Source organism: Acomys russatus, chromosome 18 (assembly GCF_903995435.1).
Source record: "Acomys russatus chromosome 18, mAcoRus1.1, whole genome shotgun sequence".
Lineage (NCBI taxonomy): Eukaryota > Metazoa > Chordata > Mammalia > Rodentia > Muridae > Acomys > Acomys russatus.
In genome coordinates this window covers 40,548,500-40,620,588 of record NC_067154.1, presented here as the reverse complement: position 1 = coordinate 40,620,588, position 72,089 = coordinate 40,548,500, and the positions used below count along the sequence as shown (strand labels likewise).

Genomic DNA, 72,089 nt, shown 5'->3' with positions numbered 1-72,089 from the left:
GGCAATATACAAAACCGATATTGGGTAAACAGTCACTGGGGGCAAGAACTATTCCTGAGTTCTCACAGTCAATCACACTTTTTCCAGTAGGAAAATGATTAGAGGGGATTTCCCTAACAAGACAATCAGATGGCAAATAGTAAAATGTATCCCACCTCACTGGTGACCAGTGCATTGGAACTCAATACAAAAGTGGAACACAGCATTTTCAACCAATAGACTGGAGGACGATTTTAAGAACAGTAACGCCTGTGCTGTGGGTAGGAAGGAAATAAGTACATTTTATTTGTTGTTTGGTGAGTCTAAGTCAGCAAGGGCTTTCAGAAGAGAAGAATGTAACATGTGCTTTAAAAATTACCAATGCACAGAAGCATTTCCGCTCAGTCATGGATTGGGGGTGGGTACAGGATATGAGGAAAAAGTTTTGCAACGAGGTTTTATTGCTTCATGGGAAACACAAGGGGCCCACCTGACATTATGTGTAAAATTAATTAAATAAATACTGTGCGTGTGCCTGTGGAATATCTTTGGTTATTAAGGCTGCAAAAGTATATTTTATTGACACACAATGAAGCCAGCAGAGAGCTGGAGGTGTGGCTCAGTAGTTAGCGGCACTTGCTGCTCTTCCAGAGGCTCCAATCCGGTTCCTAGCCCTCACATAGGTTGGCTCCCATCTGCCCGGAACTCCAGCTCCAGGATCTCTGACACTCTTTCCTGCTTTTGGTGAGCACTGCATAAATCTGGTGTGCACACACATGTGCGTGTGCGCGCGCACGACACACACACAAATGAAAATAAAAGTGAAGCTTTTTTTTTAAGCCTGTATTTTTTTTAATTGAAGACGTTACTTAGAAAAAATGTTGGACTTGTAGCTGGTAGAATGTTTTTGAAAGGATATACATAAAACTCCAGGGATGAAATTACGTGGTCCTCCTACTTTAGCCTTTATGTGGGTCTATAATGTCTAAACTATTATAACCACCATAAAATCAATAAAAGTTTTATCCACTCAATTTCCCATTATGAAAGAGGAAATTCCCTGGCAAAGAATTGCGAAAGTTTAGTTAGGGGGATTGAAATTTCATGCCCTGAGCAGAAACACAGCCATATTTCTGTATCCTAATGTAAACATAAGTGAGCACCATATCGGACTTTGTCTGAGAGTTACAATTGGAAATTACATTAGGAGACCTGTAACTCAAACAAGGGTCATATACCCTTCTGTGTGAAAGAGTTCTGAGGACAGGCTGGTCACTCTGCGGTCCCTTATCATCTTGGAGCTGATGGACTGACGGTTGACATCTCTTGGTTTTCTTCTCAGCCCTGTTTCTTCTTAGTCCTGAGTGTAGCTTTTAGGAACTCAATAGAAAGAGGAACAGAGGGAAACAGGAGAAAGAAACTGGTACTGAGTGCAGAGAACCTTCTAGGCCATAGCATGGGGAACAATACCACCAGACCCATGAACTTGGTGCGATTCTTATCTGTGGGAGAAAAAGTCACAAAAAAGTGAGCCAAAATGCCTGTCCTCCTGCTCCATATACAAATATTTCCATCAAAACATGTAACCTAGAGGGGGGATGTGAGCCAAATAAACACACACAGCTAGCTAAGTCCATCACAGAGGGGGTCCCAGGGCTTCTCTGCAACTCATGATCAGAGCTCCTGGCTCCTCCACTGAAATGGTTCACGGAAAAAAAAAAAAAAAGCTAAATATGTTTTCTTAAGAAGCAAGTCAACGTGTCAGAAAAATATGATTGTCCTAATCCAGTTTAACTTTTAACCTCAATAAATAAGCATGAGAACTTGCAACCTGAACCTTTCTGAGCAGCAAATGTTTCTCTTCCTTCTTGTCCCTGATGAATCTTTCTTTTTCATCCTGGGGATCAAGGGATATTATAATTCATCAAGATTTCATTCCCACAGCAGTCTGGATACCCCCAAAAAATGAGCTAGAAAAAGAAAACAAAGCACGCAGCCATCAGAGTTCAACCTGGGAGGAGGGCAAAGGCTTTATATACAGGACTCTCTGCGAGATTGTCTCTCCTCAGGACCAACAGGGTGGATGGAATCAGGACCCTGGGTCACCTTACCACGTGGCCCTGATCAACTATCTTCACTGTTCCCAGATCCTTCAAAAAAATATTTGGACTAGGCAGCTGTGGAGACATATACCTCAAATCCCAGCACATAGGAGGTGGCAACAGAAGGATAAGGGGCTGAGATCATCTGCAGCTATATAATGAGTTCCAAGACAGCCTGGGCTACACGAGGCCCTGCCTCAATTATTTTATTTGTAACGTATAAGGTTCAGTTCAAGGCTGGAGAGATGGATCGCCCATTAAAAGCTAGGCTCTCAACCAAAAACATAAAGTTTAGTTCATTGTGATACAATTAAGTAGAAGTACAAGAGAGAGAAAATGCAGTGTGCTTAAAATGAATAAGCTAAAAGCATACGAATAAAATAGACACATTAAGCAAAACTCTAGACTGTGACCCAGTGAAAAGTGCATTGATTACATGTTTATAATCTTCACACATATATATCCTTTGTTAGTATAATCTTGCAAGATGCATATTCTTGCAACCTGCAACAGAAATTTATGTCCTTTTAAGAATGTCTTTTGGTGAACCTGTATTAATTTTAATGTACATCAACTTAGCATTTTTTTCTTTGGATTGACAGATCTCTACCCTGCTTAAGAAATCTTTGCTAACATGGAGACATGAATCTATCCATAATTCATTTATATTTTCACCTTTCTGTATGAGTCCATTCAAACTTTACAGCAACAGAAAAGCATTTCTCGAGGGAAAGGACCAGGGGTGTGTATCTTGATTTAAAATAGAACTTTCTAGAAGAGGCTAAGCAAAGTACTAATAGACATCTATGTCCCCTAGGACATGGATACACTCTATCCCAGGGGATAGATAGATGATAGATAGATAGATAGATAGATAGATAGATAGATAGATAGATAGATAGTGATGATGATGATGGTGATGATAGATAGATAGATAGATAGATAGATAGATAGATAGATAGATAGATAGACAGACAGACAGATAACCTCTGTCTTTCTAGCAGGTTTTCTGTATCTCACCCTGTTTCTTAGACAAACTTCCCTTCTCCCTGGGCTGCTCCTCTAAACGTTTTCTTCACTCTGAATTTCTAGTCTGCCCAGCTTTCCAAGCAAGGGTGGACCCAGGATGCCTGGAATGGGCTAAACGGTGTAGTCCGGAGACTTATGTAATTTGGGGATCCCTTTAAAATACAAAATAAAGGAAAACAAAACTCACTGGTAGCAAATGTGGCAAACTTAAAAGGGGACCCCTAATCCCTGCTTGGGGCCAGAGCAGGTGATGATTTCTGCCACCGGTTGACAGTGTCGTCATCTCCAGAGAAGGCTGCTTTGTCCTCTACTCCGTACATCCCTCTACTCAGCATCCTGGAGTTGGGATACAGTACCATTTTAAAGTCATTGCTTCCACTTTATTCACCTAAAGCCACCATCCCTTTACCATGTGTGCTCTGCTTTCCCTTTCAACTTTTCTCCATGTTTTTGGCACCAACCTCTTCAGTAACCTTTCCAAACTGAGCTTTGGGCTCTCTTAAGACCACTTTACTTGTTCTTGTCATCTAACACCTGGGAGGAAGATGAGTCCAATGCCACTGTCACCTCTTTTTCAAAATTGGCCCTTTGATCCTGTCTCCCTCTAGCTACCACTTAAATTCCTGGCATGCTTTGCCACAACCCCTCTAGCATGTCTTCCATAGTCATGATCTTCCCTTCCTGTGTTGGCTAGTAGCTGTAATCAAAATACCCTAGAGAATGACTCCAAGTTAAGGGAGATGTATTTTGGGTCTGTGGCGTCAAGGGTTCAGCCTATGGTTGCATGGCTCCATGTGCTTTGGCAGTAGGTGTTCCGAGTGCAGAAAGTTGTTCACCTCATGGTAGACCAGATGTGGGACACAGGAATATGGGAAAGAGCCAGGACAAAATATGTCCCCCCCAAGGATATGTCCCCAGTGACCACTTTCTCCAACAAGGTGCCAGCTCCTACCTTTCACCCTATCTAATAATGTTACTATATTATCCATCCCCCCTTAAGGCTGATGTATTGATTAGGTCAGAGCCCCCAGGATGTAATAGTGTCTGGGAATTCCCTCTCAGGCACACCCAGAGGTGTACTTTACTACAGCTGCTGTGTACCGGTACAACCAAGCTGATCATGGTGATTAACCATAAGATTTCCTCATTCTAACTCTGTTCTCCACCCTCTTCAAGAACAAGAAACAGGTCTTCACAGGTCGGTAATGAGCATCATATATCCAAAGGCAGTCATGGCTTTATCTTCATCTTACTATGCTAGCAGAGGTTCATGCTGCCCTCAAATGGAAGAGGAACAAAACCTTTAAGCGCGTTTGTTTGTTTTGACCTCTATGACACATCCTTCTTCTGCATCCTTCCCACCACTGTGGTGCGTGCTCTCTTCCTCTGTTAAGTTCTGAATGAGGAAGCAATCCAGACTGAGTGCTTGTCTCTGGACAGCCTGTCCTTAACTCACTCCTGAGCTGCTTGCTCTGCTGAAGTGGAACTTATAGTTACATGGTACCAGAATGTGAGTTTCTACCCCTTTCTCCTTCCCAAATCTCTAGATGCCTAGGATCAGTGTTAGTATCCTGCGCTGCAGCCACAATGTCACATACTGGGTTGTGTAGATGACAGAAATGTGTGATGGACTTAGTCTAGAGGCCACTAGTCTGAAATTGATGTTGGGGGGAGAATTCTTCTTTTGATACTTCTGAGGAGGAATGTGTTCATTTCACCTCGTGTAGCTCTAGTGGCTTTGGCTTCTTGTGACTTCTAGATGTCATATGCTCCATGCAATCACATGGCTCCCATGCTTCTGCCTCTATTCCTTCCTTGTTAGAAAATGCTAGATCTCTTTGTATTTTTTTTTATGATCTTGCCCCTGTTTATTTTACTGAAAATCATTTTTCTCTCACAGAGACCCTCTCATTCGCATACTCAAAAATCCCATAAAAGCACAAAACTGTAAGCCATAGGATATATGCCAGATTTTTAAAAATGGAGAAAAATAAAAGATAAAAGTAGAAGAAGAAGAAGAAGAAGAAGAAGAAGAAGAAGAAGAAGAAGAAGAAGAAGAAGAAGAAGAAGAAAAGGCCTGATATGATGTGAGACAAAGAACCTCCAATGGAGCCGGGCGTGGTGGTGCATGCCTTTAATCCCAGCACTTGGGAGGCAGAGGCAGGCAGATTGCTGTAAATTCGAGGCCAGCCTGGTCTACAAAGTGAGTCCAGGACAGCCAAGGCTACACAGAGAAACCCTGTCTCGAAAAACAAAACAAAACAAACAAATAAAAAAAGAACCTCCAATGATGCCACTGAGTTCATTTTCTATTAGCAATCAGCTGGACACACAACCTGCCCTTAAGAGTAGTTTGTTTTCCCCAGTGAGACCCCCTTGGAGAAAAGTAGATTTTCATTTTCAAGTGGTTATCAATTGCATGTTGCTAGTCGATTAGAGATGGGGGCATGGTTCAGCTTCTTGTTTCAGCTCTAGGACCCCATCTGGTGCAGAACTGTGCAGGCCCTGTGCATGCTGACTCAGTCTCTATGAGTTCATATGCATACTGGTCCTGATGTGCTTAGAAGGCCTTGTTTCCTTGGTGTCCTCCATCCCTTCTTGCTCTACCACTCTTTCTGCCTCCTCTTCAGAAGAATTTCCTGAGCCTTGAGGGGAGAGATTTGATGGAGACATTCCATTTAAGAACTCAGTGTTCCAAGGTCTCTCACTCTACATATTGTCTGGCTGTGAGTCTCTACACTTTTCCATCTCCTGCAGCAGAAAGCTTCTCTGATGATGACTGAGCAAGGCACTGATTTATGAGACTAGAAGACTGTCACTAAGAGTCATTTTATTGCTACATTTTTAGGGGTGCTGTTTTGTTTTCTTTTGTTTTTTAACAGTAGCATTTGGCTTTACCTTGGGTCCCTGGCCTATCTAGACAAAGTTTATTGGTCATCCAAGCAGCATTGGGTATCATTTCTATCTCATGGAGTAGGCTTTAAGTCAAGCCAAATATTGATTGGTTACTTCCATGAGCTTTGTACCACCATTGCACTAGTATATATCTCAGGGAGGTCATCATTGTAGCTGGATTGGGGTTTATGTTTGTCCATTGGTAGCATACAGAGTGCCTTCCTGTACCAAAGATTCTAGCACATAGGGGGGAAGGGCCTATTGCTCAAGACAATAACACCTCCATGTTCAGTGAGTTGTGTAGGTGCAGCAATAGAGCCTTGCCATCAGTTTGTGCAGATCAACCTATAGTCTTGGCAAAACCCTGGGTTGTTTGGAGATTCCCATGAGAGCCCTTTGGCCAACAACTCAATTAGTTGTAACCCATTCACAGTGCTAGAAGTTTTACAAGAAAGGGGGGCTCTTTCTCCTCCATTATTTAGCAATTTCATTTAGATATCCTTCATAGTGTATTTTTTCAGGAAGCCTTTACTGTGGTAGGTTTCCATACCATCCTTCAAATGGCCCTTAGAACTAGCTGTCTCTCTAGTATTCTGTTCTTAGCCTTCCCCCTCCCTGCTTGATATAGCCCTTCCTCAGTGGTGAGCCAAAATTGGCTTCTCCTTTTTCTTTTGTAAGATGTTTGATTACAACAACAAGAAAAATAATACAGCAATAGACAGAATTATCAAAGACCCATGGTGTGCCAAGGATATGAGCCTTCGAGCAGTTTACAGGCCTACTAACAAAATGATTTTCGGTGGGAAGCTGAAAGCAAGAAGTAGACATTGGTGAGTTAGGGAATGTGAATTAGTTAGAGGTGAGGACCAAGGAGGGGTCCCTACAGTAGATTAGTCAATTAGCACTATTGTAGGTGACTGGGAGGAAAAAGAGGTAGGGCAGGGCAGGAGAATGATGCTCATACATTTAGAGGGTTTCTGTCTGCCCAGTGAGCTTCTCTAGCCAGAGAGTTTCTGGACAGAGGGTAAGAAAGGACCTTTTTGTCTTGCAACCCCCTCTGCACACTGTTTCTGTCTCTCCATCCCACCTTTGCCTCCCTGTCTTTATTTCCCTTCTTTTCAATGCTATTGACTTCATTGTGCTCTCTGATTCCAGCCATTGTATTTGCAGATGATTCCATGACTCAGTGGTTTGCCAAGAGTAGGCCCTACCTAGAAACGTCAGGATTGCGTAAGAGGCACTTGGAACTGTGTGTAGTTCCACACCACTTAGGCCCAATGGAAGTCTGAAAGTGAGGGCAACAGTCTCCTGTTATCAAGTGCCCAGAAGATTCTGATGCACTTTTAAAGTTTGATGGCCATTGCCATAAACCTCTCTGTGTTCTGAGCTTGTTCCATGTCTCATGTTCCCATAGCCAGAGCTGGGTACCCGAGATCACATTTAGCATCATCTTCTGCTGTCTTCCAAGCCTCCCACACCCTCTTCTCCAGCAACATCATTTTCTTCATTCTTCACTGGAGCTTGTTTGAAACCTCTTCTTTATTCTAATTGGTCTGTGAGGTATACTGGGTTTTTCTATGACTCTTTTATAATAAAATTGGTTGAAAAATAATTTTTATGTTATGCATGCTGCTTGATTTATCATTATCATTTGTTTCATCTTCTGTGAATCATTTTTGCCAATTTAACAATTTGAGATCTTTGCATTTGTGTTAATTTTGGAGCTCCTACACACTGGAGATATGGATTCTGCTGATTATAATTTTTGAAAATATCTTCTAGTACAGTTGGTATTTAGATTTTTGGCTTGTTATTTTGAGTGCTAACAGAATTTTGAAAGTACTGTAATGTAGAAAATTGCTAATAAATGTGTGAGTTTGTCTAACATTTTTTCTTGCTTAATATTCCTGCAGAGTTGACATTAATTATGTATTGTGTTTTCTGTGGTTTAAAAAATACATTTAAACACTTTTCCTGGATCGTTTTGGTTTATGATATAACACACCATAAGGCTAGATATAACCTCAAACTCTCACTAATTAATAATTACTTTCTGCAATGTTTATAAAATATCTTTTTGAGAGAGAGAGAGAGAGAGAGAGAGAGAGAGAGAGAGAGAGATGGTTAAGATATGGCTCTGGGACCTGGTAGCATGGATTTGGTACTAGCCACAGAATTAGCTGGTGAGGCTGACTTGGGAAAGTCAATTTGCCCATCAGTTCTTTCACACCTAGCATTGTCCTTCACCTCTCACAGAGAGGATGGAACAGAGTGTGATACGACTTTCTCACGTACTCTGGTGCCTCACATTTGACCATGTCCCCTGGAGGGGGAGACCTGGTGGCACTCAGAGGATGGACAGCAAGTAGCCAAGAAGAGACTTGATACCCTATGAGAATATATAGGGGGAGGTAATCCCCCTCAGGAACAGTCATAGGGAGGGGAATAATGGGAAAATGGAAGGGGGGGAGGAATGGGAGGATACAAGGGATGGGATAAACATTGAGATGTAACAAGAATAAATTAAAAAAAAAAGAAAGAAATGTTAAATCTAAAAAAAAAAAAAAAAGAAATTTCAGAGTCCCACACATAGTAAGTGACCTATAAGGAACAACTAGCTGTGTGGCATCTCAAAAATGCATCAGTTTCTCGCTCTGCCTTCTTCTACCATCGAGACGTGCACTTATTTTTGTCCCACTTTGTGTGGTTGTATAACTTACCTGCTATTTCCCGTGTCTATGCTTTTTCAGTGTGATCTTTTCTCAGCAACTTTTGCTCAGATATTATATATAAAACACTTGTATTACCTGACTGGCTGGATCAAGCAGCAAGGATACTAACAGATATTCAATAAAACAACTAGCAACAGGAAAAAAGAGAGAATTTGGAAACCATTCTGAGCAGGTGGGGCTTGGCAGGTGAGCAGAATGCAAGTACTGTAATGAAGCCAGCCAGCGCAGGCAGTGTAGGGAACAGGGCTCAGATGATAGGCTCGGGTGGGAGAAGAAAGAAACCACTGTGCCTTTAAGAGGTGCAGCAGCACAGTGAACATACCAGAAGACTCTAGAAGGCAGGACACAAAGGGGAAAAGAGAAAGAAGAAGGAGAAACGAGGAGTTCAACCCACATAACTCCTGCCATCTCTGAGACTAGAAATGAATCCAGCTAAATCCCTCAGCTCGGCTTTGTTCCCACACAGCCAAAGCTCTGAGAGACAAATAAAGCGTGCATCTCTGCATTTAGTCCTAAACTTTGGTCTATTTTACTTAAGTTCTTAAGTGCAAAGACACTGACTCTTTTTAATTGGCTAGGTATGTAAGATATTATGTTTTGCTCTACAACTTTATCGCTGCTTCTCATTGGTTGGTACCATGCAATAATTATCAATTTATACTTGCATGAATTTTTAAAATCATTGTATCATTTTCAAGCACAGCTAGAGCCCCTTGACCATTATTTCAGCATGCTCAACCATTTTGGCCTTGATCCACATTTGAAATTATGATTTGTGTTTCCCAATAGATTTCCACTCAAATTACATCTCAACTCCTAACCTTTCTTTTACATTGCCTAAGAGCACATAGAGTTACCTTTGGAGAAAGGAGATGCATATTGCATTGGAAAACTATGCTGTGCCTGGTCTTTCAGTTTGCCTTAAGGCTGATTTATGCCACTTAAAGTAATCCAGTATACTCTTTGGTAATTGAAATCCTTCCATTACCTTCACTCCATCCCATTTAAATATTTGTCTCTCAGATGCAATTACGTCAGGAGGTGAGCCAAATGGTTTGGGAAAGTCATGGGCATTTCCACAACAAGACTGTTGGCTCCCAACCAAAATGTTGGCTCTTGATTATAATTCTAAGCCCAAGTCTCTTCTCTGTGATGTTCCTGTTTACGAATCTACCTTTCTCATGATCCTAGGGCAATGCTCAGGAAATGAGTTGCCCAGTGTTCTTGGTGGAAACCACTAAGGAAAGATTACCTCAGATTTTTCCATTGCTTGATGTCTCCCTATAAAAATAACTCCTCTTTTGCTTATTGTCCTTAGACCTCCGCATGATAGGAACAATATAAATATATTTTCAACCTTGTAAGTACAATTTTAAATAGGATCCTGACCCATAGTCTCAAGTTTGAATAGATACGTTTTTAGATATTAATGGAACTAGGAAATGTCTGTGCTAAAGCATCAGTGGTACCTTTTGAGTGTGCTTAGACAAATGTTCATTACATATATAGAATGCTGCTGGGCCCCAGCATGCAGCCTAAATAATTCAGTGGGATGCATAGAGAAAACTAATGATTCTGTATTCTAATAACTGTTTTATGGAGAGCTTTTCATTAAGCTCTCAAAACTAACAAATAAATCCACATTCAGATGATGCAATGAAGTTATATTTAACTGTAGAAGTCTCCTTACGTGCCAGATTTCAAATCTGCTTCTAAGTAAATGTCCGTTTGAGGACTCATTAGACTATTCCCATCTTCCTTCAAAACAAACCCATTACTGATGCTCATTTCCCTTCTTCGCCTGGCTTCTGGCTGTCAGATTTACACCTCTTCCAACCAATGCTGGCTTGGCCAATTGCAGCAATATCACAGCCAAGAATAGGGCACTCAAGCCTGACAGACCTGCCCAAAGAGTGGTAGAAAATGTTTTCTTGTGGGTTTTTTTCTCAAGAAACAATCCCAAATGATGATACAGGTGAGATTTGTAATTAAGTAATATAATGAAAAAACTATGAGTAATAGTTGATTTGATATATAATTAATATTATCTACTTTTTAGAAGGCTCATAGAGCTAAGTCATTTAGACGCAAATATATATCCCAACAGGAAGATACATTTGACAATACTATTGTAGTATACATGTTAACTTCCGTGGCCCAGGAAGACCAAGTTACAATTCCTGCTGAAAATTAGTTAAGTTTTGGTATTATAAATCCCATCAAAGGATGCCCATTTATTCAACACCAAATTGTATGTCAAGCAGGCAGTACCAAAATATTTCAAACACCCTCAAGTAGGAATATAAGTCGATACTGAAAAACTGTATGGTGCAAACATGGGCGACATGGGCCACTGAGTCTTTCATCAGTTGCTTTGCCACTTCCCAACCTTTTCACTGGGACCAAGCTTGGCTGATGACCTTCATGGCATTGACATCTAAAATTACCCTTTGAGATGTTTGTATTACACTCATTCATTTGGTAGGTAGGTGAGTGTGTGAATGCTATGGCGCATGTATAGAAGTCCAAGAACAGCCTACACAAAGACCAGGGACAAGCTTGACCTTCACAGATGTACCTCTAATGAATGTGCTGCTTTCTCCAGCTAGGCCTCAACCTCTGACTTTTCCATGATCTCCAACAATCATACCACCAGCTAATCACTACACATGTGTTTGTGAGAAGCATTTCATATTCAATCCATACCGAATCATCCAAAGAAAAGCCATATGTATCTCCTTAAAGAACCGTCTCATGCCATCACAAGAAGTAAAGAAAAGAGAGTGGGTGACAGAGGAGTTTTAAGTTTGGTTGAAACATTAATGAGCACAGAAGCTTCATTCCAAAGTTCTAAATTCTACTCCTTTGAGGGCTTGAGCAAATGTCTCAGCCCAAGGTGGAATCCAAATCCACATCTTCGAGAATCCACGGTCTTATAAATTAGTTTTAAAGATATCTGAAAATAGAGATGTCATGGCTTGGGTATCAAGTGCCCCCACAGAAGGTATATGAGTTATTGGTCCCCAGCAGGTGGATCAGATCATTGAGGGGTAATTAAATCATGGAGCTATGACCTAAACAGTGGTTCATCAACTCATAGATTCACAATTCAATGGCTTATTGGAAATGCTGGAAATGTTCTGTGGTAGGGACCAGGAAGGAACAGGAAGTCAGAAGTAAGCTCTTTTGACCCACCTTCCCAAGGAAGCTCATTCCAAAAGCAATTAAGGCACATTCTTACAATTAAAAAATCACAGCACCACAAAAAGAAAAAGATAACTTAAATTCCCCATTTAGACAAATATGTGTTCTGTGACATAGTGGATGATTTAAACCTCAGTTCCCAGAATGATGAATGGCCCTCCCACTCTCTCTGGCAGTTTTAGGTAGAAAATGAAACACTGTGTTTGATCATTACACATGAGTATTATTTATGAAGAAAACCCACATTTATTTTCTCTTTCTTGTGTCTTCTCATTCCAAGGCTGATCTCTGACTTTGCATTGGGTTTTGTAATTTCCCTCAAGAGAAATTGCTCCGGGGAAATTTTGGAAAGATCATTGGGGAAATTGACTCCCCCCCCCCCCACCTCCCCTTAAAGCTGAAAAACAACGAAAACATAAAGTTAAAATACTCAGGTAAAAGCAGAACACACTTGGGACCAAGTTTCAAAGAAAACCTCTGATGTAGATATGCGCATGAGTCAGGTCTCCATCATTTAAGTACCCTGAACTATTCAGTGGAAAATGATATCTTTTCATGAGCTTTGCCTGGGCCCCTGTAGTGCAGGAGAGATGACTGTGTTGGAAATACCTCACATACCACTGCATCATTTATCCATGTATCCTATCATTAATTGAGCCAGTCCTGTGCCAGGCCCTGTGTTGTTTGCTTGAGATGCAGACATGATTACAAGATAGTTTCACCGTTAGTGAGTGCACATCCCAGATCAGAAACCATATATAAGTAATTATAGTACAGAGAGGTCATCTCAAAAGTAAAGCTGGGGAATTATTAAAGAGGATAGGCCACAATTACAATCCAACTTAGGAGGAAAGTTTTGAGTCAGATAGTGAAGGCTGAGTTGGGGTTCACAGGTGGATCTGGACAGGCAGGATGAGGATTGCAAATAGCGAAGAGGAAGGCACAAGAGTCTGATAGCATTCATTGGGGCTGTGTCAGTTCCACATTCTCTCCAAAGAGTGTCTCAAGTGGGACATTTCAGACTCAGATCATAACAGCCATGCCGTGGAACACCTACAGTCTGCGGAAATGTGGTTTCAAAAAGACGATTTCCATTGGCACTGGGCTCTGCAACTCTGCATTTTGATTGGTTGTGGTTTTCTGTACTGGTCTCTGTCTGTTGCAAAGAGAAGTTTCCTTGATGAGGGTTAAATACTACACTTACATGTTGGTATAAACACAAATATTTATAGATTATTCTTAAGGACTTTGCTAGATTAGGAAATTAGTGGTTATAGATTATCCTCCAGGAACCGTGATTTCACTAGCTCTGAGTTGTCAGCTGGGTTTTCCTCTTGTTGAGCAGCTCTTCGGTCCAATTATAGCAGCTGGTCATACACACACACACACACACACACACACACACACACACACACACATATATATATATATATATTTCTGTTTTTATTTGGTCCAAGACTTGAGAGGGGCTCCAGGGCGGATACAAAGCTACCCAGTGGCTTGAGAGGTCCATTCAGGTGGAGGTCCTAAGGCTGGCTGGTGGAGAGTTGAGGGGGAGGACAGGCCCTTGGAAGGCGAGGAAGCCTCCTAGTTGTGCTTGAGAGTCAGCCCTTCAAAGAGATACTCGCCCAGAGCCCCCTGGAGCCCTCCAGTCTTTGCTGGCGGCGGCCCAGTCACCCGACGGATGTTGGTCAGGTGGTTGCCCATCTCCTTGATGAGCTTCACCTCCTCATCCAGGAAATGGTTTTCCAGGAAATTGCAGAGGTGAGGGTCTGCGTGAGCAGAACCCAGGGAATGGAGATCCAAGAGGGTCTGGTTCAGGTTCTTCTCCAGGGCCAAAGCAGCTTCCATGGCCTTCTGGGTTTTACCCCACTCATCTTGAGACGGCTTCTGCACATCCTGGAAGAGAGCACCGCCCCCGCGGTCGTTCTGCAACTTGAGGAGATGCTTGGCGCCTTCGCACTTCTCCTCGGCCAATTCGTGGAAAAAGTGGCCCACACCCTCCAGAACCACGTCATCCTGATCAGAGAGAAGCAGGTGTAGGAGACCCGCAGATGCAAGTTGACCGACGGTTCACGGCAGCTTCCACTTCGGTGGAATAATTCTGACAAACCTGGGAAGTTATGGCTGATCGGCAGTCTGGAGCTAACCGCTGGACCAGACAGTGCTGGCTGGTCCTAGGAGCCGAGGGAGGGTGGCGAGGCGCTGGTCCCGGAGGCTGCGGCTGGAGAGACCCTAAGGTGGCAGGAAGCCAACAAAGAGGGAGTGCCCAGGTCTGTTCCGTCCAAACACTGTTGAATCAAGACACAGATCCACGGGACCTCCCCTAGTCCTAGGAGAGGGGGAGCCCTTCTCCCCTTCCAGCTGACCCGAGTCTACCAAGTCTCATGAGGACTGCCTGCTGCTTCTTCCTCTGTGTCATGATAAGGCACCCCCAACCAGGGTCAAGTGATCAAAGTGCAGGCAACAGAGTCCATGTCAGAAACAGCCCCTGCTCCTTTTAATAGGGGACTCATATGGACACTGAGCTGCCTATCAGCTATATCTCAGTAGGGGGCCTAGGTCCTCTCTGAGCATGGTCTTTGTTTGGTGCATCAGTCTCCACCAGCCCCACTGAGCCCAGATTTGTTGGCTCTGTTGCTCTTTTTGTGGAGCGCCTCATAGATACCCTCTTATAGCTGTCTTGAATTTATAAGTAAATATGCTTGAGGTTAGAGGTACAGTGTGTTTAAAATTCATGAAGTCCAGTGCCCACTCCCTAACAGTTCAATAAATAAATATATGTTCTTATTGCAATATAAGAAAAAATGTTGGAGAAAGCATATATATATATATATATATATATATATATATATATATATATATATATATATATATAAGAATCTAGGCAAGAAACAGTAGCCCTGAAAAAACCTGACGCTCTATTGGGGAACTGTCATGGAGATGGAGTCAACAAAATTTGGAGACTATTTGGAGAAAATGTAGATCAAGAAAGAAACAGCTGGGCGGTGGTGGCGCACGCCTTTAATTCCAGCACTCGGGAGGTAGAGGCAGGCAGATTGCTCTGAGTTCAAGGCCAGCCAGGTCTACAAAGTGAGTTCAGGACAGCCAAGGCTACACAGAGAAACCATGTCTTGAAAAACCAAAGATAAACAAATAAATAAATAATAAAAATAAAAATAAAGAACTTGATATTCTTTCGGAATCTCCAAGCATCCACATTGTGTGGCTCCAAGGGCATCTGATACCTTATTTTGGGCTCAACTGACATGAACACACACACAAACATACACACACACACAGTAATAAAATACTTTTTTAAAGAGCCAATTGAAGGAAAAGGAGTAAGCACTTTCTGACATTAGAGATTTGAGTACTTCTGTCAAATGGAGGTATTTCACACATGTGCAAATATGTATGCACAAACATACGTAGATTCGTGGTTAAGAAAAAAAATCTTAGAAGTTTCCAATATGTATTACCGTGTTAAATGTTAATAACATCCCTGGGCAGCAGATCCTAGCACTCGCTCACTTTCTCAGAGAGCCCAGTTTGGTTCCTAGCACCCACACAGTGGCTAACAACTGTTTGTAGCTCCATGTCCAGAGAGTCCAACACCCTCTAGTTGCCTCTGCAGCCACTGTATGCATGTGGTGTGGATATACATACAACCAAAATACCCAAGGCACAAATTAAAAATTAATTTAAAAATCTTTCTTTTATAAAAGATAATAACAGCATTGGAGGTTTTTTGTTGTTTTGCTTCATTTTTATTCATTTGTTTTGAAAACTACCATGTGAAAATACATACCAAGAAATAGCTGCCCACGCTAAATATCTGCACTGGAAATCTATGCCTTTTCCCACAGAATAGAAAGTTCACCTATAAAGGCAAACATGCTCACTAAGAGGCTAGCTAGCCGTTAATATCTAGACCGCACTCTGCGTATCTGGGTATCATGATGTGGCTGCCTTGATGACTCAAAGTCTATCCCTAATCCGCATGTCTTCCTTAACTAGTCTGTCTCCCTCTGAGCAACTCACAACCACTCTCTGCGGTCCATATTGATAAGTCGCCATACATAAGGCTACTACTTATGAAAATGGGAAAGAAGATGGGAAAGACAAGCTGGATATCAGAGATCCTCAGAGTGGATATGGCTGCTGGAGAGGGAGGACAAGACACACAGACCAAGGTCCAGAGGCTGGAACCAGCTCTTCTGACCCAACTACGTCATGTAAAGATGGCGAGAATTCAGATGTCAAACATAACTTCCAGCCCATTGAGAATGCAGATCTGTCAAGTTGTAAGTCAGAATATATTTAGCTTAGCTGTGTGTTAGCTTGATTTATTGTTTGTAAATATCTAGCCATATGGTACATGGGTCTCTGTTCATATTCTTGAGCTAGATCCACAGTTTATTGGTTAGTAAATATGGAATGATTAGCAGCCAATGAGGAAGACTGAGCAAGTAACATTTATAGAAATGAAACATTTTTAAACAAAATTGAGGAGAAGCCAGTTGTTCCGTCAATAGCACACTCTCCTGTTAAAGACATCTTTATGCCAACTGAATTTACAAAAGAGGTAATAGGGACACAGAAAATCAATAACCAACCCAAGTTCACATGTTAGCTTTTGCTAGAGATCTTCAGGATCAATTCACTCCCAAACAAGCTTATTTTGCTCATACCCTGCTACCTTTTATTTTGCTTTTACAAAATAAAAAAGAAGCATTCCCCTAAGACAAATGTACGTTCCTGGAACCTTGAAATTTGATTTTGTTATTTGAGTCCATAAAGTATCTTCTGATACAGTTTTTAAATAAAAAACTGTAGTGACCTATGAAAAGCCACTGCTTACCATTAGAATTAGGCTTAGCACTCAGTAAACTATCACAACCATTTAATTTAGTGAATATTTAGGAATAGGGAATGTCACATATACATTAATAAATAATCATTAATGCAATAAAATCAATAGTACATTAATAGCTCAACCTGAAAAGCTTACAAATATAAAAAATAAAATGTGGCAGCTGTGATTTCAGTCTTTATTATAAACTTGGTTATGAGGGTGCTTGCTTCCAGAGATGTCTAACTGAGGAGGGAAGATCCATCCTAAATGTGGATAGCACCATGATATGGACTGGGGTCTGAGACTGCATAAAGGGGGAAAAGAAGAAAGCAATATAGGAATTGCTCTCTCTCTCTCTCTCTCTCTCTCTCTCTCTCTCTCTCTCTCTCTCTCTCTCTCCCGCATATACAAGAGCTAAAATGATCTACCACTCTTGTTTCATCTATCAAGTGTTTTGTTACAACAGTTGCTATGAGTGTGTAGCTCTAGCAACTGTGTCTTACCCAGAGGATGGCATTTTGCTGCCCTTCAATTCCATGTCTTCCAGTTCTTACATTCTTTCTTTGCCCTGCGTTAAGGCTAACACTAGCATTTTTCCATAGGTATAAATAAATATAAGTAAGTATTTAGAAGGCAGGTTGACAGTATTCCAAGTTCTCTAAACAATAATATCAGAACTTTGGCCACTTAAAAGATGATGGAACTACCAATATTTGTGGCACTCTTAGAAATAAAATTTGAATTACACAGTGCCATGAGCCTTAAGATAGGTAACAATAGAATTTTGGGGATTCAAATGGTGGTTTTAGGTAACAAGTTATCTAGGAGCGGGTTGTTACTTGTTGGTCTTCACTGTCAACGTGATTGAATTTGGAAATGCCTATGAGACACACATCTAGGAGTATCTGTGACAATGTTTCCAGAGAAGTTTAACTGAGCAGGGAAGACCCACCCTGAATGTTGACAGTCCCATCCAATCGACTTTAGTTCCAAACTGAATAAAAGGAAGGGAAGGAGGGAGCCTGCTGATCATTAGCATTTATCTCTTCTTGTATCTAACTCTGAGTGCAATCTAACTAGCTAAGCTACCTCATGCCCCTGCCTGGAAGGTTGGCCTATATCCCTTCTTACTCTGTGAGCTAAAATAAATTGATCCTCCTTCAAATGACTGCTACGAGGTGTTTTGTCACAGTTGCAGCAAATCATGTATTTGACTTAGAAAAGAGTATTTTTCTACCAACTGAAGTTGGTATTGTCTAATCATGGAAGATTAGTGATAAATTTATAAGAATGTTAAATAAAATAAGTGGAACTAGTTAAGCAGACTTTAGACATTTAAGAAACTTATAAATTGCATTTCAAGAGATAAAAATATCTATTTGGGCACCGTGTTATATGCTTATAATCCCAGAACTTGAGAGATAGAAGCCAGAGGATCAACAAGCCAAGGTCCAGCCTCAGCTAGGAGTTTAAGGCCAGCCTGGTCTACGGTAAGTACATTATAAAGTACCTTTTTCTAGTTCTGGCAGGATAAAAAATGAACATTACCACATAAACATGTGCCTGAGTGCATTGAATACACAGGTCTCTAAAGCCATCATAGACTAGTCAGGGTCACCAAGCAGAAGCCTACAATATCCTTCATTTTCCTAGAGCCCAAGATCCACTGAGAAATTCTGACTACAATTTGGAATTAGAATGATGTGTGTGAAACAAGGCCCCTTCTCCACTAGATAGTGACAAATTGGATCCTGAATTAAAGAAAGGGTATCGTCTGACTCCCATAGGTAGTGCCAGGCAATCCAAAGACTCTAGATGCCCACCACAAACCCATTACCCTCATCCCTGAAATGTCCAAGTTATTTTCTAGACATCAATGAAAAGGGTTGTACACCTGGGGCACAAACACTATATTGTGGGAGCCTACCATGGAAGACTTTCTCACAGTTTGAGAGCCACTGATCTATAGCCTGCCCACAGGGATAATAGTCAAAGGCATCACAGTGGTCAGGAAAGGATGTGAAGTGTTAGACACAGTCTTGGGCACTGAAGCATCCATCATTTGTTCTTCTCCTCGGACTTCATGGGTAAAAGGAATTGACCGATACCAACAAGGCAGCTACAACATGTAAAGACTTGTAAGGATTTGCAGGGGTCTTTGGGGGTTATCCCTGTGGAAAATCAAATCAGGATCTGTCTGCTATTTGTAGGCATTCTCAGAACATGAAAATATTGGTATTTACTATCAATGAAGCCATATATATGCACCATGTGGAGCATTTTGAAATGTATGTAAATATATAATTACATGCATGCTACATAATATACAAAGAAGTACATTGTTTGTATGTATATAATTCACTTTAAACACCTAATCTCTTAGACTCAAACAGAAATAAGAAACAGAAATGCATCTTTATTTAATTTTAATACCACTTCAAGGAAAATGCATATTACACAGGTACCTGTAAGATAATCACTCTGTGTATTTAAACTGGTTTCCAACTGCTCAGCAGAGTAGAAAGTACTGAGTAACTTACACACGGGCCCCACCCTTATGTACCTTATAATCAGGATGCAGTCAGTGATCCTCTTGAGACTCTTCCATCAAAATCTCATTTGAAACATACTATTTCTGTCTGTTTATTTTATACCTTAATGCAGCCAAATAAACCATGCCAAACAGAAAGAATAGGGCAAGCTTCACGGGGCCATGAGCTGTGCTGTTACCCAGGGTCCCATGCTTAGAAAGGTAACACGCTTCATGGTGCTCGGAGGCCATCATCTTACAATTTACAATAGTTTTTAAACAAGGAGACCATACATTTTCATTCTGCATTTGACCCTGAAAATTATGTAGCAAGCTTGGGATCCGTGTATTAAAAATGTGTTGCTTATAAAAATGGGTGAAAGCCACACTGAGCGTGCAAACATGCAGAAGCAAATATTGCATGGGAATATGTCTTAGTGACTTGTTGCTTTGACAAAAAGAGCCTCAACAAAGTAATTTAAGGGGGAAAATCTTATTTGGGCTCACAGTTTGAGGGGATAGCCACAATAGCAGAACAAAAATTACAGCAGGAGCTTGTGGCATCTTGTCACATGGCATCCACAGCCAAGAAGCCTTGTGATGGATGCTTATGCCCTGCTAGAATTCTCCTTTATTCACTCCAGAACCTCAGCTCATGGAATAAGGAGGTCTGGTTACAGCAGAGTGCCCCACGTCAATTGAGCTAGTCAAGATAATCCCTCACAGTCATACCCAGAGGCTTGTTTCTTTGGTGATTCTAGACCCTGTCAGGTTGACAAACAGTTAAGACTTATAAGTATATCCAAACATTGTGCGGGTTGTACTTACCCTAATCCATACTCTCTCACTTCCCTAAGAGATTTATACAAAAAAAAAAAAATATTGCCCACATGCCCAGCTAATTGCTCTCAGATTAACTTTGAGGTTTTCTATGATTGCACAGATTTAAGTGGAGAGTCTGAAAACTTGGAAATTACTGAAGTGTCCCAAACCAGATGAGTGGTGGAACACTTGCCAAAACCTTTGCTATGGATTTTGTAACTTAGGCACTATGGTCTACTTCCTGTGTTTAATTTAGTTGCCTAGGTAGGGTTTCTTTAGATAGTGGGATCATTTGAGTATGGCCCAGTGCTGGTCACTAATAAACATGAAGTCACAGCTGCTGAAACAACTTTTATGAGGATATTAGTATTTTTCTTTTTTTTTTAATAATATATTTTATTAACTTATTCATATTACATCTCAACTGTTATCCTATCCCTTGTATCCTCCCATTCCTCCCTCCCTCCCTCCCATTTTCCCCTTACTCCCCTCCCCTATGACTGTGAGTGAGGGAGACCTCCTCCCCCTGTATATTAGCTTAGGGTATCAAGTCTCTTCTTGATTGCCTTCTGTCTTTCCTCTGAGTGCCACCAGGCCTCCCCATCCAGGGGACATGGTCAAATATGGGGCACCAGAGTTCGTGTGAAAGTCAGTCTCACTCTCCACTCAATTGTGAAGAATGTCCTGTCCATTGGCTACATCTAGGTAGAGGTTCGAAATATAATGCCCGTATAGTCCTTGGCTGGTGCCATAGTTTCAGCAGGACCCCTGTGCCCAGATCTTCCCATCATAATGTTTTTCTTGTAGGTTTCTAGGACCCTCTGGATCCTTCTATTTTCCCATTCTCCCTTGCTTCTCTCACTGAGAGTCCCAATAGGAAGTCTTCCCCTCTGTCCCACTTTCCTGGAACATGAAGACTTTCACAGGACAAGCAATTAAACATCACCAAACCAAATAACCCAATTGAGAAATGGGGCTCAGAACTAAACAGAATTCGCAAGAGAGGAATATCAAATGGCTGAGAAACACTTAAAGAAATGCTCAATGTCCTTAGTCATCAGAGAAATGCAAATCAAAACAACTCTGAGATTCCATCTTACACCCATCAGAATGGCTAAGATCAAATACTCAAGTGACACCACATGCTGGCGAGGATGTGGGGAGAGAGGAACACTCCTTCATTGCTGGTGGGAATGCAAACTAGTACAGCCACTTTGGAAATCTACCTAGTGCTATCTCAGAAAACTGGGAATAAGGCTTCCTCAAGACCCAGCTATTCCACTCCTTGGAATATACCCAGAAGATGCTCCAGCACACAACAGTGACATATGCTCAACCATGTTCATAGCGGCCTTATTCATAATAGCCAGAACATGGAAACAGCCTAAGTGTCCCTCAGTAGAAGAATGGATAAAGAAACTGTGGTACATTTACACTATGGAATACTACTCAGCTATTAAAAATTCCCGAAATTTGTGGACAAATGGATTGACTTAGAAATGATCATAATGAGTTGAGTTAACCCAGAAGCAGAAAGAGTCAAATGGTATATATTCACTTATGTGCTGAAACAATTCTTAATTGTACCTGCTCTGACTTTTATCCCTACCATGTTCCTAAGACTGCTCTCTCGAAACCCCAGAATTCTTTTAATTTCCAACTCAGCTGCATTTCTCGGTGGTTGCTCCTCTTCAGCTTCTTCCACACTTGCCCCAACTGAACTCCTCTCTCCTCTCTCCTTGCCTATCTGTGTTTTCCTCACTGTTTATTCTTAAAAGTAGGCAATCAACTGGTTCTTCCAGGGATGACAGTTTGTTAATTTGTCTCCTCCTCTTTCCCCTCTCCTTCTCTCCTTTTCTTTTCTCTTTGCAGTTCATCCTCCGACCTCAGCTAACAGTGTTAGTGTGGTGGAGCTGACTTAACCTCACTCCCAATAGCAGATTGCTATCATTTCTGCCAGTTCCACATTCAGTGGCCTCATGAGAGGAGTATAAGTTCAGAGGACATTGTGATTCTGGACACCCTTTCACTGATTCCAGTATCTGTCTGCCTAGCAGGATACTGCTGCCTATGTGCCGGATGCAAGGCCTTTCATAGCATGGCTCCCAGCTAGCCTGCAGCCCCATTCTTCTGTTTATGTCAGTTCTAGATTACCCCCTGTGCTGCCCCCAGGGACTCCTACTACCCTGCCTTCAATTACATTGTGTATTGGTCTCCTCTGTAATGCCTTGCCTCCAGCCTCACCATTGCCTTCTCTCCTTCGGTCTCAAATTTGGGGTCACTTACCTGGCACCTTTTTGGTTCCAATTTGCATCAAGGTTCCCAGTGAACTTCTCTTTTCTCTTTCCAAAAATTCAAAAAGACTTTAAATCGTGACCTCAACATTTTGTTGTTGTTGTTATTGTTTTGCTGTTGTACCAAGGCCTCATGTATGCTGCTCTAAATCCAAACAATGAACAGCAGCCCTGGTCCCTTTTAAAGAGAATATCTGTTTCATACTTTTCTTACCTCCCCCCTCCCCCAATTTAAATGTTACAAGTATCAGGTACAGAGTTATGAATTACTAAATGTAGTCAAATATAAAAATCTCATATTCTATCGCATACATAGGATAATATGGATTTGTTGGCCAAATCTCTTTGATCACATAATTCTTTCATAGACTTGCCAGTCTATTCCTTTAAAAAAGAAGCTATGCCTTGGTTTTATTGTGAACTAATGATTGGTTTAGGGATGGGAATGGGCTCTTTTTTAGCTGAAAATAGAGAAAGTCATTCCTTGATCATGGTAGATCACAGCTAACACACATACTGAAATTTCTTCAACAAATATTAGATTCCTCTTCCATAGGAGAGATGATATTGTGTGCTTAATCACATTTAAGAAAAAAAACTTGGAATTACCAGAAAACAGAATCTCTTTCTCAAGTTTTGTGTGCTAATGGGATTGAAAAGAGGGTGATTTGTGTGAAGTAATCCCTATTAAAGTTTAAAATGCATTAAAATTAAATAAAGGGCATTCTTCAAGAGCACATATAATTTACATTTGGGTAATAACTGAACAAATGCTTCCTTTACAGAACTTTCCCCTTGTGAACTATGGACAATGCCAGGTTCTGATGCCTTCAGTTTAGACAGAGTTTAATCATAGAAGGAGAATTTTTAAATCCATTTGCCCTGGTCTCTTAAAAAAAAAAAAGAAAGAAAGAAATCTTGATTGCACACTTTTGCCTTCATTTCCTGATAGTTTTTCTCTTGTAATTTTAAATCTTATTGATAATGGGGGGTGGGGAAGGGGGGTGGGTATGAGTGGGTGCGGTGTGTGTGTGTGTATGTGTTCCTGAGCTAGGACATGTAAAGTGAAGCAATATGCTCATTATTTGTTTATTATGTTATTATATCCCTCTCACACACACTCAGAGAGAATTTTGCTAAAGTATAGGATACTCTACAAATTAATGGGTCCCAACCACGTTTCATGGAAGCAGCATGTGTCAGTACCATAGGAGAGAAACTGTCAGTCTGAGTTTTAGCAATGCTCTTGAGAATGTTAAGTGCTCTTAGACTGATGCTAAAGCCCTACTCTGCCACTCAGAACACAGGTGACATGGTCTTCTGGGGAACTTACTCTGTGCTGTCTCTGCGGGGCTCCTCAATGATTCTAGCTCTGGGATAATCCTGGGTTTTGAGCAGTCTCGAGAAGAGTGAAAACGTGGCACAGCGTGCTCCTTACACAGAAGAGACAACAACCCAGAACTGCTGGACTTTCCTCAACTTTCAGGGTGAAAAGAATGCCATCCCGAGCTGGCATTGTTCCTCACTATCGATGAGGCATCTCTTTTCAAGTCTTAGCTATGTGAGACCTGCCCCCTGGCTCTACTGGCCTAGAAACCCTTCCAGACATCTGCCCTTGCGAGGCGAGGATGTGAGTGGCAAAGCTACCCCATTAAGAACCTCTGTGCAATTATGAAAATGGTGCTTCTCTGGGCAGATGGAGCCTTCTCTCAAAGGCACGGCCCAAGGAACCTATGAAGGGACACATTGTAGACCACCCAGCCCCCTTGCCTACTAGCCATCCTTATGTAAGGGACAGCCTCTTTGAACAATAGCTCTGACTTTCACTCTGCATTACTCTCCCCTCAAGTGTTAGGGACAAAGCAGGAACCTCTGGCTGCGTCAAGCTGGGTATCTGTGGTGTTTGGCAGGACCTTGGTAACAGTACATTAAGTGAGATCTTTTGATATAAGTCCCCTGATTACAGCTTCGGCTCTCCAGTCTGCCATATCCTGTCTGCTTCAGACACGTCATTACCAAGGTTATAAGCAGATGCATCCAAGATAAAGCCAGACTCTGTGATGACTCTAAAAGTGGTTTGTTTGTAAGACACATCAGAATTTTTCTCCCCTAGATCAAATTATTTTCAGCCTGTCTTGGGTAACTTCACACCACAATCCCTGCTTGTTGCTGTCTTTGGGTCCTTAAACAACCTTAGGGGGGGAAAAAAAAGCCTCACTGTACTCTAATATAATCCTAGGGAACTTCCCAATAGGAGAAATGAAAAACAAACATTATACATACCTATTTGCATAAAATGTATATAAATTTGTATGTATACTTTAGCTACACGCTGCAGTTGCATTCCTCTCTGGGTAATCTGTCAAGCAGATCTTCTGTCATTTCTGTAGGGCAAAGTGTCTGTCTTCAGGGGCAGCCCTCCAGCCACAAGGCCCAAAGAAAGCCTTACCTCCAGAAAGAATGGACCTTCTCATAGGTGAGGAAGGAAGAAAGCTAGAATAACTGGTGGGTGGCTGGAAAGGGCTAAACATGCATGAGAGAAATGGGATGGTTCCTTAGAATTCTATCTCCACCCTTCACCCCAGCCAAGTACAGAGGAAGTTTTCAGTGTATGTTTGGGGGCCTAGGGGACTCTGGTGTTCAATGACCCTGGAGCATAACATCAACTAAAGGTCCAGTTATTTAAGATAAAACAGTCCAGGCTTCTGTCTCAGATAGTTATGCTATGCCAAGTGGCTTAAGCTGTTCTCAATTGTAGGTATGATGAAAATGTCTATGGGTTGGGAATATGTTCCTTGGGAAAGTAAGTGCTTGTTTAGCATGTATGATATCTGGAATTCAATCTCCCAAAAGTATAGAAAGAGCAAAGAAAACAAATGCCTATGCCCACATGTACGTCACAGCATATACATATTCTGACAAGTTTACTTTTAAAAATGGCAATTTAATTTACCAATATGCTGTCATTATTAAGGCCATGTTGGTTCTAAGGGGTTAAGCCAGATCATCACATTTTATAAACTTCCAACATGTAGTGACACTTGCCTCTTAGGATGAGTCTCATCAGACTGAAGTGCTGGTTTCTGGCTTATAGTTCACTCCATTCCTCTGACTCACGGAGGGTGGAGTAAAACAACAAAGTCCTCTGGCCCCTCAGTCTGAGTCTTTCATGGCACTGGTGATTATGCACTTAGTGACTGACCACATTAGGTGCTAGCGAGAACCATGGTTTATAATTACCACCCCACAATGGACTTTTATGTGTTCCTGAACAACCCTCACATAAACATATTAGATCAGAAAAAACAAATAAAACATGAGTGGCATTGAATGAAGGAAGCTTGGAAAGGTAAGTAAGGGGAAAATACAACAGTGCCAGCTAGAACGTTGCCCAAAAGGAAACTCCATAAGCCAGCACCTCTGCACCTCACATCCATGACATACGAGCTGCAATTACTGCCTGTCATAAACAGATGCAAAACTTTGGCCAGGCACAATATAACAAAGCTTCCATTGTGCATGGAAGTGTATAGTGATATAAATATAGAAAATGAAATGCTATCACTGTTGAATAAAGATATGAAGCCCTTTGTGTTAGCTTTCTCAGCTTGGTAATTGAGTTTCGACTTAAAGCCCCTTCCTCTTCCACAGCCTTGACTTTTATGGAGCTGATGGACTCTGACACAGCAACCATCTCACCCCCCCCCACCCCTGTCCCCTACAGAGATGCAACCCAAGATCCTAATGGGCACAATAAAAGTACCAAATTTTCTATAGGCTGTATCTTCTCCCATATATAAACATACTATGACAAGTTGAGTTCATAAACTAGGCATGGCAAGAGATTAAAAACAAGAGTAAAATAGAAAGATTACAGCGATCTATTTTAATAGAATCATCATCATCATCACCATCACCCCAACCACCACCTCCATCATCACCATCATCATCACGACCACCACCATCATCACCATAATCATCACCATCACCACCAGCAACACCATCATAATTACTCTTGCATTGTAGGGCTATTGGTGGGTAAAGTAAAGGCCATTTAAACACAGACACATGACAGTTAGTGATCTCAGCCCAGATGGCAAGTTCCAGAGAGTGTGTAGGGTAAGATGGAGTGAGTGTGGAACATGCCACTAAGAAAGATGCACAAAACAAAACATAAATTTTTATTTTTAGAATTTTCCATGAAGTATTTTACCTGAAATCTCAGAAAGCAAAGTTGCAACTAAGGATCTACTTATGGAAATGGTAGATATTTGTATAGTTATTGTAATATAAAAAATAATTCTGGTCTTAAAAAAAAAAACCTAAGCAGATCCAAAGAAGGCTAGAGATGTGTGGCAATTGAGAATTTATGGTCAAGTTTGAGAATGTAACTAAATAGTAGATTTTCTGTGTGGTTTTTACTTTAATCTATGTTCCTTTCTAGTTATAGTCATTTAAAATTGAGACTTTTTGAAAGGATTGACTTTCACTAGGTTGTTGGTGTAATAAGTGGACATATTAAAAATCCAAATAAGACCAGTTTTTCCCCTTTTTCTCCTTTTTTATTGCTTAATTAATTTATTCAGATTACAACTCAATTGTTATCCCATCACTTGTAACTTCCCATTCCTCCCTCCCTCCCGCTTTTACCCTATTCCTCTCCCCTAAGTCCAAGACCGAGGGGGACCTCCTCCCCCACTATATGGTCATAGGCTATCAAGTCTCATCTTGGTATCTTGCTTATTCTTTCTTTGAGGCCATCAGGCCTCCCCACCAAGGGGAAGTGGTCAAATATGGAACACCAGAGTTCATGTCTAAGTCAGTCACTGCTCTCCACATAACTGTAGAGACTGTCCTGTCCATTGGCTAGATCAGAGTAGGGATTCGGTGTTTACTACTTGTATTGTCCTTGGTTAGTGCAATAGTTTGAGCAGATCCCCTGGGCCCCAATCCACCTGTCATGATGTTCTTCTTGTAGGTTTCTAGAACACTCTAGGTCCTTCTATTTCCCCATCTCCTATATTTATCTTACCTGGAGTCCTAGTAGGATGTCCTCACATCTATCCCAATCTCCTGGTAAGTGAAGACTTTCATGGGACATGCCTTTTGGGCTAGTGCCCAATTATAAGTGAGTATATACCATGTGAGATAAGACCAGTTCTTAGATGTCCTTGGCAATGAACAGGAATTGTGACAGTTGAATATAAGGAAAAAAAATTGTTTGCCATCCTTTCAAAAGTGTTTGAGACTTATCTTTATCTGTACATTCTGATAGTTTTAACCATTTCAAATAAAATAGCAACTACTAACACCACAGAAGATGAAGGGACCAATCGGCCATCAGCTCCTTCTGGACCCTCCCTCAGTGGAAGATGACTGCTGGCCAACTCTGCACAGGCCTAACCATAAACAGACCCAAAAGGAGATGTGATGCAGACAACAGCAAACAATTAGAAGTTTCCTCTGTACTTATGGGGACAGGTAAATGGTTACACCTGCACACTGTGAGAGCATCCTCCTGAACAGTGAAGCTCTTCTCACCTGCCCTTTTTGGAAACGCAATAAAGTATGAAAGTGACAAGACATCTCACTGTGACTTCCTTCATACTAAAAGGAGCCCATGCACAAATTTAGAACCCACAGATTCAGTTCTGTACAAATCTTACTATTTTGTCCATTGATACAACTTGGTATTTCAGAAGCTCTTTTGCTAGGTCTGCACAGTATTAATATTAAAATGTGAAAATAAGTTTCTCAAATCAAGTATATGCCCGTTTATACGCAGTTGAAGCACTAACATCAGCAAAACTTTTTTCCCCAGAATATACTGTTATTTAAAGAACCATAGAGTGATCCACTATAACAGTGAGTCCCTAACCAAGCAATACCATAGTTTTTAATGCAAATGGGCTACATAAACATCACTGCACAGATCTTTTCCATTGAGTACTCATTTTTCTTATTCTTCGAAATATAATATAATAGTAACAATTTTCTCTTAATTGTTTGCATTTAGCATTGTTTGCATATACAGAGTATATGTTAAGGATTGTAGGAGCCAGAGGGGTCGAGGACATCACAAGAAACCCCACAAAATCAGCAAACCTGGCCTCATAGGGGCTCACAGAGGCCAGAGCCACCAACCAGGGAGCCTGCATGGGTCTCGCCTACACCCTCTTCATATACGTTTTAGTTGTGTAGCTTGATGTTTTTGTGGAAATCCTCACAGAGGGGCCAGGGCTGTTTCTAATGCTTTTGTCTGCTTTCGGGACCCTTGTCCTCTGACTGGGCTGCCTCGTCCAGCCTTAATATGAGAGGATGCATGTACCTGGTGTTATTGCAAGTTGATATGGCACGTTTGGTTGATATCCCTGAGAGGTCTGCACTTTTCTGAAGGAAAACGGAGGAGGAAGAGGATTGGAAGGGAAGCAGAGAGGGACTCAGGGAAGAAAAGGGAGAAACTATGGTTGGGATGTAATCTATGAGAGAATAAACTAGCAAAATATAAATTCATAAACGCTTAGAAAGGGATGTTTTATTTGTGTGCAATATGTCTTAATAAATAAAATACTAACATAAAAAAGAAAAGCGTTAGACTTTCCCATGTTGATTGGAAGTTGATGAAGCCGTGCTTGTGGGGGATGGGCACGCACATGTCTGCAGGTGGAGATCTGACACCCTTCATCCAGCACTCTCCACTTTATATATTGATGGGGGGGTCATTTCTTGAAACCAGAGTTCCCCAGTTTAGCTAGTGTAACTAGCCAGCTTGCTCTGTCTGTCCCCTCTCTCTGACCCTGAGTCCTGGCATTACAGGAAGTCCACTGTGTCCTCTGTGTCCAGCATGCGTTTATGCTGGTGCTGGGAGTCTGTCTGAACTCTCTTTGGTCCTTATGTTTATAAGGCAAGCACTTTTCCCACCGAGTCCTTTTCCAACTGCGACATGTTACAACAGTTTGGGTTCTTTTTTTTTTTTTTTTTTTTTTTTTAACAGTTTGGGGTCTTAAAAGTTGTTTTGCATTTACTTCTCATGACTGAAGTCATATCGCCATAATAATTTGAGTTCTTCTGTTCACATGTTTTCCTCAAGACTTGATTTCTGGAATTTGAACCTCACAAAGGAGCTTCAGTACAGCAACGTTGGATCTGTGTTTACCCTCATCATTCTGACAGACACGGCACTTTTACCGAGAGGCGCCTTCCTGTGCATCCCTGCCCCATCACATGATCACATGATCAGGAATCCTTCTGTCAGCCATGAATTCTTCTGAACTGATGCAGCTCCCTGTCCTGCGTGACTCTCTTCTAGATTATTTTAGCCCTCAGAGTTGCATACCCGGCTCCAGCCTCCACTCCCAACACAGCTCATAGAAGCTCTAGGCACAGATCACCTGGGTCGCCTCCTTCATCTCTGGGACAGGTTCTTGCTTCTACAGTCTGAGAAGCAAAAGCTTTCTTTTAAAAAGTCATGTGGAATCACAAACGTACTAGTAAATTCAAAATAGAATTTCGAGGAATATCTTTAAATCGCTTGGGGGCTGGAGAGATGGCTCAGTGGTTAAGAGTGCCGCCTGCTCTTCCAAAGGTCCGGAGTTCAATTCCCAGAAACCACATGGTGGCTCACAACCATCTGTAATATGATATGGCTCCCTCTTCTGGCTTGCAGGAGTACATGCAAGCAGAGTACTATATACATAATAATAAATAAATAAATCTTTTTAAAAAATAAAAATAAAATAAAGCGTTTACCCTAGGCTGCCAGCTTGTTCAGCTTTCCTAAGAATCAGCAATATATATTTTATCTGTCCTTAGCAATGACCTCCAATTTGGCAGCTACCCACTACGACACATTTTGCCTGAAGATTTTGTTAAAAATAATGCAACAGACCAAAAAAAAAAAAAAAAAAAAAAAAAGGCAACTTGACTCCATTTCCCCTTTGCTTTTCTCTTTAATTTTTATTTTTTAATCTTAGTATCTTCATTAAGTCAGCTCCCTGACCATCAGTTCTTAGGGCATCTCCAAGGCCAAAACTGTTGAAAGGACAGTGTTGAGTACCATTGTTGTCTGTGCTTCCCACTCCACTCTCTGGTGACTCACAATGGCTTCCTGTGGGTGAGAATCTCTAGGATCCTATGGATCAGTTGTGCAGATGCCCAGCAATGAACTACATGATGTCAACGCTGTTGGCCTTCTGCATCCTAGGGTCTATATCCATGAAGGCCATCAAATAATAGAGAATATTGGGAGAAGTATCTAAATATCTACAAATATGTATTTCTCTGCCATTTACACTGTATCACAGATTATAACAAATCTGGAAATGTTCAAAAGTATGTGATGGAGGAGGGACCGGCTCATGCAAACAGTCTGGCCTTTAATGTAAGATAAACTGCATACCCACAGACTTTTGCTGTCTACAGTGTTTTGGAAACTCACGGATACGAAGGCACCTCAATATGCACATACTTCATTGTTACCACAACCTGTGAGGCAGATATTACATCAGAGCCCCGCTAATGACTAAAATTAGCTTCAGAAAGTTTCCTTTATGCATCTTTGACAGGTACAGCACCGCATACCTCATAGTCGTAACTGGAGCTGTGTTTACCACCAATGGCTTTATTTTGTAACACAGCTTTGCAGTAACATCTGCCTAAGCAATTATACATTTTTCATTTAAGAGAGGAATAGTGGCTCCTTTTTAATAAATAAAAGATTTCTCTTTTTAAAACTTAACTTTTTATATTTAAAATTGTTAATTATATTTTTTATTAATTTATTCTTGTTACATCTCAATGGTTATCCCATCCCTTGTATCCTCCCATTCTTCCCTCCCTTCCATTTTTCCCTTACTCTCCTCCCCTACTGTGCCTGAGGGGGACTTCCTCCCCCTTTATATGCTCATAGAGTATCAAGTCTCTTCTTGATAGCCTGCTATCCTTCCTCTGAGTGCCACCAGGTCTCCCCCTCCAGGGGGACATGGTCAAATATGAGGCACCAGAGTATGTGTGAAAGCCAGACCCCACCCTCCACTCAGCTGTGGAGAATGTCCTGTCCATTGGCTAGACCTGGATAGGGGTTTGAAGTTTACGGCCTGTATTGTCCTTGGCTGGTGCCATAGTTTGAGAGGGACCCCTGGGCCCAAATCTGCCTATCATAATTAAAACTTAATTTTATTGTCATATATGTCTGCAGGGTGTGTGTGTGTGTGTGTGTGTGTGTGTGTGTGTGTGTGTGTGTGTGTGTATGCAGGCACATGAATACCATGATACATGTGTGGAGCTCACTAATTTGTATATGAGCCTTCAGCTATAATCCTCTTTTTTTTTCTAGTTTATGTGTCTGTGTGGATGAGTATGGTATATGGGCGTGTGTGCCCATACATGTGTATGCCTGTGCATATAGAAGCAGAGGTTGAGGTCAGACCTCCTCTTCAAGTGCTGTCCAATTTTTTTTTCTTTTGAAACAAGATCTCTCACTGAACTTGGACCTCACAAATTCAGTAAGACTAACTGACCAATAGGCCACTCTACTTCCCTCAGCCACTGGGATTTCAAGAGTACCCTACCACTCTCAACTCGTACGTGGGTGACCTTGAGTCTTCATGCTATGCAGCACGAACTTTACCAACTGAGCCATGATGCGAGCCCCTGGAATACTTTCCCTTTTTTTGATGAGATTGTGTGTGTGTGTGTGTGTGTGTGTGTGTGTGTGTGTCTTTTACAAAGTCATCATTTCCAAGAATACATGCTTTCAAATTATGAGGCCCAGTCCATCATGCTGGGAGCCTGGTACAATGTCCAAAAGTGGGGCTCATTCCAAATGAGGTTCATTTTAAGTGATCTTTGACATTTCTTTCTTTCTTTCTTTATTTTATTTTATTTTTTTTTTTTTTCAGAAAGACTGGCAGGGATGTCATTTTCTATTACACTTGTAAATGCAGTCTGGGAACACTGAACAATGGGACACTCAAAATATAAACACAAGTTTCAAAAACACATCTGAGCATGCCATTCAGATCAAAGTACTAAGCAGTGTTTTTTCAGGGCATGTCTTTTACATATCAGAGCGTCTGTGCCTTACAGATCACTCCTCTGGGCCTGTCCAGAGGGCTATGTTAGAGGCTTGTCAGAGCTGCTTGTCTCCTAAAACAATGTGAGAGGAGGCTTTAAAAAGGCAGTTACTGCTGCTCCATGGTATCAACCCATTGACATCCCTTTTACTGCCTGGCTATCAAAGCCTTCACAGTTGAGTACATTAGTTTGTTAATTAGACCTTTAATTAGATTTGTCTACATGTGTGATTGTGTCCTCATAATGGTGGTCATGGTGACAAATATTCTTCGACCGCCATGTCTACGAACAACAAGACTGCTGCAGGGAGTGCAGAAGTTTTCTATTTCTATGTCATCATAGTTTCACCTAATAATCAGAATGCGTAGGTTTATGTCACAGAAGAACTGGCTAATTTGAATTTTATGTTGCTAAACCTTCAAGTTGCTGAGTTGGACTGACTGACTCCATTTGAGTAAGTCTCTGAATGGCCTTCCTAGGAAAGTTCACTGGGGCCACTGTTTGCCATATTGTTGACTTAACATTCATTAAGAGACTCATAAAAACTTACTTCCTGCATATCCAGGGCATAGTGTTTAAGCTGTAAATATGGCAATATGGGTGTAAATATTGGCTTAAAACTCTTCTTTGAGTCATTTATTTCCTTTATCTTATTGACTGGCCGTTGCCATTCCCTTCTGTTTGGCCTGGCCCTTTCCCAGTCTCCAAATGCGCTCTCTGAATTCCCAGTGGCCATTTCACTGGGATTCTTCCTGTAAGAGTCAGGGGGCACCAAGCGAAGAGCACTTTTGTTCTCACTCTGTTCCAGACACTCTGTAGTGGCTGAACATGAGGACGGCACTCCGCTGGGCTGGCCTTTGACCCTTGGCAGAGGGTAGCCTTTTCACTGAGGGAATTCACTCAGCTTCATGAGTCTCTAATGTTTGCAGAGATCTCTGTGGAAACAAACATTCAGAGAGTCTTTGTAGACAAGTCCAGAAATAATTAAGGCAGGAGATACCTACCTCTATTTAAAAAAAAAAAAATGCCAGGTTACACTTAAAGACTCCCTAATTGACTCCCTTGTGAAAATGACTGCTTTGCCCAGCACTTTTCCTTTTTTCTCTTAAACTGAGAGAAAAAAAAATACAAAGGAAAGTCCACCAGATTGGGACAGAAATTCATTTTTACAGCTGAATAAGCTTTGTCTCTGGTTGTTTTAAAAATGAAATAAATGGAAAAATATTTGTTGGAGAATAATAAACACACCCAGGTATTTGCTGCTATTGTAAGGCTGGTCTGGAAGTCAAGTCGCTCTGTAAGACCACCTGTGTTTCTTGGTTCGAGCCCAGCAGAGCTTCAGAATTTGTATAGTTGGGTTCAGTCCAGCAACCTGGCTGCATTCTTGGATTTCTTACTCAACATGAGGCACCAAGATCACTGGAAACTTTAACAAAAACATCAACAACTGGAAGAGCCAGCACGCCTATGGTTTGAACCCGCAGGCTTCACACCCCTACATCAATCTATTTCTAATCTCCTGGCAAATTAGTTCAAGGCAGGGGGAGGGGGCAATCTGAGGGTACAGCTGCTCGGTCCCCCTGAGGAGATGAAGAATCCAGAGTCACCCCCAAAGCACATAGTTAAATGCCTTCTTTTTAATCTGTTTCCACTTGGCCATATGGATGTCTCTATTATAACTTGAAACACATCAAAGAGAAAAGCGACCTAACCCTTGTAGCATTCCATTATGAAACCTAATAAAAGGGACACAACTGTAAGTTACTTCAGAGGCGAACTAGTAATACACTGCTTCTCAAAAGGAAGGAATTTAGTCATCTTTAAGGCAGCTTGTGTTTCAGCCCAACCATCCAAAACATGACTTTCAAAATGGTAGCTAAGGACGGAAGGAGACAACAGATGTATTTTTCACTGTTCCTTTGCTGCACGACAAGAAAAATTTGTATATTTCTGAAGTAGCTCCCCCAAAATTTGTCAAATTTAACTACTACCATCTTTTAAAAAAAAGATGATAAAATGGCTCTCTCGTCTTTAATAAGTAGGAAACATACATTATATATACAGTCAGTCTGATGACTGAGTCAAGTACCTTCATCTTAGAGCTCCATCTGAGAGAGCTCATGTGTGTGATCATGGACAGGTCATGTGAGCGCCTCAGTTCTTAAGTGAAAGAAAATGATGGAGTGAGGTTCTGGCCTTCCACAGTGCGTCATGGAATGCATGAACACATGGCATTAGAGGTATCGCTAAAGAAATGTCATGTTTTTCTATATCTTAGAAGCACAGTAACCGAACAAAATGGAGTCTTATGACAGAATTGCTCACACTTTTTGACATACTAATCACCATTATAAAGGTAAAATCATATAAAACAATATCTAAATTTTCTTTACCACGGGACTCTTGTTTTAAAATATCAGCAGTTTAGCAAAATCTATGGTGCTTCCAGCTCCAAGGTTCCATTTTTTGACCCAAAGTGACTAATTGCAAATTGGCTTGTATACAAAGGTCATTACCAGAGCAGTTATCTATCAGCTTTGCAGTGTTGTATCTCATGGGTGGATATGTGGAACTACAGAACAGAGAAGACATGGAAGCAGTGTTTTTCTGTTCTCACATATTCTCCCAATTTGGTAGGGAGAGGTCATCTTTATGTGTATGGCTTTGGTTAGACAGATAAGAAAGACTTGAGACTCATCAAGATGTACATTGTGTTACTCACTCCGGGTTTTGTACATTTTCTCTCCTTCCTTTCTTTTGAGACAATATGCCATCCAAACAAGTGGCAGTGTCTGCATATCTGTTCAGTATTTTATTTGCCGCATATCTAGCATTCATTTTGCAGAATGTGAACGCCAGTTTAAATTAGACATATTTATTGTATTGTATTGTATATATTATATATTTTATGTACATGGGTGTTTTGCCAGCATGTATGTATGTATGTGTACCACATGACTGCCTGGTGCCCATGGAGAACAGAAGAAGGTGTCACATCCCCCAGGACTGGAATTATAGACAATGGTAAGCTACTATGTGCCTGCTGAAAATTGAACCTGGGTCCTCTGTGAAAGCAACACTAGCTCTTAAGCACTGAGCCAACTCTTTAGCCCAAATACACCTTTTTTTGAATATTTAAATTCATTAGAGCCAATTAGAGCCCTATTCTCTAACTAGAATACTCTTCAACACCCTGTAGTTGTGTACGGTTGGCCCATTTCATATTTCGTTCTCTTTTGTGATTATAATTCAGGCACTGTTAGAAAAGCAGCAATACAACAGGTTTTTTTTTTTAATGTTGCCAATGACAACTCGCTAGCACTCCTTCATCTCCCAAACTGAAAAGGGATAAAAATTTCCCAGGACAAATGTGTATATACAGCAAAGGGTTAATAACATATAAAGTAGATTCATGTTTTAATTATAAATAAAAATTCATGATACATATTTTTGTTAGCAGTTCCTCGCCTGTGTGAATCCAGGTGACGTTACACTGTAAGGTATAATGTGAGGCTGTGAGAAGGCTCCTCTCAGTTCTGCTGCAAGGAACATTATTGGCCTATCACTTCCACTCCTCCTGACTAAAGCCTTCCCGGGTAGATTGCTTTGGTAAGTGACTGGCTTTGATTCTACTGTTAAAAGTGCACTGCTGTGACTCTTCATTCTGACTACTTCCTTCCCCTCTCTGTCACCAAGGTAAGACCTACACTCCTCTCTGTCTGTTTCTCCTTCTCTCTCTCTCTCTCTCGCTCTCCCTGTCTCTCTCTGTGTGTCTCTGTCTGTCTGTCTCTCTATCCTCTTTCTCTATCTCTCTCTGTCTCCCTCTCTCTCTCTCTCTCTCTCTCTCTCTCTCTCTCTCTCTCTCTCTCTCTCTTTCTCTCTCTGTCTCTCTTTCTCTCTCTCTGTCTCTCTGTCTCTCTCTTTCTCTCTGTCTCTGTCTCTGTCTCTCTGTCTCTGTGTCTCTCTCTCTCTCTCTCTCTCTCTCTCTCTCTCTCTCTCTCTCTCTGTCTCTCTCTGTCTGTCTGTCTCTCTCTCCCCTCATTAGTACTTACCCCAGCACATCTCTATCTTATATGACTGATCTTACATTGCTTATTGCTTTGGAGAGGGCAGAAGCTACTATTAACCAAGTCCATACTATTGGAAACTTAGACTATTTTACTTTTTAAGTTTTGGGTTTTAAAAAATCCAGCTTGAGGCACTAAAGGTCTGTATTTCCAGAACTGTGGAGGTTGAGACGGGAGAGTCAGAAGGCCACAGTCATCCTTGGCTACACAGGCATTCAAGGTCAGCCTGGGACCTATAACACTCCCATCTCAAAACAAAGAAACTAAGAAATATGCCTAACTATTTTAGAGCATTTTAAAGTAAATTGGAAAACTACATTCTAAAAGTCATTGCATTTCTAATACTTCTCCCTTATACTTTTTTTTAGTGATACTTTGTATCTGTGTCAGTGTTATGTGGGCATGTATGTATATCATATATGTACTTAAGATCCTAACTGGGGTCCTTATGCTTGCAATAAAGGCACTTTACTGAGTGACCCATTTCCCCAGCCCCATTCTGAGTGAATTTTTATTTTTTATTTTTTTACCTCCATAGATTATTAAATAATTTTTGAATTTCACTAATTACTAACAAAATAAACTTCAAAAGGTAAATTCTATCTTCAGTCATAACTCTTAAATCTCTCTCACATTTACACACAGACTATATTCAGAAAATCCTGTGTGGAGATCAGCACATTGTAAAAGCAAAGTGGGGAAATGTGTCTGCTGGATGAAATTCTGTGGAGCCAATTATGGCGAGGAGCAGCTCACGTTGCTGCGAACTCATGGCCAACAGCTCACAGAATCTGCCCAGTGATAGCAGAGGAATTCTGTGTGGGCTTGTGCATTCATTTACTTTCCAAAATCATCCCATCTGCAAGCACGAGACATGCTCTATCTGTTTCTGCTCATTAGGAGACCAGACTCAAGCCAACGTGCTCATGGACTTCCCAGGCTGTGTCCTTGAGGCGTGAGTCATCCATTTCAGTTAGCCCCACCAAGTTTGGAAATGGACGACCCACACATGTCTGCCGAGTTGCCTGTTTTAATTTACAGCTTAGGAAAACATAATATTTTATTGGCTGACACTAAATCAGGCACCCTAAACAATTAGATACTTGGGGAGTAGGAGGGGAATGCATGTTTTAAAGCTTAGCTCTAATTTATTTTTATTGAATCTTCAACCGTTGGGGGTCAAGGAGAAAACTTTTCCAACTTTAAGTAAAGTTGACCTGTTAAGAAATGCAATATAGAATTCTCACCTTTCTATACTGAGTCTCAAGTAAAAGATGAGCTTCCAAGAGTACACTTTAAGTAAATCACTTGCAGTTTATGCCAGTTTCTCATACAAACAATGTTTGTTTCCTGTTCATTTTAACAGGCAACTCGTGGTTAACAACTGTATTTTCAAGTTACAATGAAACCCCAACTAAGGCCATGATGGAGTTGTGAGGAGTTACAAAGAAGGCTCAGCCCTCCACCCAGGGTCTCCCGAGCCACTGCAAACCAGAACTGAAAACCATTTAGGTCCATTTAAAAGCTCCAAAGTATCAAGTGCCTTTTAAGGGGCACTAATAGAGGGAGCTCCACATCTGCATTACTGACTTGAGCAAAACAAAGGAAATGAAGCCCTGTGCCTGATGGCAGGATCAAGGCAGGAGGCAGACTTTCAGAAGGTTACACATCAGTTTTCCCAGAAAGTGTATGCCATTTTATCTTTCAGTGTCTCTCTTTGAAGCAATAAGCCATGGAGAGTAGTGTGTTACTATCTTCACAACAGTCTACCATTTTGACTAAAACTTCTAGTCCATTAACAATAGAAGGGCAGAGTGTGTGCTCGTGTGTGTGTGTGTGTGTGTGTGTGTGTGTGTGTGTGTGTGTGTGTGTGTGTGTGTGTGTACATGTTCATTGTAGTTGTTTAGAAAGTACTATAGCGAACAGGCTACTCTTCAGCACTCAGACGCTGTCACACATGCACAGAATAAAGTCAGTCTGTTAAGTAGCGACAAGAATGCACAAATTCTGGTTCCTATTGGAGCAACTAAATCGTTTATATTGAGCTTTGGAGACCAAGTGATTTCAAACAATTTCTCTAGTTAAAAGTACAATGGTGGTGGGCCAGAGAGATGGCCCAGAGGTTAAGGGCACTAACTGATCCTCCAGAGGTCCTGAGTTCAAGTCCCAGCAACCACATCGTGGCTCACAACCATCTATAATGACATCTGGCACCCTCTTCTGGCATGCAGGTATACATGCAGCCAGAGCACTGTATACATAATAAATAAATAAGTAAGCCTTAAAAAAATACAATGGTGAAACACATTCAGTTGTTATCAATATTCACAAAAGCTGACCCACTTATGACGAATGCATGCCCTCAGCTACCTAATTGTCCCATGAGTTTGGATTGGATGAGTTCCTGTTCTGCACTAAACCATAACACTGATACTTTAAATGTGCAGAATTCAATATCATATTTGTCCCAAAACAGGGTACATTTTACAGGAAGGAAACGGTTTTGTTTGTGGTGGCACAATACTAGCATCTGGGGCGGGGGGGAGCCATGAACTGCTCTCCAGAACTTCTAATATGTCCTAATGTGTGATGGCTGGATAACTTTGCTAATCAGCTGACTGTAAAATTAAGACGGATTATCCAGATGCTTCCAAAAGATTCACAGAGATCCCTTTTGTGATGTGATGTGATGTGTGTGTGTGTGTGTGTGTGTGTGTGTGTGTGTGTGTTCCCATGTGTGTTGGAGAAGATGTGTGAAAAAGAGACAAACATAGCTCTCCCCCTCGTATATTGAGACAAGGTGGCTCATTGTTTTGACTCTCTAGCTAGCCAGCATGCTCTGGGGAGTCCCACAGTAGTCCTTAAATGATGAAAAAGCCAAAGAGTTAGATGGAAGGGAAAGGCGTTTTGAAACTTACCTGGAAATTGTTGACACTGAACATGGAAAGAGTCAATGAGTGAATGTCTGGGGAGTGGGGAAGGCAATAAAATGTACACATGAATGCACACACCACCACCACCACCACTTCTACCACCTCCACCACCCACCACTACCACTACCACCACCACCACCACCATCACCACCTCCACCACCTCCACCACCACCACCACCACCATCCCTACCACCTCCACCACCAGCACCACCATCACTACCACCACCACCACCACCACCACCAATCCTCCAGAAGGTGACAGCTGTGTCTACATATTGTTTTAGCACCAGAGAAGCATAAGGTTTTGTAACAGCAATGAGAAGAAAGTATGTTCTCACTTATAAGTGGATAATATCCATATAGTACTGTAGGCTCAATTTTCTTATATTTTATTACGAACTTATTAACTGAGAGCACCTTCACTTATAACCCGACTAACCTAAAAAATAGGAGATTAAAGAATACAATAATGAAACTGTAAGGATATCAGTTCCAAGGAACGATTCCCCTGGCGTAATCAGCAGGATTTCTTCTGCTGGAACCTGGAACAACCAGAACCCAGATCCTCAGCGGGAGCCCAGAGCCCTGAGCCCTGAAGGCTTCCCTCGAGCAATTCTCTCTAGGAACATCTCAAAGTGGAGCAATGAACAACCAAAACTATCCTAAGACTCCAGAGGCCCCACCTCTTGTTTTTGGTTCACTTTTATATCTCCTCTCGGAATTTGTTCAAGAATGTTTTTCAGCTGGTTAACAACCAATCTCCCCCACATGGTGGTTTGAATTCTAAGGGGATAAACATCACCTGCTCTCTCACAAGCCCTTTTCTCATCCCCCACTTGTGATCTAGACAACAACAACAAAAAATGTTTATCTTGCCTTCATAGTACAGAATAACCACACTACAATCCACAGATCCAAAGAAACTAAATAACAAGGAGGGCCCAAAGGAGGATGCTTGAATCTCACCAGAAGGGAGAATAAAATAGACATTGGATATGGACGAAGAGAGAGAACTTTGTGGGAAAGGGAATGGGAAGGGAAATGAGAGGATCAGGTATGGGGAGAGTGAGGGTAGGAGGTGAAAGAGCTGGGAGAAGAAAGGGAAAATGATGAAGGGGGTATCTCTGGAATAAGTTGGAGACCTGCAATAAGGTAGGCTCCTGGAAGGATATGGGGGTGATTCTAGCCAAGACTCTTAGTAACAGGGGATTTGGAGAGTTGAAGTGGCCACCTCCTATAGCCAGACAAAGCTTCCAGTGGAGAGAGGGAAACACCAAGGCACCCACGAAACATTCAATCCAAAATTTACCCAGCCTACAAGATGTGCAGAAATAAAAATGGAGCCAAGATTGAAGGAATGGCCAACCAATGACTGGTCCAATTTGAAACCCACCCTGTGAAAGAAAGCCAATCCGTGACACTATTAATGATACTCTGCTATGCTTGCAGACAGGAACCTAGCATAACTATCCTCTGAGAGGCTCCACGCAACAGTGGATCAAAACACATGCTAATACCCATAACCAAACATTAGGCAGAGATTCAGGAGTCTTGTGGAAGAGTTGGGGGGAAGGCTAGAGGGATCTAGAAGGTACAATAACTCCACAAGAAGACCAACAGAGTCAACTAACCTGGGCCCATGGCGGGGGCAGAGGGCTCACAGAGACTGAACCACTGGACCTAGACCCCATGCAAATGTAGCTGATGGACAACTTGGTCTTCATGTAGGTCCCCTAGTAAGTGGATACAATTGCCTGCTTTTGTATCACTTTCCCCTAGCTGGTCCACCTTGTCTGGCTTCATTGAAAGAGGATGCACTTAGTCCTGATGCCACTTGATGAGTTCGAGAGAGGCTCCCCTTTTCTGATAAGATGGGGAGCGGGAAATGGAAGAAGAGGGTGGGATCAGGAGGAGGGGTGGGAAGGAGCTGTGATTGGAATATAAGGTGAATAAATAAATTATTAATGGGAAATTGTTTTAAAGAAAAAAATTATTAGTTCAGTGACTTGAATTTTTCAAAGAATGCACATATATGTATCTTTTATATATTTACACATATATGTGCCATATGCTGTGTTAATATGTGTGTTTCTATTGAATGCTATTAAGTTGTGTTTTTTAATTATGAAGACAAATTCTAAATTTGGTTAAGAATTAATTTTAGGTGACTTTTCTTAGATGACTATAAAATAAAATGATTATGGAGAATCACTCAGAAATTTTAAAATCTTACAAAGTAAATTATTTCTATCACTTAAAATATAACTATTTCCTGGCATGATGATGCATACGTTTAATCCCAGCACTTTGGAGGCAGTGGCAGGAGGATCTCTGTGTTTGAGGCCAGGTCTACATAGTGAGTTCCAGGACAGCCAGAGCTATATAGTCTCTCTCTCTCTCTCTCTCTCTCTCTCTCTCTCTCTCTCTCTCTCTCTCTCTCTCTCTCTCTCTCTCTCTCGTTGTCATGTGTGTGTGTATGTGTGTGTGTATGCTTGTGCATGTGCGTGCATGTGTGCATGTGTGTTGATGCGCATGTTTAAGAATCCTATGATCTAATGTGCAGGTCTGGGGTCGACTCTTGGAATTTGCCACCCACTCTGTTGAGACAGGGTCCTTTGTTTCTGCCACTGTGTTGTATGCTCCAGGCTGGTAGAAGATGGGGATTCTGCTGTCAGGTTGGAGTGCTGGGACTACACACCACATCCAGTTTTCTGTGTGAGACTCAGGTGATAAACAGATTTTCAGGGTCATTCTTTTGCTCACTGAACCATCTTCTTTCTTGGCCCATTCTCCTCACTTCTTGGGGGAGTTACGTGGCTAAAGACGTGTCTCTAGAGAGAAAATGGCTGCTGATGGCTGGCTCTTCTAGAACTACAGCCTGTGTTCCTCTTGATTCAGCCACTTATTGGATGTATAAAGATGGATGGCTGTTCTAGCACATCTGGCCGTATTTGTTCATGTGTTAAGTACCAATAGCCAGAGTACCTAGCTTACAGAATAACTCTGAGGATTAAGCAGGACTAGAGGCTGCTCATGAGACAGTGTGCATTACTCTTTCATTTAAATCTAATCAAAATACTATAAATTAAAAAAAAATAACTTCATTAAATTATTTGAATGTGTCTCTAGTTTGAACAGACAAAGCATTTCAGTGTGTGGATTAAAAAGCTAATACCTTTTTGGCCTACATCCTTACATCTTATGAAGTCTGCCACTGTGTCTTATAAAAATTGTTGCTTGATGGCTTCTAGTTTTTTGTTATTACTGTTATTTACTTTAAAACTCCAAAATTCTTAGTAAAACTGTGACTCATTATATTATGATTAGGTAGGAAGAAGCCCAAGTTTCCCAAAATTATGAAAGATAAAGAAAAGAAGTTTTAAATTCTCAATTCCCAACAAATTCAAGGAACTTTCCAATGGAATGTGGGTGAATTTTCTTAATTGTTATGAGCTTCCTAACCAAAGCCTAAAGGTATTTTTTTTCAAATTCTTCTACTACGATAATGATGCCTTGAATTCTGCTACATAGCTCACACACACACACACACACACACACACACACACACACACACACACACACACACACACAAATAAATAAATAAATAAATAAATAAATAAACAAACAAACACAAAAAACCACAACCAGATAGTATAAAAATACCACTTTCTGTAGCAGGGGCCCTCTCCGACTCTGATGCTTCCCTTTGGATCCCATTTCCCTTAGCCAGGCTCCCTTGTGTGGCCTCAGTGGGAAAGGGAAAGGATGTGCATAGTTCTGCAAGGACTTACCGTGCCAGGGCGGGTTGGTGCCGAAGGGACCTCTCCCTCCTCTGAGGAGAAGGAAAGAGGAGAATGAGGGGAAGGAGTGTGCAGAGGGGACTGGAAAGAGAGGAGAGGGCTGTAATCAGGATGTAAAGTGAATAAGTAATTTTTTAAAGAACAAAAAATAAGAACACAAAACAAAAGCAAAACAAAACAACAAAAACAAAAACCCAGTTTCCTTCTTTCCAGAGCAGGAAAACTAAAGGACTTGATTTGAAATTTTAGTCAAAATGCAACAGCCTCAACTGCCCTCTAATTTGGACCTTGCAATTCACTTACACACGAAAGTGGTATCCATCTTTCTGGACTATAATATGATACCATCTACAACGTCCACACTTGAAAAAAAATAAGAATTTTATTTGTTTGTGTTCACTTCTTTTTTCTCTCAGTGTTTTGAATGAGTTTACAGGTTTTTTTGGTTGGGCCACATGCATAACTATTTTCGACAATATGTGGCCCACACGGTGGACACCTTTGGATAGAAAGGATTAATAATCAGACCCTGCAGGATTCATCCCTGCAACACAGTCTGATGGTCTCTCTGGTGTCAATCTCAAGAAAGGAAGAGAAGAACAGGAGCCTCCAGAAACGATGTAGCTGGAAAACAGAAAGAGTGAGCACAAGATGAAGACACTGTATTCATCTTCTCTCCTAGGATGCAGTCCCGTAAGGCTAAGATGACCAGTGTATCTGCCACAGAAGAGGTGCCATGTTCCAAACAAGCAGCCACTCCCCTCCCCCACCCAAGAATCCAGCTAGGAAGGTCTTGTCATCCTCTTGTCCCATTTTACAAGTGAAGGCCAAGACTCAAGTTGGCTAACAAACTTGTTCAAGGGTCCTAGCTGTAATTTAGTGGAACCAGGATCTCAACCTTAACCCATCAGATCCAAAGCCGTTGTTATCTCGACCACCATCCCAAACCGTGTGCCAGCATGTAACATTCCAGAACTGTGCCAGTATGCTAACATCCAGGAAGTGCTTGTCAAATCTGATTTAGAAACATGAGCAGAAAGCATGAGGGAGCAGAATTCTTACACTAGATGCAACTGTTAGAGGAAGGAAATAACACATGTGCAAGACTTGGGTGGGAATTTTGTACCAGCTGAGGACGTACACCTGATGAACAGAGCAAGGAAGGGAAGACCTAATAATACAAGTTTCTGGGAGCTAAAAAGATGGTTTTAAGGAAGTGTTTCCCCGAGAAAGTAGTGGAAGCCATCAGTCTCATTGGAGCTAATATTAATGGTCAGAACAAGTCCATTTTTTCAGTTCTGTGAGGTCTCACTGTGGGGTGCATGAGACTCCTAATTAGCTCAAAGCTACACAACACAGAATAGAACCTAGATAAATGTTCACCAATGTCCTGATGTAAAGCATGGCTTGGTGGCTAAGAGCACTGGCTGCTCCTCCGGAGGGCCAACGTTCAGGTCTCAGCATCCATATAGTCGCTCCAGTCACAGGGGATCTAATGCCCTTCTTTAGCCACAGTGGACAAAGGATGCACAGGCATGCATGCAGACAAAACACCCGTACACACAACTACACAAACAAACAGAAAGCTGTGCCTTTTCATTTCTGTTCCCACTAACTGCCTTACCTCCTGAGAAATGCCTTTCTCGCTTCTTACCTGTCACCAGGTCATCACAGTCATTATTAGCTCTTTGATTATCTCTGTCACAGCCATCATCACTACCAAGTTCCCCAGATGTATTAATGTACCCTTGTGGTTTGTGAAACGTGAGTGTCACCTCAGGTGAAGACCGGACCCTTGTGAAGGAAAACACCATCCTTGTCTTGTAGGAGTTGAGCCATCTGTAGCCCCCATCTGCGTTAAGCTTGCCCGCCTGCTTTCCCCCTTCTACAGCTTGCTCCCATCTCCTTACATTTGTATTCAAACTGTTCTCTACTTAAGGTGCTTTCCCTTCCAAGGCAAGAAGCTCTCCAAGAAGCTTTTCACAGACCCTTCTGAAGCTGCAGTTTCTCTGTCCTAACCCCTTTAATCTGCATGTCCTCCACATGGATTAGCACTGGTTGCTAGTTATTCTAATAGTGCACATAGTTGTCATAGAAAAAGTTAGTAAATCTTTGCTGATGGAGTGAATGAATGAGCCAATTTATAGCGATCACAGGCTGGCTTGCAAGAGTTACCTGCCTTTGTCTTCTGCTGGAAAAGGGACACCGACGTCAGTGTGCCTATTAACAGCCTCCCTGGGCTTTTCACAGTAAATCTTACGAAAGAGACACTCGCTGTAAGTCCTCTGTCCAAGGTGTTAAGAGTGAGTGAGTGAGTGAGCAGTACTTAGCTCTAAAAAGAATATCAACATCCTCACTTCTAAGGCTCAGGGAACATCACAGAAGAGAGAACATAAAGAATTAAGAGCTGAAGGATAAGGAGAAGAGGGCTTTGAAATACTACTTTCTATACGCAACATGGCTGTTGCAATCATGAACTCAAAGCAACTGTGCTTGCCTCCACAACACTGGGCCTGTCAACAGTTAGTCATAGGTTTAGGGAGGGGCTCATGGGACCCAGTCTGTGCATGGGGAACTCTTGGTTATTAGGGAATGGAGAGTATTGTCTTCTGTTGTACAGCACTGATGAGCCTGCAGGTTCTGGTGGATAGTCCCACGCCCATATGTATATGGATGGTTAAACTCCATGTGTCACAAAACAAAAAGACAATGAGTATGGGTAAAGGATATATGGGGGAGGAGGGTTGATGAAGGCAGAAGAAGATAACAGAAGATGGGGGAGTAAGTGCAATTAGAATGGATTCCCTCATTCATATACAGCTATGAAACTGTCAGAAAAGGAACAAGAAGCTCAAAGGCAGTATCCCAAAAGAACTTTAGAAAACAAATGCTAAGAAAAGGTTCTGACCAAGAAGAGACTTGATACCCTATGAGCATATACAGGGGGAGGAGGTCCCCCTCAGTCACAGTCATGGGGGTGGGGAGTGAGGGGAAAATGGGAGGGAGGGAGGAATGGGAGAATACAAGGGATGGGATAACAATTTAGATGTAATATGAATAAATTAAAAAAATATATTTAAAAAAAGAAAAAATAAAAAGTTCTGTATGAGAGTCACTTTAGCAGCAAGACTAAAGAATAGGTGAATGTTACAAAGCTAGACTGACTGCTCTGAATTCACTTGTGAACAAAATTAAGAAAGAACAGCATGGCCATCACCCTGGAGTGAAGAGTAAAAGGTCCTGGTTGAGGCTGGTGAGGTGGCTCTGTAGGTAAGGTCACCTGCCACCAAAGCTTGGCTACCTGGAATCTATGTAAAGGAAGGAAAGAACCAACTCTATACAGTTTCCCTCTGGCCTCCACATGCTATTACACATGTTCTCACACACACACACACACTCTGAACACACAGATACAGGCACACAATAATAATAATAGCGATAATGATGATGATGAATTTAAAAAAATAAGCATTGGTTATTGGAAATTTGATGTCATTTCTTCCCTCCTCGTTTGATGACACTATAAAGTGATTTGAGAGCTCAGTATGAGCATGTTTTTTCTCTGTTGCTCTCTTGTGATCCTTATGCCACTCCGGGATCTAAAGTTCCAGCAGGTGACAGAACAGAAACTGTCCGTCCTATTGGTATAGTTAGTGACCACACAGGGTCAGTTCTTGACAGTCCTGTTGCTTTATCCATGTTAATTAGCTGGCTTGGGTTGTCTTTATTCTCTTGTTTAGGCATATAGTTATGAAAGTAGGTGTAATACATCCCTGTTTGTTTAAAGCTTTGAAACCAAATCCTTAAATTTTTCAATGGAAAAAAAAACCATGAGAATCTAAAATCCAAATAAAGAAACTGAAGGTATTTTATGTGAATATTTTGCCATCTATGACACAGAATTTAGACACTGTCCTCTTCCTAGACCCTGCTCTTAGCCATCCCTGAGGCAATTAGTGGCCCCTTTGTGCTAAACCCCTATGACTGGCACACAACTTTCTCTTGTGGCGCCTCTTAATTTTTTAATTTTATTTTGTTTTATTTTTTGTTTGAGACAAGGCCCTCCATGTTTTCTAGACTAGCCTCAAACTTTCCATCCTCCTGCTTCCGCCTGACCAAGTGTTAAGATTATAGGAGTGTGCCATCATGCCCTGCCTACTGTAACTAGTGATGCTCACATGTTTTATGTTCACTTATCTGTTCATCTCCACACCCATGGTGCCTGTTTATGTTTCACACCTGCTTCGAAAGCTGTGGGACAGTCAGTTCCCCACTTACCACGTGAATTCTCATCCTGCCCTCCCTCCAAGAACAGAGCAAACAGCAGACTGTGAACAGGTAAGAGGTGACTTTTGTTTGTCATATGGAAAGTAAGTTGCTTCCCAAGGATGACGACTCTCTAATAGCACACATCTGAACTCGGGCTGTTAAGCAGGAGCTTGCCGGCAAGTGTCACTGCTACAGCAGTAGTTTTCTGCAGAGCAAGTGTGCAGAGAGCTGGTCAGGGCCCAGACTAGAGTAGCAGCCAGATCTGGCAGGTCTCAGAGGCTCAAGGCAGGGATTCTGGATCCCCAAGTGGGCTAGTGGGAGACAGCCAGAGTCCCACTACCTGTGTAGGGACTCTAGTGATGGACCTGTCTCTGGAAGGTCTCAGACATACTTTTCTTCTTTCTCCAATAAGATCTGGGGGATAAATTGTTGTCCACAGCCTGCAGCAGACTTCTGGCTCAGAACCAGTGTTGTAGTGGTAAAATCGTTTGTGTTTGTGGTGCACCTTTTCATCCTCGACCTGATTGGCTGAGTTGTTTGTATGCAAATGAGAACTAAAATGGGGCCGGTCAGAAGAAAGCTGTTCAAACCGAGGAAGGAAGAGAGAAAGCCCATCCTCCTTCCCCAGTGCTACAGCAGAAAGGAGAAAGTAGAAGGAAAACAAACCAAAATATGACTTGTCCATCATTTCTTGGCTCCGATTGCCTCTGGGACAAAAACAGTCTATTTTGCTTGTATTTGGGCCTGTTTGGGGCTACTGGGACCTTTGTTCCCAGGTGCTGCAATGAAAGGTAACCCATGATCTCCACTGCTGCTATCTAATTGTTCTTTGGGCTGTCAAACACAGCCTGCTGTTGGCACCCAAGGAGGAACATTTTCACTTCTATCACACCAATCAATGAATTCCAACTCTGGGAACCTTCCACCACCAGCTTATTTTGGGGGCTAGTGGCAGCAGAAGGTGGGAAGAGACACCTCGAACAGACTACTAACTCTATCAATTAATATACATATTTATTTTGAAAACATAGAAAACAGAATGGTTAAAAAGGAAATCATAGTCACCCTTAGATACAGAGACAGCCACTGCTAATATTTTTATTGTATCTTGCCATGCCATTATGCTTATTTTGTTTATTCTTCTTTATTTATTATTTATTTACTTTACATTCCAATCGGAGATCCCATCTCCCCTCCCAGCCCCTCCCTTTCACCTCCCATCTACCTATGCCCACCTCCTTTTTTCCTCAGAGAGGATCTTGATCGATTAAGGTAGGACTGGGTGCATCTTCTTTGGCTGAAACTAGACAAAGTCATGCATTTGGCAGAAAGGGTTCCAAAGGCCAGCAACAGAGTCTGAGACAGCCCCTGCTCCTGCTCTTAGAGGTCCCATATGAGAACCAAGCTGTACATCTGTTACATATGGAGAGGAAGCCGAGGTCCATCCCATGCATGCTCTCTGGTTGTTGGCTCAGTGTCTGTGAGCCCCTATGGGACCAGGTTGATTGGTTTTGTAGTTTTTTTGTGCTTCCCTTGACCACTCTGGCTCCTTCATCCTTCCTTCCTTCCCCTCTTCCACAAGATTCTCCAAGCTCCGCCTAATGTTTGGCTGTGGGTCTCTCTGCCTCTGCTTTCATCAGAGGCTAGGTGAAGCCACTCAGATGACAATTATGCTAGCCTCCTGTCTGTGCGTATAGCAGAATATTATTAATAGTGTCAGGGGTGGACTCTCTCTCAGGATATAATACACAAGTTGGACCAGTCATTGGCTGTCCATTCCCTCACTTTCTGTTCCTTCATTATACCTGCACATCTTATAAGCAGAAAAAAAATTGTGAGTTGAAGGCTCTGTGGCTGGGTTGGTATCCCCATTCCCCCATGGGAAGTGTTGCCTGGTTACAGGAAGTGACTGTTCCATGTTCCATATCCGCTGTGGCTAGGAGTGTAAGCTAGGGCCACCCGCATGGATTCCTGGGAATTTCTATTGTAGATTTCTAGCTTTTCCCAGAGATACCCTCCTCCCACCTTGATTCCAGTTATCTCTCCAGCCGTTCTCATGCTTGATCACTCCTGGTCTCCTCTCCACCACCACCACCACCCTTCCACTAAGTTCCCTCCATCCATCCATCCACCCCAGATGTAAATTTTATTTATCCTTCTCAGTGAAATTCAAGCATCCTCGCTTGGGCCCTACTTGTTCCTACTTAGCTTCTTTGAGTCTGTAAAATTGTAACATGATCATCCTGTGCTTTATGGCTGATATCAACTTATAAGTGAACACATACCATGTTTCTCTTTATGGGTCTGGGTTACCTCACTCGGGATGATCTTTCCTAGTTCTATCCATTTGCCTGCAAATTTCATGATGCCATAGTTTTTAATAGCTGAGTAACATTCCATTGTGTAAGTGTACCATATTTTCTTTATCCATTCTTCAGCTGAGGAACACCTAGATTGTTTTCCAGTTTCTGACTGTTACAAGTAAAGCTGCTATGAACATATTTGAGTAAGTGTCTTTGGATATATGCATCTTTTGGATCTATGCCCAGGAGTGGCCTAGCTGGGTCTTGAGATAGAACTATTCCAATTTTTCTAAGAAACCAGCAAATTGATTTCTAAAGTGGTTGTACAAGTTTGCACTCCCATCAGCAATGAAGGGGTGCTCACCTTCCTCCACATCCTTGTCAGCATGAGCTGTGGCTTGATTTTTTTTTTTTTTAATCTTTTCCATTCTGACTGGTGTGAGATGGAATCTCAGAGTTGTTTTGATATTGCATTTTCCTGGTGACTAATGATGTTGAGTATTTCTTTAAGTGCTTCTCAGCCATTAGAGATTCCTCTGTTAAGAATTCTCTGCTTAGCTCTGTACCCCATTTTTAATTGGGTCGTTTGGTTTATTGTTCTCTGAATTTTGGAGTTCTTTATATATTTTGGATATTAGCCCTCTGTTGGATGTAGGGTTGGCGAAGATATTTTCCTAATCTGTAGGCTGTCATTTTGTCCTTTTGACCATGTCCTTTGCCTTTCAGAAGCTTTTCAGTTTCTTGAAGTCTCATTTATTAATTGTTGATCTTAGTGTCTAAGCTACTGGTGTTCTGTTCAGGAAGCTGTCTCCCGTTGTACCAATGCATTCAAGGCTCTTCCCCACTTTCTCTTCTATTAGATTTAATGTGTGCAGTTTTGTGTTGTGGTCTTTGATCCTCCTTGGATTTTAATTTTGTACAGGGTGATAGATGTTAGAATTCTGCTTCAGTCTGCCTACCTGTGATGTCATTGCCTACCTGTCATGGGAGAGTACCCTGCCTAAGGCTATATAAAAAGACAGACCCTCCTCATGGCTCTCTCTCTCTCCCACCCTCTCTTCCTCCACCCCCCTTCCCTCTCTCCCCATGCTTATTTAATAAACTTTTCCATATTTAATATCTGGCATCAATTATCTGGTATCTTCTTAGCACTCTTTTGGTTGATGGTCAGTGCTGATGAGCTGCTGAACAGTCTGTACCTGGTTTTTTGTTTGTTTGTTTGTTTGTTTGTTTGTTTTGGGGGTGTTTTTGTTTTTTGTTTGGGGTGGTTTTTTGGTTTTTTGGTTTTTGTTTTGTTTTGTTTTGTTTTTAAAGTCACTATCCATTTTGGGGGATGCCCTACAGATTGTTGCCTTCACCTCTCCATGGAAAATGTCCAGACGCCTGTTCCTCCTAGCATGCCTTTGGGATACCTTCTGAGAATTTCAAATCCCTATGCCCACATTAAGGACTGCTAACCTTATACGCCTCTGCAACCAAACTTGCACAGATCCAAAACTAAGCAATTTTAATTATTGCCAGCAGTCGAGAAAAATGGAAAGAAGCTCCCTATATCCAAACTTTTTCTTTGTTCTCCCAAAACTTTCAACCATTGTATCTTTCCTTATTTTCAAGCCTTTTCTCTTTGCTCTCCCAGGAGTTTCAAATGTACACCTAAAGGAAATTTTCTCACTAACCTGATAACTTTGTCTTCTGCCCATATACGTGTCCCAGCATCCTGCCAGACTGCCTACATCTGGGACATCATCAAAGCAGCTGCCCACAAGTGCTCCCATCCAACCTCACGGCCCATGCCAGCTGGACCTGCATTGTTCCTCTTAGCTGGACCTGCATTGCCCCTCCTAGCTGCAGATGTTCTCAGACCCTGGACAGCAAATCAACAGCCTGTTCTTCTGGAACCTGGCCAGCATTTCAGCCTTTTGACCCCATATCACCCTACTGTCAACAGGAAGTAGTTAAGACAATTACTTCTCCCTTATCCATTTACAAAAGGCTGGAATGGTGCGCTCCAGACCCAGAACAAACAGCGCCAGGTTTTCCCTGAACTCATCGGCCCCTATATGCTGCAGGACACCCTGACATACCGCACCCTCTACCTTGAACTTTCAGGGCAGAACTTTTCCTTCCCCTTCACTATATAATCTGGGCATTTCGTTGCTATTGCTTTTTCTCTTTCTTTTCTCCCTTACCTACATTTATATATTTCAACTTCCCTTATATAAAAACAACCCAACGTTCCTTATTGTTAATTATAGGGAAAGAGAGGAATGTTAGAATTCTGCTTCCTTCTGCCTACCTATGATGTCATTGCCTACCTGCCATGGGGGTGTGGCCCTGCCCAGGACTGTATAAATGGTCAGACCCTCCTCGTGCCTATCTCTTTCTCTTACCCCCTTAACCCCTCCTCTCTCGCATCCCTCCCCTCTTTTCTTCTCTCCCCATGATCATATAATAAACTCTTCATATAATCTAATATCTGCTGCCTGGTACCTTATTATCTTATTGCCTTATATCTTATTTTAATCATAAAAATAGATATGGATCTATTTGCATTGTTCTACATGCAGACATCCAGTTAGACAGGCACCATTTATTGAAAATGCTTTCTTTGTTCCATTGTATAGTTTTGTCTTCTTTGTCAAAAATCAAGTATCTGTAGATGTGTGGGCTTATTCCTGGGTCTTCAATTTGATTTCATTGCTCAACCAGTCTGTTTCTATGCCAGTACCATGCTGTTTTTATTACTGTTGCTCTGTAGTACAGCTTGAGGTCAGGGATGATGATCCCTTTAGAAGTTATTTATAGTACAAGATTGTTTTAACTATTCTTGGTTTTTTTGTTTTTCCATATGAAATTAAGGATTGCTCTTTCAAAGTCTGTAAAGAATTGTGCTGGAATTTTGACGGCAATTGCATTGAACCTGTAGATTGCTTTTTATAAGGTGGTCATTCTTAGTAGGCTGATCTTACCAATCCAAAAGCATGGGAGATCTTTCCATCTTCTGACATCTTCTTCAATTTCTTTCTTCAAAGACGTGAAGTTCTTGTCATGCAGGTCTTTCACTTGCTCATTCTTCATTCTTTGGAGATCCCAGGCCAGTCCTGCTTGTAATGTAAAGACATGTTTTTTGTGATTGTTGGATGTTTAATACGAGAAACATGAGTGTTTAATATGGCACTCAAAACCTCATCAACAGAATCAGATAAATCTCAACTTTGAACATAGCTCTGGAACTTTCTGTGAAGCCTTAGTTTACTTATGTGGAGAAAATAATCTGTGGCTGCAACATCTCTCACCCTGTGAGAGTATGAGAAAGTTCTAACAAGAAAATCAGCAGGCCTTGTCTAAATCAAAATCAGCACCCCAAAAATAAAAAAAAAAAGCATTTTAAATTCTGTCTTAATGGGAAAGGATCCCATATTTACCAAATTTAGAACTCTGAGGTAGTTTGGGATCTTAGACAAACAATAAGATTAGTATATATACCAAAGGTATAAGGCTAACCAGACAATTGTGTTAGCACTAAGTAAATCAGAGATCAGAGCAGAAAATATTTGAGCAAACGTTGTGTCTCAGGAGTGGGGTGAATCACAACCTCACACAAGTTCAGACAAAGTCGAGTTGAGGAAGAAATCACTGTTTTCCCAGTTAGTCAGCAAAGCTTAGGGGAAGAGGTAGACTGGAAAGGAAGGGCCTCCACTGGCTAACAATAGGTGGCGTTTCCAGGAATGGGGCTTAAGGATCAAAGAGAAAAAGGAATTGATTAATTGGTTTAGAAAGGACTAGAAATTTGGAAGAAAGTTAAAAAAACAAAAAACAAAAAAAACCACCTGGGTCTCCTTTGCCAAAAGGTTTGTACAACCTCTCCTGTCCGAGACTTTTCTGTCATTTATTCATTTCATCAACCAGTGAATTCTTAATAAATAATTTATTAGCAACTACTTGCTGGGCAATGAATTTGAGAAAACAGGCATCCAGAGCATGCTGGGTAATTCTGAAAGGACAGGTTTGCTTCCTAAGGAAACCCTTAGCATATGCCGCTGAACAAAAAGACATTTGACTTACAGCTATCTGTCTCTTCCATGTCCAAAATTACTGATTCTGTGTGATAAAATTCACTTTGCCAAACCTCCATTCTGCAGTTTGGCAAAAAAGCACCAAATATGGAACCTTGCCCATTACCAGCATCAAAGCATCTGACATCCCCAAGGGCTTGGCTACTACCTATGCATGTTCTTGAGTGTTCACTTGCATAGCTCACCACACCACACTACACACACACACACACACACACACACACACACACACACACACACAGATGCATGTCAGGGACTGACACTATGCACTCAGGGAAAGATAGATACAAGCAAATTATCTTGGGAAATTCTTCCTGGATTAAAATTCTACATTAAGGTCAATATTCAATCAGGGGCAGCAAGTATTTGCTCTTTTCTATGTGGTGAAATGACATCAAAATATTAATATATCACCCTTTAGGGGTTACATTTTTGTTCTATTTCTCTTGAATAGCTGATTTCCTTTTATATCTATGAAATGAGGAAATGCTCTCATGTCTTAAATGTGGACACAGTGTTGCTATGATTCTTAAAAAAAAAAAAAAACAAACTTCAAGCAATTCAAAATTGTTTCATGGTAAAACTGAAAGCATCTCCCCCTCTAATGTCTTAGAGTCACTCGTTTCAGAAGCGTTAGTCATATTCCTTAAGGCTGAACCTCATTTTATTAATTTCTGAAGTTTTCCTCCTCATACAAGGGTATCTGGAGTTCTGCAAGAGCATTAGAACAAGATCAGCCTGTTCTCAACGTGACAAATTATACGGTTTCTATGTGAACATTGCCATTCTTCATTCAGAGGCCGAGAGCATGAGAGCTGGGGTGACTCATAGTTTCCCGACACTGGTAGAACTTGTTTGCTTCTCCAGCCCCTGAAATGCCATCACAGAAGAACTTGATTCTTCCCAAGGACAAGCAAATGCGAGATCACATTCTAGATAAAGGAGTTGGGGCCAACAGCACACCACCTTGGTATAAATTTAACAGCACCACTCTGTCACTAGAACGCAGATGCAGGGCTGAGAAAGCCATTATGCTAACTCCAGGGTTGCCTTTAGACAAAGCAGTGTTAAGCTTTCTTAGACATTCATACATCAAGATGTCTTCATAAAGCTGATTTCAGTGAGCAATACCGATGTCTCGTAAGAGTGAACCAAACCACGGAGTAAGTAACAGATTCATCAATAAATGCTGGTGCTCAGCACATCTGCAAAGTCTGTGAGGCAAGCTATCTTTCTCTACCTGACTGAAGTTTTGTCATTTTCCTCAGCAACCTCTTGCACAATGACACTATGCGCTCTTCTGTACATGACTGCAACCTTCAGAACCACAGCCCACCTATCCAAACCAGCAAAAAGCAGAGTGTGTATACATACCACATACACAAACACACACACTCACACGCACCCATAACATGCGTGCACCACACACACAAATATATACACACAGAACACACACACACACAGCACACATGCACATAACACACACACACACACACACTTTTTTTTTTAAAGTTTCCAAAAACAGCTAATGGCTGCTAGGGCCACTGGTGGGTTTCCTATGCCCCAGTGGATGACCTCATACCCACATGCATGTATGATGTGCACAATACTAATTGGATTCAGAGTGTTATTAGAGAGGGAGGGAGAGAGAGAGAGAGAGAGAGAGAGAGAGAGAGAGAGAGAGAGAGAGAGAGAGACAGACAGACAGACAGACAGACAGACAGACAGACAGACACGGATGGGGAGGGAGAAGGAGGGAGGAGGAGGGAGGGGGGAAATGTGAAGCTGAGGAGCACTAGAGGGAGGGGGGAATGGCCAGACAGATATAATAAGATATATTGTATACATGTATAAAAATTTCCAAAAAAAATGTTTTGAACTTTAAAAATTGCTGAAGAAAATTATCACCAAAGGACTAATGAAAATTCTGATCAAAGCCCATCTATAGTGTAGTATCTACCAACCTTAATTTCCCAGGCTAAACAGATCTCTCGACAGAAAATACACCCAACACTGTCCCCAGCTGGGTGATGTCATTTCTGTCATAAATTTGTCGAGGTTGACAATGAGAGGATAAGTTCTGACATGAAGAGCTTCCTCCCACAGTCTACCTACAGCTGACACTGTCCTCCTCAGCCTCTTGGCCTCACTAAGTGTGGAAGCAAAAACAACAGAGTATCCAAGTCATCTGCTTCAAGCCCTTTCTGAAATGGGTTCTACAGATAGCGATAGAGACAAATAACTGAGAGGAAAAGAACCACAATGTGCTATGAAAATGACAACTGTGACAGACTTTGTAGTCAGAAAAACCCTTCTGCCTCGTACTGACCATGGGCTTTTCACTCGATTTCTGAAACCTGCAGCCTATTACTTCATCAATACATGGAGCAATAATGGCCTTGCTGAGAGTTTTTCTAAGGATATAAAGGTGTAATAGATGTACAGTGACTTGGTCATGTTCCCAGGACCCACGCTACCCTATACATGTTGGTTTTCTTGCACTGTGAACAGCTATACTGACCTTAGCATGGGATTTGCTATATTGGAAGGAATGGAGAAAATAGAAATGTATTGGCCATAAAGTCAAATCACTGGAGTGGTGATTTGCACGGACTGGTAAATAGCATGCTATTCATGCATATTTTAAAATGTATAAAATATTTTTAATAATGTAATCCAAAAAGAAAGGAAAAGAGAGGGGGGAAGATGAGAGTAAATGAAAAGCCAAGATATTTATCCTTTATAAAGCTGACTCACCTTCATATGGAGTGGCCCAAAGTGAAATGCAGAGATAGCTAAACAAGTCACTCAGGTCTCAAACACTAACAGTTATCAAGTCAAAGTAGAAAAGGGAATATTGATTGTGTTTCCTGATAATAATCTTAGGGAAAAAAATCTTCTTTGGAAAATATAGGTTGAAACATATATAAATTAAAATAATAAAATATATCTGGACCAAAAGAATTCATTTGGGTTTTTTTTTTTTTTTTATCCAACAAGGATGGGTGTAGGACAAATGTATGAAACATATCGACTTTTGAAAATTGCTGAAGAAAAATATTCTAGTTGTTCTAAGGGGCAGAGATGCAAGAATAATCAGCAACAGTAGAAGCATCTTAGGACCAGGGTGCTGGCACAGGGATGTCATTTTTAGCACACAGGACATTGAGGCAAGAGGATCATGACTTCAAGTCCAGTCTAAATACATAGCGGCTTCCAGGACAGCCTAGACGATGTGGCAAGACCTTGTCTCAAAGAACATGGAAACAAGCAAACAGGGATAACAAAGAGTAAAAGAGGAATGGGTTCAGGGGTATGGGGAGGTCACATTTGAAATGACTAGATGCTGTCCTCATGGAGATGTATAAGAGACGTTGCAAACAGGTGTATAACGTGTATGTGTTGATAATAACATGTAGTAATATGTCCTGCTCAGTGTCTAACATCTTGAGAGTATTTCTCTCAATCTTAAATGTTGAAAACATTTTTTAATGTTGTATGTTCTAATTCCATGTGCTTTTTTTCACATTTATGTGTGATTTTTAATTTTAAAAAATCTACTTAATTGTATTTTCCACAATAGATTTCTGTTTTTTGATAGCTTCTTCTAATTCTAGAGGTAAAAAGGCGTTTATTGATGCTTAACTCCTATTTATCACATTTTCAATAATTTTAAACATCTCTTCATAAGTTTGTTTTCCTTTCGAATTTTTTTGTATTCTTTCACATAGTCTGAATGAGTTGGTTTTGACATGAACAATTTTTAAAATGTTATGATTAGTGTAAGTGTAAACAAGAAGGCATCAGATTTCTAGGAAGTGCAGATACAAACAGTTGTGTGCTCCCATATGGATGCTGGCCATCAAAGCTGGACCCTCTGGAAAAGCAGCCAGTGTTCTTAACTTCTGAGCCATCTCTCAAACCCTTGAAATTAACATGTAGCATAAAAATAATGACTTTTCATCCCATGGGAAACACAACTGCTAAATAGAAAATGCTGCATTAAATTGATGTTTAATCCCCAAAATATTAAGTGAGTAAAAAATTAACATTTTTCTGACAGCTATCTATTAAAAGCAGCCATTGTTAAAAAATAATAATAATAAATAAAATAAAATAATGACTCTAGTAACAGTAGCAGCTAACACATATGTATTGTACTAATCAATTTTCATATTACTCTTCACAAAATGATCATTAGGGCTCAGTTCACCCATGAGAAAATTCAGAACTGAGAAATGTGAGGGTTGCATACAGCCATTCAACTAGTCGGTGTGGAGCCAGGATCTGAATCCATCGAAAGCCCACACAGACTAGTCATGCTCAGTAATTTGAAAGAGGATGAAGCTGAGAGGCCATAGGAAATTTGAAACATGAACCTAGAATTTACTGGAATGAACATATACAGTTTGGGAATGTTATTTAAGCAATTCAGCTACTTTACTAAACTGCTAGGGACCAAGTTTCACAGAAAGCTGGGGATATTTGAAGGGCCCTCTTTCTCATCTTTTCTTTTTATTTGTTGTTTTGTTTGGTTGGTTGGTTGTTTGGTTGTTTGGTTGGTTTTGTTGTGATAGGGATTTTCTGTGTAGCCCTGGCTGTCCTGGATTTGAAGGTACCTCTTAAAAGGTCATTTCTAATGTGACCTGAGTTGCCACCTCCCAAAACGCTGGTTTGTTTTCAGGTTGAAAGTTTCCCTGGTGTTGAAACTAGCCAAGTTCCATGTCTATTTCATCTCTGCATTTAAAGAAGAGGCATTGGAAAGAGAATTGGGAGTGCCTAAAATTACGCTTTTTTTAAAAAAAGATTTATTTATTTATTATTATGTATACAATGCTCTGCCTGCATGTGCACCTACAGGTCAGAAGAGGGCATCAGATCACATCATAGATGGTTGTGAGCCACCATGTAGTTGCTGGGAATTGAACTCAGGACCTCTGGAAGAGCAGTCAGTGCTCTTAACCGCTGAGCCATCTCTCCAGTCCAAAATTACGCTTTTGAAGGCTCCTTTCCTGCTCCTTTATAGTAAATGGTTTCCAGAAATGACCAAGACTTAAAATTAGACATTCTCTCCTTAGTGTCACAAAACATTTAGAGAAGGGACCAAGATGTCATCGCGCAGCTAGCAACTATCTCCTTGTTTGTACCTTTGGTAGAATTTTGTTTTCCAAACTCCGGAACAATTGGGGATCTTGCCCTGAGCAGTCATTAAGATGTCACTTACATTGTGGGATCAAAGTCTCACCCTGACAAGTAGGTGTCTGTGCCTGTGGCAGGGAATCTGGAGATGCTCACACCCGGAAGAACAGACCGGCAGTTGCGTGAGGAGCCCAGCAGGTTATACAAGGTTTTTGTCAAAGCCTTGGGAGTATGTTATTTACTTCAGGCTCTGGGCAGAGAGGCAAAGCCGGGACAACAGCTTTCCCAAACGCCACAAAGGGAACCAAACCAGAGCATTTTCTACACAATCACACTGCTTCTAAGGACCAATAGTGTAATTTCACTCCTGGGCTGACCATGACAATCTTTAGGACACATACAGATCACCCTTGGAAAGCTGAAGACAGTGAGAGTAAAGAAGGCCTGGGGGGGCCACTGTACCGCTGGCAAAAGCCATGAGGGTAGATTAAAGGTCCCCCTGGGGGATCCTGTCCAGCAGCCTGGGAAGAAACGCATAAGAAGGATAAAATCTGCTCCATGGACTGTGTGGTTTTAGGCCCCTCTAAACACCAAAGAGCCTTGCAGTTTTCAAAGGCAACTGTGCTTAGTAAAACTGTGGTAAAACAGCTTACCAGTCTGCCTTAAACATACAGGCATTTACACAATAATACTTTTTATTGCAAAAGTAGTTAGCATTTGATAAACCATAAGCCATCCCAGGTGTCTTGTTGAAGAGGCCATGCAGGCTATCTCCCTGCATATGAGTGGTCTTTAGAGGACAAATCCCAGCCTACTGTCCATTTCATAGTCTACCTCCTTTCCTCCTTCCCTCTCTCCCTCCCCACCCCACAACCCGCACCCTGCCCAGCAATTTACCTGAGGTAGCATAGGCTTGAAACAATTCTACATCTGTGTCATGGCAAAAAAGCAAGAACTTGACTATTAGCTATAACACACAAATCACATGTACTTTAGTAAGTACAGGCTCCTCAGCTCCCATCCCACCAATCTTTCTTGGTAATATTTACTTCTTGCTTCGGTTTTTAATCTATTATACTGTTTCTTCTGTCTAATGGTCCTTTTTTAAAAGCCTAAGCAGACGAAATAAGCTTTTTTTTTTTAATAGCTAGGTATGTAAGTTGCAGATAGAAATGCACAAGTATACACATATGCATTATTTTAATATCCAAAGATTAAACAAATTGTTAAAAGTACATTTAAAGCTAAATTTACATTTAGCTCTGAAGTAAAATAAACCGGGTGCTTAGTAACGTATCCCATACTGCCGTGTTGACCAAAGATAGGAAGTGAAGCATGCAGCATACCTAAAATGGTATTACCTTTAGCATTTATTGCTACAACAGAACTGATCCTGTCTGTTGCAATTCTGACAACATAAGATAGAGCAAATCTCCATGAAAGCTCTCTGTCAGCACAAATGATTAAGACCTTTACCATACATCTTATTCATGAGCACCCCCGAGAGCAGAATGCCCACTCATGGTGATTAGTGAGTGGGTCAGCCTGAATCATAAGAAAGAATGCACCTGACTGAGTCACCAATTCCACTTCCTGTAGCACCTGGCTTTCCTTGGACCCATGCCATTCACAAACGGCCGCAGACAAAGCCTGTTCAGCTTATTATGAAACCTGATAAGCTCACAGCTAGAGGTAGGGTGGTAGTGAGATAGATTCACCAGAGCTGGTACAAGAATCAGGAAATCCATTGCTATCTAAAAACCAATACACAAGTACATCCATAGAGTTTTATGGTATCGTTTCCAGTCATTTAGACAAAGCCATCGTAGTGGGGGTACTGGAAAGCAATGCAGGAAATTGCTAATGTATGTCCAAGTGAGTACAAAGGTTAGTACATCTCAAAGCCATTGACGTACAATGCGTCTGATAAAGACGTCTAATGAAGCTGTGAGTCATCAAGCCCACTTCTGTTCTCCTATGAAAGTTACCCATGCTATGTGGCCCCAAGCAGGGCCACTCGTTACTTCCTTCCCCCAAGGCTTCACCCATTATTCCCCTTTCTGCCATCCAAAGCAGTGAAGGAATTCTTGTTTGTGAGAGACTAGGGAAAAATAAGGACTTGAATAATCATATTTAAAATTATATTTTTGAGGCTATTGTGATGTCTCAGTGGGTAGGAGCTTGCCCACAGGCCTGAAACCCAAGTCCATCCCTGGGACCCATATGAGAGAAGTAGAGAACCAACTCTCACACTTTGTCTTCTGATCTCCAAATGTGTGCACACACACAAAAAAAAAACACATTTTTAAAAAAATTTTTTTTTGAAATCGTATTTTGTTTCAGCTTAAATGGGGGAAAGAGAAAGCAAGCTGCTCGGCAAATTTCTATTTGTTGGCATTCACCATAATACAAATAATATTCAAGAATGTGAACCCTACTAATTTAGACCCCAAGTACAGTGTGTCATTGAGTGATCCCTCACCCATGAGAAGGGTTGCCTAGGAACTGAACTATAAGCCACTTATAATGAAAAAGTCAACTGTTGAGAAGGTGGGAATAGTTTAGCTGGCAAACCTATCATGAAGCAATATGGGAAGGAAGTCACTATCTGAAGGTTGCGTTGTGAGCAATATGAATCAGACTGCAAGGGCTGACTTATCTTTGATAGCATGAGACACTCATCTAACAATGGAGTCTTGCCCAGCCTGTCCTGATCATTTTGTCCCCCTTGACTCTGCCTATGTTGACTCCAGAGTTGATGACTTTTGTTGTAGAAAAGACGTACTCCACGTCAAGAGAAGAAGCCAAGGTTTGAGATTCCAGATACTGAGTGACAGAAATCACAGTCACGTTCTGAACTCTCATCCTGGCTTTGCTTCTCAGAGTCCACTGAATTCTCAACTGTTCCCAGACTCCCCATGTGCCATGCGTAGTTACAATCATATCCCTTATGTGAGCATCGTCTACATCTAATGCTGACACTCGGATAGTACATTTGTTTCCTCTTGTGTCATTGTGACAGGACACTCAACAGTAATTCAAGGGAGTTTAGTTGGCTCACAGCATCTAGCACACAGTGCATCATGATGGGGAGGGCTTGGTGTCTGGGCAGCTCCACCAATGATGCTGGGTGCTTGTGACAGCAGCTCCTTACATCTTGATAAGTTTGTAAGCAGAGAGCTCAGAAGCAGATACACCCTCGAGGCCTTCCCCAGTGGCCCACATTAGCTAGCGAGGCACCATGTCCCCAAAGGTTCTATGATCTCCCAGAGCAGTACTATTGAATAGGGACCAAAGGTTCAGACGTACTAACGTGTGGGGCATATTTCAGACTCCAAGCATAATAGAATGTTAACTTTTAAAAATAAAGACCTTGGGGCTAGCATGGTGCCCTGTCCTGCACTTTCAAATGACCAGAGTGTGATTCCTAGCAGTCACAACTTCCTATAACCCCAGCTCTGGAAAACCCAACACCTCTGACAAGCACACAGACCCCCAACATATTAACACATATACATAATTTAAACATAATAAATATTTTTAAAAGTGAAGACACAGGTTTGAAAATCCTGAGAGATTCATTATTATCTTTCCCATGAAACTATGGAAGCTTTTGGCTTCACTTTAAGATCCACCATCAGAAAAATATCCCAAATCACTAAACTGGGCCCATTTCTGACAAATTCACCAGATGCATTTCTTTATCATACAATGAATTATGTTTAGAAAAGTACACACATGCAATCAGAATAATCAGAAAGCCCCACAAATCTTTGCTGAGTTGGCCTTTTGGGAAGGTTTACTGAAACTGCGTGCCTGACCAGCCTTCCATAGTATTCACAAGACTAGTAATCCATCACAACTCCGCACTAAAGCACATGTTGAGCTTTGCTTACAACCAGCAATTGCATTGCTAAGTGGACCATGCCTGACTGTGCTGTCTGCTCCTTTTCCTGCTTTGTGGACAAGTTCTTATTCATGCAATCCAGGAATCTAAAGTACCAGACGAGACCTAGAAGGATCCCAGTTAAGCCTGCTGCTCCAACCCAATACCACATCAGATTATGCAAGGTCTAATGCTTCAAGTTTTATAGAGTTCCTGAAGCAAAGACTCACAACTGGTAAGTTCTCCAGTTTAATCAAGATGTTCTTTCTGGTACATAAGTATAAGATTTCTTATAAGAACATCAGGCCATTTCTGTTTCTGATCTCTATGGCAACAAAGACCAACTACTTAGATCGTCCACAAATAGCATTCTATAGGATTGGAAAAACTTCAATTATCCATGATTGTTTTATTCCCCCAGTTATGTTTCCCATAATCCTTTAACTTTTTGTTTCCCAACATTTTTTATTATCTTTGTACTCCCAAGTTTCATGATGTACTTTGTAAATCCCATATAAAATACAGTAAGATCAAATAATACCCCACCGCCTGTGTCACGAGATTGAGGCTACATCCTGTAATTTGTTCACTTTAGGAAGAATATGAAGCAATGGGCTGTATGCCCCCATACAGTTCTGCCTCTTGTTCAACTTCAGCTTGACATCACGGCTGCTCAGAACTTTCCTTGCGTTGGTTTTAGGCTATTTGGTTTTCTCACGTACGAATCATCAGTCAACCCAAGAAAAGGTGTCTCGCCTTCAGCCCAAATTCAGAATCCTTCCAATGCTCCTAAAGTTATTGCTTCGGCAGTTTGAGCCAGCTGAGCATCGTGCTCAGCATCAGGCTGTTTTTCCGTCACTTTTCCAGATGGCAAACACTCCCGGGAACAGCATCAACTACGGATTATTGCTGTCATGCACACCTTTGTATCAGGAGTTCAGTGAGTGATTTTAGTAATCGTGTTGAAACAGAACCTGAAAATGAGAAATTTGCTTGGGAATGGCCTCTAAGGTAACAAGTAAATAAAATGATAAATATGTTCAGATAATCGGAACCTGTGGTCATTATCACGATGTTTCATGAAAATTCTTGTAGCAGTAACTAGATGAACCTCAGGGATTAGAAAAGCAATGATTAAGAAACCAAGCATTCCCACGAGGAAAAGATTAAACTTGATTTTATCCAAATACCACACCATTATTCTTACAAATATGAGTTTACCCCCATTTTCAGTGTCTTTAAGTCATGGATTATCATTGTAGGTCGTATGCCAAAAAGTCGAGCCACTCAGTGGCCAGGAGCACAGGCATTGGTGTCTTCTATAGCCATCTGCTAACAGGACCTCGTTAAGAGTTCTGTGACCCTTAGTTGCCTTGTGCAATTCTTCGTTTTAAATGTCCATCTTACATTTATCCATTGCACGCCAAGCATTTTTTTTTTTTGTAAATTCTTTACAAGCATTGATTGGAAAATCCTCATAGTCATCCAATGAGGCAGAAGTTATTAAAGCCCTTGGTCATACATGGAAAGCTGAAGATCTGAGATATTACCACATTTCCCACACACCTAGGAAATGAAAGATTCAGGCCTTAACCCTTAGGGTTCAGATTTGAACTCTGCTTTAAAAAATACTGGTGGAGTTGGCATTGAGACTATTAGATGCAAAACCATGTACTCAGTAAGGGGTAGGGTTTGTGGGCTGGCATGCAAGTAAACTGATGGTGTCCAAGGTGATAACGACATTTGGTTTCCAAAGGGAAAAGATTGTATGTGATCCACTATGTATTAGGCTGGCCTCCAGGGGTACGTAGAAAGTGGCATCAAAGTCAGTAGGTGGAGCTCTTCCTGATTGTATATTTACCCACTCCACCCATCCTAGCTCCTCCTCCACCACTACATTGGAAGATAGTAGATAATACCAGGATATCAGCTATTAAAAAGACATTTCACCAGGTCCATATATATAATATTTTGTATAATAAATTATATTTTATTTTATTGTGTGTATAATGTTAGTGACAATATTAAATGTTTCTGCAGTTAACCCACTAGTACTAGGCAGAATCTATAGAGATTGCAGTATTCATTTTGTGCCTCTATATGCTTGATTAAAGTTAATTATAGTTGCTATATGAACAATTGTTGAGAATAACTGATAAAATATATTTTTCTATATATAAGAACTAGAAAAGTATTTAAAGTATTGTACTTTATTCTTAACCCATTTCAAAACATTCTTATAACAGAATTTGAATGTGATTTGTCTAGAACAATTGCACCCCACTAGCAGATTAGAAAAAAGAGGCCATAGAGATGAAACAAAATTAATCCCACAAGGGCAAGTTCCTACTGGGATCTGAGATTTCTGGGTCTTCTTTAGTTCTTTCATCACTGTAGTGCCTGGCTGCCTCTGACTCTCAGTTAGTGACCACTGTTACCTCCTTTTTTTCCTTCTTCCTGATTCTTACTGATGCTTCATGCAGCTCTAATGAGAGTCAGGGAGATGCAGTGAGGACGGTGGGTTTCATCTGTGGCTCTACCACTTACTGGCTCTTTGAGGTGAACAAATTATTGAGATGAACAAATTATTCTGCTTTGGTTTTGCTTGTTGAGGACACTGAATGGAATAAATAACTTGACTCAGGTAAAATATCTAGAGCACTTTCTGACCTTTAAAGAGATGGAACAATTCTAAAGGAATTCTCTTTTCTACCCTCCCTTTCTTGTCCCTTTCTCCCACCCTTACTTACAGACTTGGGATACCACTAAGCGAGCCATATGAGTGAGGCCAAGGTTTCATTAGGCTTTCAATGACCAGCTATGCTACTAGAACAGATTCAGGACTAGCCACCAAGAACCTCAAAGGAGAAGAGGACAGACAGGAATCAAGAGGAACACCTACTACCACCTGTGTAATCATGTCCCACCGCCCGAGGGAAGCAATCATTTACTCCCTTCCTTCAGCAAAGATGTATGCAACACAGATTCTAAGCAGGATTCTGTACTTAGTGCTGATGTTATTAAAAATATGAGTGACTCAGAAGTGGATTTCAGCAATCGAAGCCTAACCTACAAAACCAGGAACAATGAATAGGTGGGAGAATCCCAGAAATATGATAAGAAAGGGACTAAATTCTCTTCATGAAGCATTCATGCATCGATAAGACCATTATATTTACTGAACACAGAGCTATTGGTGTGGCATAGCTCCACTTGAAGATGCTATGTTTGTGACAACAACCATCTAGAAAATGCAACTGGGTGCGTGGGATATGTTTTTTTTTTTCTTTTCCTTCTTTGTAATGGTATCACAATAAAATGTTTTATGTTTTTTCATCAAATGAATCAACTAGCTCTTCTTCAAGTAAGGCACTCAGTGGAAGGAAAAATAATAGGGTAGACTAGAGATCCACAGCTGACGCTTGTTTTTGCTTGTCCTTGAACAATCCACTTAGCTTCTTAGTAACTTCAGGTCCTTGTGTCTATTAAATGTGAATTGTGATGATCATATTGATTAGCGGCTCAGTCTCAAGGCTGCCAAAGAATGACAATGAAGGAGTAAATAGGACTGTTCTATAGTATTATTTCTATAGAAACGGGGGGGGGGGCTAGATAAATGAAAACAATCTAGAGGAAACCACAGAAACGGTGCATGTTAGTTGCTGGTAATATAGAGGGCATCATCCTGTGTGAGGACACACTCCACATTAGCTCCTAGCGTTGCACATATTCCCTGGGAGTCTAGATTTTTGATTCCTCTTAGGACCAGGGACCCAGCTTTACACATGACAAAGATAGAGTTAATAGCACCACAAGATGGGTTTCAGGAAAGAAAATAATTTCAGGAGCTTGGGCAAATAAAGCTTGCACTTTATTTATTAGTAGAAGTGAATTTAATCCCAATTCACTTATAGCACATTGATTACTGGCTCCATCTCCATTTCTGAGCATTTAGTGTAATAACACTGCATTTTGTACATTTTTTCTAGCTATACAGTGCAATATATAGAAAAACATGTAGTTCTTTGGTAATGGGGGATATTTTGTGGGAGTCTATATGAATATGCGGGTGGGTATACACAGTTGCATGACGGCCAGGGGACACTCTGGACATCATTTTTCCATAGGCGTTGTCTACCTTATTTTTTGTGATGGATCTCTCCTTGGCTTGCAAGTTAGGTAAAGCATTCTGGGATTATAAATATATGCTCTTGTGGCTGGTTTTTCAACACAATTTCTGAGGATCAAGAGACAAGATCTTACGACATAGTCTTGCCATCCGAGAACTTGTTATGCACTTTGCTGGCCTCAAACTCACAATGCTCTACCTACCTTTGACACCCAAGGGCCAGGTTTTCAGTAGTCCACCTTCACAGCCAGCAGAAAAACAGAATTCTAAACAATCATGATTTAAAAGATGAAGCAAGTGGCCGGGGAAAGCAACTCAACTTCACCACTGTCCTCTTTTCTCATTTATATGATAATCTTTAGGCAACCTTGCCTGTGGCACACAGTAGCAGCCTCTTGCTGTGGGTTGAACAGCCTCAATTCAGACTGCAGAGGCAAGAGCTTGATGCCACACCTTCAGTTGCTAGGGAGACTACTGATGCTTACAGATTCAGGTAGTTCCGATTGGCATTCCTATTTCTCTAAGAAAGGAGGCTGATCACTCCATTTAATTTAAATCATCCATTTAATTTGAAAAGATCTTAGAAGGACCCTATCCTGGTGCTGTCAGCCACTTTGGTATTCCCTGGGAGAGAAAATGCAGAGTGCACTCGGTAATAGTCACTGATTAAAGAGTTACATCAGGATTTATCTATCAATCAGCTGAAAGAAAGAACAAAGAGAAATTTCATAATGTGAACCTACCTACTTATCTTGGCTTTCTCTTTTTAAGTGTCACTTACATACCAACCTCGGGTACTCTCCTATAGACCGTTTGCCTAGTTCGCGTGGAAGCTAAGAACCTGGACAAGGACAGGAAGGCTAGAGACTGTCAGAAGAAAAGGCTATAAAAATGCACATCTGTACATAGAATACGCAGGAATTTTTTTTTAAAGCTTATCAAAGTATCTCTTTTAGGAGCTTAAAACGCTTTAATTTTTTTTCTTGTGCTAAATGCCACTCCTAATTTTTGCCATCACTTCAAAGAGAAGGCGCAAAGAAGACTAAAATGTAGTCTTTGTAGCAAAGCAAAGCACGCAACTTGAGAAAAAGACCCTGACTTCCTTCACACTTTACTTACATCTGAACTGTCATAAATACTCTCAGGGACCATGAGGTATTAACAGGAAACTGAGTCCAAGGCCAGGACATCTAGGCCTAAACACGTGAGCTGCCTTTTTTTCGCTTGTGCTGCCAGTTTGAGGCTCTAGAGTAAAAGAGAAACTTGTGTCTTCTTATCCTATTAATATTCAACTCACAGTACAAATTCCACAGTACAGCCTTTCAAAGACCCCAGTACGCTCCGAGATAAACAGGGCAACGGGGAGCTGCACGGCTAATTTCCTTTACAAATAGTGGCAAGGAATCATTAGCCTTCTGGAGCTCGTCCGAGCAAGGCTTGGAGATGTCAAGCCAGCAGGACAGATGTTAGCAACAGCAGACAAATCTAGAGGTGTTTTTTGAGTTGAAGGCCCAGACAGTCTAACCAGGCCCACTCCAACCTTAAAGTTGATGACTGAGAGACAAAGAAAGGTTCTGGCCATCCCCATGCCTACTCCCAGCCCAATCCAAGCCCTTCCCTTCACCACCTCTGTAATAAGAAAACATGTTTACTAACATTCATTGATAACCCAAAGAACTGACATGTGAGCTACCAGCTATCACTAAACACCGGACAGTTGGAAGGTGTCATATAACAAGATTTATTTAACATAGTTTCATTTTTTAACTTTTAAAGTAGGCCAGAGGACCCAAAGGGAATATTATTGTGCTAACTCCCACAGGAAGGAAGGATATATAAAATATAAGAACAACTATCTCTTTTTTTTTTTTGGACATTAATGTATTTATGCCATTTTAATGTAATACAGCAAAGACTGGGAATCAACAAAAGAGAGCAATGATTGGCTTCGGCAGCAACGTCTCAAGGGCATTATTTGCTTTGGTGAGTTTACCGTGATCCACACACATCATGGCCTTCAGTCCTAGAAGTCTACAATCTTGATCTTGCCCATGTCCTAGAATCATCCAAATTCTGGAGGTGAAATCACAGTTGTTACATCGTAATACTCAGCTTGTAAACATGATCTTCCAGTAGCTCAGTCAAATAGAGAAATGGTCAACGGGTTAGAAAATATAAGATGAGCCTTTAGCATTCACAACTTCCAGGGGCAGGACACCAGCAAAAGCAGGGTAGCACTGGAGAAAAGGGGTCATATTGCAATCTCTCACAGACTGATTTAGACTGGGAAAAAAATCTATTTCACTACTTCTCCGGAGGAGAAGGAGGAGGAGGAGGAGGAGGACGAGGATGCGACTTCAGTCCACCAGATGCAGGAGGAGGCACCGAAAAGAGAGTGGTACTACCTCCACTGGGAGTCCCTTCTGGATAATCCCACCACAGAGCCAGGAGACAGCGCTTTATTGGAGCCTTGGGTTCCCATGTATTTCCTGGTGGGAGCGTGGATCTCCCAGAGGCACAAGGTTGGTCCCCCATAGGTATGACAAGACCAGAGTGTCAGTTTCCTCTGGTGGGCCCTGGCAAGGCCGACAGATCTCAAGAACAACTGTCTTAACAATAGATTCAAGCATCCTTTTTAGTTTAGGTGGTCAAGGAATGAGTTGATACACTCAAAATACATGAAAATTCTGTAAGCTCTAGGTTAAAAAATCAGTGTGTTGCTTACATTAATTATTCCTTCTTAGTTAGTGAGAATTATCAAACTTTATCTATGGCCTCCCTCCTTCCGTCCCCCTCTTTCTTCCAACCTACCTATTGTCTCTTGTTTCTTTCCTTTGATTGAGGATGGAAGTTTTATTTGAGACAGAATCTCACTCTACCAATTCTTCTCCAACTCTTGACTAGACTAATCATCCTGCCTCAGCCTCCTGACTGTCTGGGACTATCAGAATATGCCACTATCACCAGCTGACAATTTTAATCATAAATAAAATGTATGCTCCTGAAACTTTGATGATAATGGCCTGAGCTCTGAAACATCGGTAAGCACTTTAGAATCGTGTAATTCCTCATGATCCTTACAACTTATCAAACTGTTATCAGGCTTCCAGGTTCAGAACATGTCAAAAAAACAGGTAAAATTTAAATTAATGTTTTTACCTAATGGCATTCCCTGGAGTTTTTTGTTTGATTTATTTGGTTTTATTTCCTTAACATTACCTGGCTTTCTTCTAATTTGTCTTTAATAAAAATATACTTCAGAAAAGTCAGTATAAAATTGTATTGGTGGTGTTGGTTGTGGAAATCCTAGTTAAGAAATGAACATTTCAGATCTGCAGAAGGAAGGAGGAAAGGAGAGTCTGGCTTCTCTGAACCATAGTCCCTCAAGTGATTCCCTTAAACTCCATGAATAGCATATTTCTCACCATGTAAAGAAAAGGTTAACAATAGTCAACCCTCACAGTGTCCACATCTTATGATTTTATGATACTTAGGATGTGTGAAGCTTCTTAAAAATGTAATTCCTTGGGAAGATGGATTGATGGTGGTCAGGAGTCTGAATTTTAGTTATTGATGCCACCAATTAACTGAATGACTCAGCCAAATTAAACCCTTTCTGAATCAGAAAGGAGGCCATAGAAATTAAATTAAGGTTTTAAAAGCTGAATGATTTCATGCAAGCTTGCCTATTAACCTTTCTGAATCTTGAATTTCTTGTCTAAATTATGAGGATGCTTGACTAAATAATTTCTGGACTCTTGGCTCTAAGTTTCAGTGCTTTGGGACATGTTGGGTTATAAAAATGTTTGGGGATCACTTCTTGGGCTTTTGGCAAAAAATCAAGCAGAGAACTGTTTGGGGACCAATGAGACAGCTCAGTGAGTAAAGGCACCTTGCCTGGTGATGCAAGCCCAACAACATGAGGTCAGTCTTTGGAACCAAGATGGCTGTGGTTTAAATAGGAAATATCCTCTGTACTTTTACGTTTTGACACTTGGTCTCTGGCTGCTGCTGATGTTTGAGAAGGTATGGAAATTTTAGAAGGTCTAACCTTGTTAGAGAAAAGCACTGGGAGAAGGCGTTGGGAGTTGAGTTTATGGCCTCATTCTACTTCCTGCTCTCAGTTTCCTGTGCATGGACGAAAGTGTGGCCAGCCAGCTTCCTGTTACTGTCACCATGCTCTTTCTAACAATTACCATGCCTTCCCAGCCACAGTGAACTCCGGCCCTGTGAACCTGTAAGCTAAAATAAACCTTTGTCTTTCTCAAGTTGCTTTTGGTAATAGGTTTTATCTCAGCAACACAAAAGGTGGAAGGGGAGCTGAATTCACGAAGTTGTCCTTTGGCCACCATACATGCTTCCTACACAGATGCCAGAACACACACAAACAGGGGCGGGGAAGTAATAACAATAGTAATGGTAGTAGGAACACTGACGATGAAGAAGAAGTTTAGGCATTTCTACTTTCACTGTTTTCCATATCACTACATTGGTCCAGGAGCTTTTTTTTCCCATGTTAATCATTGTAAAAGTTGATTAATTATCAGCAGATAACTTTCTGATTTATTAGTCTGTGACTTCTCAAATAATATTGGCCAGATGCTCTCTGGCAGGAAAAGCAAAGCTTGCCAAAGAGACACCTCACTCAGTTATCCTTTTAGTAAGCATTCATAGGTTTCCACTACTTTCTTCATGATGACTAAATCTTTGGCCAAAACATATTCCACTTTTAAAAAAACACACACAAAACACTTGCCTGCTTTGTGCTTCTTTGCCCATAAAACTGTGACCATAGATACTTACCTCCATTATGGAAGGGCTTTGAAGATTTATGACATTTGCAAGGTGCACTGAGGTCCTGGATGGAAGGCGCTCCATCTGCTGCAGAGTGTAATTAACATTATGAGTTTACCAAAAGAAACATAAGAGTCATTGTTAAAGGGCATGATGGAGGCTGCCTCAGCCTTT

At 41.2% G+C, this 72,089-nt stretch overlaps 1 protein-coding gene and 1 pseudogene across 1 annotated transcript; both read right to left on the bottom strand.

Moving 5' to 3' along the window:
* Positions 1-13,528: 13,528 nt before the first annotated feature.
* Positions 13,529-45,133, bottom strand: LOC127202313 (ferritin light chain 1-like; annotated as a pseudogene).
* A 24,292-nt stretch (positions 45,134-69,425) lies between these two features.
* On the bottom strand, positions 69,426-69,656 carry LOC127202312 (negative regulator of P-body association-like). Its single transcript, XM_051161018.1, has one exon. It carries the CDS (start codon positions 69,654-69,656, stop codon positions 69,426-69,428), a length of 231 nt encoding a protein of 76 aa, XP_051016975.1.
* Positions 69,657-72,089: the final 2,433 nt, after the last annotated feature.

Bases quoted from the DNA above. Each gene is read 5' to 3' on its own strand.
- LOC127202312 (XM_051161018.1), bottom strand. From the start codon at position 69,656: ATGGGGGACCAACCTTGTGCCTCTGGGAGATCCACGCTCCCACCAGGA.